Source organism: Equus caballus, chromosome 20, assembly GCF_041296265.1.
Source record: "Equus caballus isolate H_3958 breed thoroughbred chromosome 20, TB-T2T, whole genome shotgun sequence".
NCBI classification, from domain to species: Eukaryota; Metazoa; Chordata; class Mammalia; order Perissodactyla; family Equidae; genus Equus; species Equus caballus.
In genome coordinates, this window is record NC_091703.1 from 59520559 (window position 1) to 59592647 (window position 72089).

At 36.4% G+C, this 72089-nt stretch overlaps 1 long non-coding RNA gene across 3 annotated transcripts; it reads right to left on the bottom strand.

Annotated features, from left to right (window-relative positions):
• Nucleotides 1-30686: 30686 nt before the first annotated feature.
• Nucleotides 30687-52218, bottom strand: LOC138919576 (uncharacterized). Of its 3 annotated transcripts, XR_011429818.1 has the most exons (5): nt 52097-52218; nt 51796-51815; nt 40999-41019; nt 31995-36271; nt 30687-31575 (listed from the first exon to the last, which is right to left on the bottom strand). It is a non-coding gene; the product is annotated as an uncharacterized lncRNA (long non-coding RNA). The 3 variants fall into 3 exon arrangements; XR_011429819.1 differs by lacking the exon at nt 40999-41019; XR_011429817.1 differs by lacking the exons at nt 40999-41019; nt 51796-51815; nt 52097-52218 and having other exon boundaries at nt 31995-40988.
• Nucleotides 52219-72089: the final 19871 nt, after the last annotated feature.

The window sequence follows — 72089 nt, forward strand, 5'->3', positions numbered from 1 at the left end:
AACTTGCATTGAGGATAGGAATCGAATATGTCCACATGTGTAATGGAATTTTGACATGTCTTGAGCCTGGCATACAGACAAGCTCAGATGATTCTTTACACTGGATTTTAATAGAATGGTAAAACCAAAAGACTCAATAGAAGTCCTTTAGCTTAATCCCATATTCTATAGTTGAGGAAACTAAAGCCTACAAAAGGGAGGTGATTTACCCAAAGTCATGCAATAAATTAGTGACAGAGCAGGAATAAAAACTTCCATTGCATTCTCTTTGTATTATAAGGCACTGACTTTCATGATTTGATAACTAACTGCATGTAAAGGTCCCTTAAAGCAATGGAAGCATTTCAAAATATTTTTCTTATGGCCATTATTCTCGAATATAATGTTGTATAACAATCACCAGGAAAGTTTGTTTGAAATGCAGTTTCCCTGGGCACGATGGCCAAATATTCTGAGTCAGAAAGTCCAGTGTGGGGCCAAGGCACTCGCTCTGATGCAGACAACCTGTACACTGCTCTTTACAGAACAGCCCACGTTGAGTAAATAACAACTTGCTATGATGCCTTCTATATCCTGCTTCAACAAAGATTAAGAAACTCAGGCTTAACATGTGAGTCACAGATTTGTTAACAGTAAATAATGTACTTAGAGTACATTATACTTTTTATCATTCAGTTGAAGATTTCTATGATTTTGAATATTTCTCAAATGACATATCACCATCATCAGATTTGCCATGGCTTACCTAGTTGTACTTGTGAATTGGTTAAGATTCTCTATAATTCATGTTTTTTATTGATATTTTTGTATTTGTAAATTATATAAGTAACCGTATACTGCCCTTGATAATTTGCTCTGAGAAAGGCAACTTCTTCACTAATAAACAATTATCTTTTCCATAGAAAATAAACATTTCATTTAATTTGCCCAATAAGAAATGGAAGTATTTCATAGAGTCACTCAAAGAGATAACTCAATCCTGTTAAAGATCCCTTTTTTAGTGGTAGAAACTATAAATACTTATTTCAAAGGCTGTATAGTGACTAGTTAGAATTGAAATATTGATGCAATCATTCGAGAGTCTCTCACATGAAAAATCATTATAATTCTCATTAGAATCTGGAATTTACAGGCCTTATCTGGAAATACAAATGCCAGCATCCAGCTGTTATTTTCAGTTAGATCTCCTGCCCTGTTAAGCTCGTATTTGTTCTCTGGATAATGGTGGTGAAGATTATTTTACTGAGTATATGCTGATACTACATTATTTTAAATCATTAACACCCAACAATTTTTACAGAATCAAGAAATAAGTTTGTTTGTGGAGAATAATAAAAATAATTTGGTTTTACTCAATGTTCCTTAAGAAATACTTTCAGTTTATTTCCACTGGCTTTCAATAAATAAAAGTACAAAAATAAATATAAAATAAAAACCCCAACCCAAAGTCAAATCGAAAATGCAACGCATGATAATGCAGAGTAGATTTCCAGAGAGCATTTTTTAACCAGAACTATTAAGTCATAAAAGAGAAAAAGTGCTAATTAAGTTCCATGAGACAACTGATATTATATGAGAAGAGCAAATGCTCTTATCTGAGATTTTTCTCTTTGTTCTGGTTCTTTAGTTTAGAAGGATAAATGTTTGAATATCTGATGTAGTAAATAATTCTGGGAATATAATCTTATGCATTATTTGACATTCTTGCCAACTTTCTCACAAAGGGTGGCATTATTTGAGATAATTTTTCACTTTCTCTCATAAATTTTATGGCTTAGTGTGATAACTTTATTGGTCAGTGGTCAACTCTGCACACTAAAGACCTTATCCAGCTTTGTGACCAAATCAAGAGGCTGTCCTTTTAAAATCTTCTTTGTCAAAATATTAAACTTAAACTTCTCTCCTAAACTTTTCACTGTATTTTAGCCTCTGAATTGAAATGCAATTGATGTTTTGTACATTGACCTTATATGCAGCCAACTTACTATGCCTTTTTTTATTTCTAACAGATTCTCTGGGGATTACTTAGAGTCTTGCTCATGCTGATAATTGTATTGTCTACAGATGTGACTCCTGTTTTTCCTCCCTTTACTGGAAATTTCAAACATCTACTTTCTTCAAAGAGAGAAAACAGAATAATAAACCCCCATGTATCTATCAATTATATTCAACAATAATAAACCTGTAGCTGGTCTTGTTTTAAAGTATACCACAATACCATTATCACACCTAAAAAATTTAAAAATGATTCTTTAATGTCACCGACTATTTCACCAGTGTTCAGACTTCTTCAACTGTCTCATATACATTTGTATTTTTATAACAGCTTTATCAGATACAATTCACATGCAATAAAATCCATCATTTCAAAGTGTACAATTCAGTCACTTTTAGTATTTCATGAAGTTGTGCAACTATAACCACTACCTAATTTTGGAATATTTTCATCAACCTTCAAACAAACATTACATCCACTCCCCTCAGCCTCTAGCAACTGTTAATCTTCTTTCTGTCTATATGGATTTGCCTTTTTCTGGACATTCATATAAATCGAATAATAAGATATGTGGCTTTTGTGTCTGGCTTCTTTAACTTAGCATATATTCTCAAAGTGCATCCATATTCTAGCATGTATCAATGCTTCATTTCATTTTTCTTTTTACAAGATTTTGTGTGAACATATTTCAACTCAAGAGTGGAATGTGTGGGTCATAAGAGTATTTAACATTTTGAGAAACTACCACACTGTTTTCCAAAGTGGCTGCACAGTTTTAAAACTCCACTACCAATGGATGAGGGTTTCAATTTCTGTACATCCATGTCAACACTTGTTATTGTCTGTCTTTTTGATTCTAGCCAATCTAATGAGTATGAAGTGATAGCTCATTGTGGTTTTGATTTGTATTTCCCTAAGGACTAGTGATTTTGAGCAATTTTTCATGTGCTTATTGGATAGTTTTATATCTTCATTGGAGAAATGTTTATTCTAAACCTTTCATAATTTTTTAATTGGGTTATTTGTCTTTTTATTGTTGAGTTGTAAGAGTTCTTTATATATTTTGGATCTAAGTCTCACATCAGACATGTGATTTACAAATATTTTTTCTCATTCTATGGGTTGTCTTCTCACTCTCTTCATGGTGTGCTTTGAAGCACAAAATTTTTATTTTGATAACATCCAATTTATCTGGGTTTTTTTATTTCATTGCTTGTGCTTTTTCACATCATAACTAGAAAACCACCATATAATCCAAGGTTATAAAATTTTACTTCTAGATTTTATTCTACTAGTTTTGTTGTCTTTATTTTTACTTTTAGGTCTTTAATCCATTTTGAGTTAATTTTTGTGCATAATTTGAAGTGCTGGTCCAACTTCATTCTTCTGTACGTGGATATCCAGGTGTTTTGCTATCATTTGTTGAAAAGACTATTTTTTCTTAATTTTCTTGGTACCCTAATCAAAAATTGGTTGGCCATAAATGTGAGGGTTTATTTCTGGATTCTCAATTCTATTCCATTATCTACACATCTATTCTTTTTTTTTTTTTTTTGAGGAAGATTAGCCCTCAGCTAACTACTGCCAGTCCTCCTCTTTTTGAGGAGGAAACCTGGCTCTGAGCTAACATCCGTGCCCATCTTCCTCTAGTTTATACATGGGACACCTACCACAGCATGGCTGCCAAGCAGTGCCATGTCTGCACCCGGGATCCGAACCAGCGAACCCCGGGCCACCAAAAAGCGGAACGTGAGAACTTAACTGCTGTGCCACCGGGCCAGCCCCCTACATGTCTATTCTTATGCCAATATTATCCTGTTTTGAATGCTGAAATTGTAGTAAGTTTTGAAATTGGGAAGTGTGAGTCTTCCAACTCGGACTTTTAAAAGATTGTTTTGGTTATTCTGGTTCTTTTGGATTTCGTAATGAATTTTAGGATCAGCTTTTAGGATCAGCTTGTCCATTGCTGCAAAAAGAAGAGTCATCTGGGATGCCAGTAGGGGTTGCCTTGAATTTGTAGATCAGTTTTGGGAAGTACTGTATTTCTGTGCACTAGCAATGAACAAACAGAAAATGAAAATAAGAAAACTTCATTCATAATAGCATCAAAAAGAATAATATACTCAGGGATAAATTTTAAAAACTTATACTCTGAAAATCACAAAAAAATTTTAAAAGAAATTAAAGAAGACTTAAATAGGAAAGCCATTTCATAATCATGGATCAGACCATTTAATATTGTGAAAATGTCATTACTTCCCAAACTGATTGAAAAGGCATATTTTTTAGGTACAGAATTCTAGGTTGACATTTATTTTCTCTCAGGAATTTGAAGATAGTTCCTTCTTTTCAAATATCTTTGTTGCTTTGTTGCTTCTGTCAATTTAATACTCATTCTTCTGTAGGTGAACTGTTTTGTCTTTTACTTTTTTGTCTCAAATCACTTTTTTGTTTTTATAGTTTTGTTACAGTGTTTCCATTTCTTTTTGCTTTAGTTTATCTTGCTTGGCAAATTATGGTTTAATACCTCTGAATTCTTATCTTTCTTCAGTTCTGGAAAATTCTTAGTGTTATAATTAGAAATGTAACTTCACCTTCATTCTCTCTATCTTATCCTCCGAAGACACTCATTACACAAATGCTTTTTATTTTCTGTTTTTCTCCCCAGATTTAGACCTTTAAAACAATATTTCCCATCTCCTCTCTAAACGACATATTATGGATAATTTTTTTCGGATCTTTCATTCACTAATTTTCTTTATGCTGTGTCTTCTTAACTGCTATTTAATCCATCCTTTTTTTTTTTTAGCTATCTCATTTTTTTATTTATAAAGGTTTCATTTGTTTCTCTTTTAAATCTGCCTAGTCTTTTTTGATAGCTTCTTATTGCTCATTTTTGTGATCCCAACAGTCTTTCCTTTAAACATTCGTATGCAGTTATTTTATATTCCTCTTCTGATATTTCTAATATCTGAAGTCTTCCGAGGGATTGAAATCTCTGTGTTTTTCCTGATGATTCTCACTCATGGTGGGAGTTTTCTTCTGTGCTTGGTGATCTTTGACTCTAAGCTCAGATGTCATTAGTTGTCATCAGTGGCCATCCTGAGGCCTTCACTTCATAGACACTATGCAACTGACTTTGTCAGAAACCTGGAGACGTAAGCAACCTTGGGCACTCTGATCCTTTCATAGGATTTGGAACTTAAAGCAGTAGTATTAGGTTCAGCTCTGACAGTCTGCCCCTGGCCCCACCCAGGAACCCAGTGATAGTGCAGATATCGGCATGTGCTCTCAGATCAAGCTGTTACTAGCATCTTCTTAGTGCTCAAGACTTTGGCTTCCAGCTTTGTTTATTTGTTTATTTATTTATTTCTTTGTTTGGGCAGGAGGGGCCTTGTAGCTTCTTTTACTTCTGCCAGCCCAGAAATGTTTTTAAAATATCTTTTACCTAAAAACTAGCTGTTTTGCATAGCAGGCCTTTCACGGTGTCTCATTTGTCAAACTGACAAAAGCAACGGTGTTGTTATACTTTTATTTATTTATGTTTTAGTGAGGGAACATTGGTCTATATAAATTTATAAATTATATAAATTTCAGCTGTACATCGTTATAGTAAGATTTCTATGTAGACAGAAATGTATATGTACGTGTATATGTACACCATGTTCACCACTCAAAGACTAATTACCATCCATCACCGCACACATGCGCCCTGTTACTCCTTTCATCCTCCTCCCTCCCACAGGCTTCCCCTCTGGTAACCACAAGTCTAATCCCTATATCTATGTCTTTGTTGTTGTTGTTGCTTTTATCTTCGACTGATGAGTGAAATCTTACTGTATTTCACTTTGTCCATCTGACTTATTTCACTTAGCATAATGCCCTCGAGGTCCATCCATGTTGTTGCAAATGGCAAGATTTCATCGTTTTTTAATGACTGAGCAGTATTCCGTTGTGTATCTATACCACATCTTCTTTACCCATTCATCCATTGATGGGCCGTTAAGTTGTCTCCAAGTCTTGGCTATTTTGAAAAAACTGCAATGAATATAGGATGCTAATATCTTTTTGCATTGGTGTTTTCGTGCCTTTGGATAAATAACCAGGAGTGGAATAGCTGGATCTTGTGGTGTTCTTGATCTTTTGAGGAATCTCCATGCCGTTTTCCATAGTGGACGCACCAGGTTGCAGTCCCACCAGCAGTGTAGGAGGGTGCCCTTTTCTCCACATCCTCTCCAACACTTGTTATTTCTTATCTTCTTAGTAAAAGCCATTCTGAAGGGTGTGAGGTAATATCTCATTATAGTTTTGATTTGCCTTTCCCTAATAATTAGTGATGTTGAACATCTTTTCATGTGCGTTTTGGCCATCTGTATATCTTCTTTGGAAAAACGTCTGTTCAGATCTTTGCCCATTTTTCACTTTGGTTGTTTGTGTTTTCGTTGTTGAGATGTATGAGTTCTTTATATATTTTGGATATTAACCACTTACCAGATATATGATTCACAATTATCTTCTCCAAATTGTTAGATTGTCCTTCGTTTTGTTGATGGTTTCCTTCACTGTGCAGAGGCTTTTTAGTTTATGTCCCCCATTTGTTTATTTTTGCTTTTGTTTCCCTTGCCTGGTGAGTCATGGTATTCAAAAACATACTGCTAAGACCACTGTCCAAGAGTGTACTGCTTATGATTTCTTCTATAAGTTTCATGGCTCCAGGTCTTACATTCAAGTTTTTAATCCATTTTGAGTTAAATTTTGTGTATGGTGTAAGATAATGGTCTACTTTCATTCTTTTGCATGTGGCTGTCCAGTTGTCTCAACATCATTTATTGAAGAGACTTTCCTTTCTCCATTGTATGTTCTTGGCTCCCTTGTTGAAAATTAGCTGTCCATATATGTGTGGGTTTATTTCTGGGCTCTTGATTCTGTTCCATTGATCTGTGTGTCTGTTTTTCTGTGAGTACTATGCTGCTTTGATTATTATCTTTGTAGTATATTTTGGAATGAGGGAGTGTCATACCTCCAACTTTGTTCTTTTTTCTCAGGATTGCTTTGGCTATTTGGGGTCTTTTGTTGTTCAATATAAATTTTAGATTCTTTGTTCTATTTCTGTGACAATGTCATTGGAAACTTTCATAGGGATTGCATCGAATCTGTAAATTGCTTTAGGAAGTATGGACATTTTAACTATGTTAATTCTTCCAATCCATGAGCACAGAATATCTTTCCCTTTCTTTGTGTCTTCTTCAATCTCTTTCAACAATGTTTCATAGTTTTCAGCCTACTAGTCTTTCATCTCTTTGGTTAAATTTGTTTCTAGATACTTAATTCTTTTTGTTGCAATGGTAAATGGAATTCCATTCTTAATTTCTCTTTCTGCCATTTCATTGTTAGTGTACGGAAATGAAACTGTTCTCATTGTGTTCATCTATTCTTCTCCCCAGATCAGTGAGCATCCTCATGACTATTAGTTTGTATTCTTTTTCAGGTAGGTGGTTTATCTCTGTTTTATTTAGTTTTTTTTTCTGAGGATTTGTCCTCTTCTCTTATTTGGAACATGTTCCTTTGTCTCCTCATTTTGCCTATTTCTCTGCGCTTATATCTATGTATTAGGTAGATCAGCTACATCTCTTGATCTTGGAAATGTTGGCTTATGTAAGAGATACCTTATGGGGTCAAGCAATGTACTCTACTCTCATCACCCATTTCAGGAGTGTCCCTGTGTGGGCGGCATGTGCCCTTCTGTTGCCATGAGGCTGCCATTGCTGCAGGTGCATGGGTAGGCAAGGCTGGCTCCTGGCTAACTGGTTGTAAGACTCAGCCATGTGCAGCTGCTCAAGCACTTTATTGGTCAGGACAAGCCTCAGCATGGCTGACTGTGAAACCTAATAACACACAATGACTGCTGTTTAGCTCTTAAGCGAGTTAGGCCCCCAGTGTAGCTGGTTGCTAGGCTCAGGGGCTCACAAACATTGCAGGCCTCCCATGTGGCTCTCTGCAACACATGTTGTTGTCAGCTCTCTCCATAGTGCAGATGGATGGGGCCAGCCCTAGTCACAGCAGTGCACAACCCTTTCAGATGTTGGCACACCCCACCACCCATGGACCCACATACCCCATCAACAGTCTTGCCCCCCTACACACCTCACCCTGCCAAGGTGGAGCCACTCACCCTGCTGCAGAGATCCCACCCACACCACCTACCTGGGTCCCACAAGTTTGCTGGTAGGTGGGGCCAGTCCCTGGGACAGGTTGCCTGCCCTGGCTGCACTCGATTAAATTCATGCTCCACTGGATGAGGTTAACCCCTGCACTAACAGGCTAGAGGAAGGCATCCACTGGCAGCTGCCAGCATCCGTGTTAGCACGACTGTACTGGGTCACAGTAATGGCTGCTGCCAGTGTCTCTCTCCTGAGGGAAGTTAGAGCAGCCATCCCCTGCCTCTCTGAGACGCATTCAGAGCTTAGCAAATGAGTCTCTTTTACCAAAGGACTATGAACCTTTCTTTCTGGTGCTTTTGTGTTGGTTTCTGGAACTGGTGAATCTGGGTGTGGGCACTTTAAGAGCAGGTGTTTCTTTCTCTGAAGTTGATAGTTTTTCTGGGAGTATTCCCTGTTGGTTTCCAAAGCCAAGAAAGCTAAGTATTATGAGATCTTGTCTCAGTTGTGCTGAATGCAAAGGCTGGGATACTTATTGTGGCTTAGATCCCTCGCTCAGAACTCCCCACTCCTCAGGGAAAAGCTTCATACCTTTGAGATTACTCCTGGCCGTGGAGCACTGTGGGGAGGATGTGGGTTTGTTCTCAGCAGAGGTGTAGTTCTGCTCTTCCACGTTGTCCCTTGCTGTGGGGTTCTTTTTATTCTGTTTCCAGATCTCTCTCAGAGGAAGTTGTTCCACAGGTAGGTGCAGATTTGTTATGTCCATGGGAGAAGGTAAGTTCAGAGTCTTCCTATGCCATCATCTTCCTGTATTTTTAAGATTATTAATTTTATGTTTTTTAGTGAATTTAAGATAGATTTATCCATCTGTAAAATAAAGGAACAGCTCACATGAATGTTATCTGAATTAGTGTCTGCCAGATAAAAAGTATTTAATAGAAGCTAATTATCATTACTGGTATCAATATTAATATTACACATTATTTATATTGTATGACACCTAAAATTAAAACTCAGAACTTCCCTGATGATATCCAGCGTTTTCAAGAGTTTATGCTATTTTGGTTGATCGAATGCAGTATAGGCGTTTTGTTTGTATCCTACTAGAATGCTATGACATATTTTATTATATGTAAAAGCTAAGAAATACTAAAAGCATTTTAAAAATACAAGGCTCTCACAAATTATTAGTTAAGCTAGTTTAATAAAGTAGTTTATATGATATAAAGAGACATTTTATTGAATTATTAATTGGGAAGAGATCAGAAAAGTTTTGCCTAACAAATCTTTGGTTGAGTAATTAATTTATTCAATAAATATTTCTTGAGTCACAATTTGTAAAAGAATGCACTCCATGGTATGCAGAATCACTTACATGCCTTGAGTCAAGAATAGTTACAATACGATTCAGGAGACCAGCACATCAGTGGCTGAGGTTTTTCTTGGAATGATAATAATTGTAAAGAAATAAAAACGGGTCTATATGCCAGGCACTACGCCAGATAGTTTTTATGCATGATCTAATTTAATACTCAGAATAAACCAACAAAATGGGTCTTATTATTATCCTTGATCTTTCTGATTAGAAAATTTAAGCCTAGAGATTAAGTAAATTCCCCAAGGTTATCTTCTTAGAAGCAGACATGAATTAATCCTAATTCTCTCAGACTTCAGAGTTCATGCTTCTAGTGACTCATCGTTCCACTCTGTGACTAAATCAGATACAATAATTAAAGTACATGACACATGCTCTCCAGTACTCCATATGGAAAGGATTATCCCACCTTGGAGAGAAGAGGGAGGTGTCAGGGTGGAAGCACATTTGAGTTGGACCTACGAGGATGAGTTGAGTTAGAGCTGGCAAAGGTTGGGCAAAGGCGTTCCACACTGAGGGAACTGCGCAATTAAAGGCACTGAGGCCTAAGAGCATGATGACTGGTTAAGGAAAGCAGAGTCTGATGTGGTTGACACTTAATTGAAAACCTCAGCAGGTGAATAGACAGATTGGGACCAGATAGTGGAAGGCTCTGAAGCCAAGCTAAGAAACGAAACTTTCATGATATGGGCATTTGAGAGCCACTGAATCTTCTGTGAGAAATGGAAATGAGACACGGCTTGCGTTTTAGTGGCTGAAGATAGAGAGCTAAGATCTTATATGCAGGTAGAGTAGGTAAAAGATTATTGAAATGAAATAAACATCAAAGGGAGAGGTCAGAGCTGTGGAAATGGAATTTTTCAAGCCATAGAAGTATTGTAAATTTTTAAGCTTATAACTCATCTCTAAAACTAAAACTAAAGTGCTCCCCTTTATATCTAACTAAAGTGGAACTTCATATAATTGGATGATATTTCATATTTACTTCTGTGGCATTTTTATTTTTTAATAGTCTAAATATCTGAAGCAAATATATTAAATTTTCATTATTTTTATAACCCTATTATAAATTTTAGTTATTTTTTAAAGTAACCTACATTATCCAGGCTTTAAATCTGGTCTATTGATGGTGTAAATAAATGATTCTTAACTTAATATCAATAGGTATGCAGAAACAGAAGGTTCGCCTGGTGCTCAGCCACCCAGGCCTCTACAAGGAATGAAATGACTTATGAGCAATCGTCAGACCCTCATCTGAATAAATACAAAATAATATTTCTACCCTGCCATCAAACCTACCAGTGATGCATAAAAACTATTGAAGTATTTCATATTCATACATATATAGGTACTTAGAATTTGTATTTTTATTTTAAACACAGAAAAATTATAACTTTAAATTGGAAACCAAAAGATTTACACTTTAATTGGTACTTAGTGTTTGGTAGTCTTTTCTAAGGTCTTTGTAAGATAATGTTGCAATTATTGTAGTCTCAACATTTCATGAAAATATTGACTGTTATAATTGCATGCCTTAGCAAAGCTAAGAGAATGATTAAAGAAAACATCTGTTAATCACTTTCATAATTGATAATCTTCATATTAAGTTACAGGATGCCTCATTTGGTCTCCGTGTCTGTATCCTGCAATACAAAATAAATACGTAAGTTTAGAAAAATGGCAAAACCATATAATAGCATACAAATACAGCCAAGCAACAAATTCAATAGAGCGCCAATGTAACAGGTCATGTTTTCTTTTTTCGTTCTTCTCATTGTCATTCTGCTCTATCTCAGGAGGGATATGAAAATATTCTGGAGACACAGAGCAAAGCCATAAAGCATACAAAGAAAAATCCGCATTTCCCAGAAGATCAATTTATTACATTACCAAATTTCTTATTCATGAAGTTTGATCTAATTGCCTCAGTATAGAAGTATATTATTTTTATGGATCATAATGATGCATGAATGTAATTACATTAGTGATTTTCACATATTAGCCAAATAATGCCTATCTTTAACAATGGAAGTGTTTGATTACTTTGAAATAAGGCCTACAAATTGTACACATATTAAAATTATCATGTTCATTTCAATAGCTCATGATACTGACAAATTATAAGTATTTTTATATACAGTTTCCATCTCAAATATATGGATTCAATGAATATAGGTGAATTTATAGCTCACATAGTTTACTGTCAACATCAATCCTGTTTCTAAATAGTTTTCTAGGTTACTATGTTTAGTTTATTAAGCCTTTAAAATTTTCCATCCTTCTGTCCTAGGTCCAGGCATGCAAATTAACCAAAAATCATACCATATTGTCAGTCAACTAAACTGGAAAATGTCAATCCTTCCGAAATAGACTTTCAGATTACTACTACCACCAATTGCATTTGGGTGACATTTTCTTAAAAATAATGTCTTATTCTTTTGAATTATTTGACTAGTCTCTGCAAGTTTTAAGTATCATTAATTTTCTTGGCCACTGGGCACCAACTGATCAAAGCTCAAGCCATCAGGATCAGCTGAATTTTCAGCCAACCTATGGAGAAACTCGTTGTTCATGATATCCTTTCTTAGTTGTTGTTGTTTTGGTAGTTTAATAAAAAAATTTCTGAACACAGTTCAGTTAGGAAAAGTTTCAAACCAGCTTCACCCTGCTATGTTAGGGAAGAAGAAACTAATCAAACTTATTGGCCCTATAAAAAATGAATCTAGCTACAGTATTTTTAACTTTTAGGACAAATACGTTTCTAACATCTTTACTGAGGTATGCTTGTAAAAAACAAAACCACACATATTTAATGTATACAATTGGATGAGTTGGGCCACACGCGAAACCATCACCACAATTAAGATGACAGACAGATCTGTCACTGCCAAAGTTTCCTTGTGTTCCTTTGGCTTTTGTTTGTGTTTCTTTTGATGTGTGTATGTGTCTGTGTTTGTATGCGTGTGTAAGAAGACTGAACATGAGATTTTAAGCAGTTTAAGATGTGAACAAGTTAAGCAAAAAGAACCTCCAGATTTATTAAGTACTTCTCAAGCAAGCCTTTATTTTCACACTTTTTGATTGATCCCCTCCCACCTCTTGAATCCGAATTTTCCCTTTAATAAAATCAAACTACTGTATTATGCATAAATAGTCTTAGTAGTGAAATAAGAGTGCAGGAACTTGTTTTTAAACTGATACCTTGAGATCAGTCTCATTAAGAAAATTCACATGTGGGGCTGGCCAGGTAACATAGTGGGTAAGTTCGTGCACTCTGCTTTCGTGGTTTGGGGTTTTTGGGTTTGGATCCCAGATGAAGACCTACATGCCGTTCATCAAGCCATGCTGTGGTGGCATCCCACATATATAAAATAGAGGAAGAGTTGGCACAGATGTTAGCTCAGGGACAATCTTCCTCACCAAAAAAAGAAAAAAGAAAATTCACATGCGTAGTTGAAAGTTATCTCAAGCTGTGACTCAAAGGTTGCCTCATCAGGTATAATAGATGCTGGGTCATCTATCACTTCAGTGTCAGCCTCCTTGCACAGCCTAGAGGGGTTGGGATACTACATTTGAAGACTCTAATCCCTTTGTGTTAAGAATGACATCTGGTGCCTTTTATTTTAATGGATAAGTTAGCATTCCTTCAGTACAGCTTTGAAAAACGTGACTAGGATGCTCTGGGATTATTAAATGAGATGAAAGCCAGTTAGATACAAGAGTGGCTATGAACTGAACCAATAATACAACATTCAGAATGTACTTCTTTCTTTTTTCCTGTTTTTTGGCGGTTTTGAAGTTAAACAATAAAATAATACTGTGAAATCAGGAACCAGTGTTCAGTCCTGTAGGTCACAAATTATGAATGCTGTATTTATCATAAACTGATAAAGATTTTTTAAAAACACTTTATTATTATAGCATCTGTACTTATGTTAAGATATTACATTTCCCTGCCTAAAGTCAGTTTTTAAATGACAATTAAATCTTTGACCCAGTTATAAACCACCAGAAGAGAATCCCCTCTGGATTTGAAGAGATGAGAGAATTTACCTTCATTTCCTCACAGAGTGGCAGAGAGAGGGTTTCTTCCTTCCTTCCTTCCTTTCTTTCTTTCTGTTTTTCTTTCTTTCCCTCTCTCTCTTCCCCTTTTCCTCACTCTTTTCCTCCTCTCTTTTATCTCCCATCACTATTCCATTTTTCTTGTAAATCTACTGACATTAGAATAAAATTAATTTTATAATGGAATCAGTACAGAAGGCATATTGCCAAAATACCCACTTTTTTCCCCAAATGCAACTATAAAATTATGATTGACCCTACATACTTGATATAGTGAAGTGAGAGTCTATGATTCCTGTATTAAAATGTAACTATGAAGTTTGAGTATTTTCAGAAAATATAGCTATCTCTAGGAGTTGCTTTTAATATTAATCAAGTTGTAATAAGGGATTACAGAGAAAGCTGGACAGAGTAAAACCATCCTGGCTGAGCAGGAAGAGGGCTGGGGGCTAATCAGATGGTTCTGAGTGTGTAGATGGCTATAACTCATGGTCTGTCAGCTGGGTAAGGTTACAGCTACATGGCAGAAATCAGAAAGAACGGCAGAGACTGAGACCCCGGGGAACGCTTTGTAAGATCTTTGTAAGATGTTTCCTGGCTTTTGGAAATAAAATATGAAATCTCTGTACCATAAAATCCAATTCTCCCCGTATATGTACATCCTTCCTGGTAAAGGAATATTCATTCATTACTTCGAATTTTAACAATCAAGACACTGTCAGCTGCTAAATCCATGAGGCCATCCTCTTAGTCGTAATAAGGCATGAGGTTAGAATTGAAATACTAAGTAAATCTTAAAGGTTTTCATCATAAGAAAAAAAGTTCTATAACTACGCATGGTGACGGATGTTAACTAGACCGACTGTTGTGATCATTTTGCAATATGTACAAGTATCGAATCCTTATGTTATACACCTGAAACTAATATAATGTTGTGTGTCAATTTTACCTCAAAAAAAAGAATCAAAATACTAAATTCTCACACATAATGTTGTGGTCAAATAACCACTGCCGCTGACTCCTTTGTTCTCCAAAAGAAAATTTTAAGAGCCAACATATTTACAAAATAAGAGGGGTGTTAAAAGACAATCTTCAAAAATAGGCAAATCATAATTGTACACATAAAAGTCAACTGTGCTAAAAATCTTTAACTCGGTAACGACTAAACTGATAATGTGTTACAACCAATTCAAAGGAGAGTCCAAACAGACACATTATAAATCCAGAATATTGAGTGAATGTGTGATTGCCCACAGCTGGAGAGGGAAGTCAGCTTTACCTCCACTGGACAGAATTACATGTCTACAGAAAAGAATTATTTTGCATTGTTACCAGTATCTCAAACTTAGAGAGTTACAAAATAACTCCCATAGAAACAGAAACAGATAACCTCGAGGGCTATGCCCCAGACAGTGTATAATTTTCCAATCAAACACAATTTTTTAACACTTTTTTAAAGTACAGTTCTTTAATAATATAAGAGATAGGTAAAAACATTATTGAAAAATGATGGGTAAAGACATAAAGGGATGAATGAACGAACTCATAAAAAGCTCTGTACAGGAAGTGTTTTCCATAACTTCTAATCACTCCCTCATTTTTGTTAAATAGAAGCAAATTTTCATGTCGATTTTCCTCCAAATTCTGTCTCCTTCACATAACTTCACTTTTGTACATTTTTTCTGTCAGCCAGTCACCTGATTTCTCTTGCTTCTATTTCTTATTTTCTCTCAACCTTTTTATTTCCCCAGCCATACTTTTTCCTTGTGCTCCTTTATAACAATCACATTTCTTCCTGAACAATGATTCAATGGCTAAAAGTAAAAAGAGTAAAACCATCTAAAACTTCAGAATATATAGTAAATATTAAGGCTTAAAGGAGAAAGAGTTCCCATATATTTTTTTCCCTATGCAAGTTTCTTTTTTTTAAATGAATATATTTTTGACTATCTAAATACTTTTAAGATCTTCTTTTTGTCTATTGTATGCCAGATCAAGAAATCTAAAGTAAAAATAATTTAATGTTCAAACAACAAAACAAAGTTGAATTTCATTTGAATGCCTGGTGTTGGGTTGTTGAAGGAAATGAGGACGGAAGTGTGGGAGAGAATTGCAGTTGATGACAAAAGAGCAAAGACTATAAACAGATGTCAAATGTTTATTTTGACCTTTTAAAGGGGTACAACATGATGGTTTAATATATGTATACACTGTGAAATGATTACCGCCATCAAGCTAATTATATCATCCATCACCTCATATATTTACCCTTCTATTTTGTGGTGAGAACATTTAAGATTTACCTCTTAGCAAATTTCGGATACACAATCCAGTATTATTAACAAAATCGCCATGCTGTACTTACATCTCCAGAATTTATTCATCTCATAAGTGAAAGTTTGCATCCTTTTACCAACATCTTCCCATTCCTCCCACTCTCCAGCCCCTGGCAAACACTTTCTACTCTTACGTTCTGAGTTCAACGTTTTTAGAGTTCACATATAAGTGAGATCATTCAGTATTTTTCTGTCTGTGTCTGGCTTATTTCACTTAGCATAATATCATCCAGGTTCATCCATGCTGTCACAAATGGCAGGGTTTTCTTCTTTTTATGGTTGAATAACATTCCATTGTATACCACATTTTCTTTATCCATTCATCCAGCAATAGATACGTAGGTTGCTTTCATACCTGGCTGTTGTGAACAAATGTTACAATGAACATGGGAGTGCCGATATCTTTTTGGGATGATGATTTAATTTCCTTTGGATGTATACCCAGAAGTAGGATTACTGGATCACAGGGTAGTTCTCTTTTTAATTTTCTGAGGAACCTCCACAGTGCTTCTCATAGTGGCTGTACCAGTTTACATTCCCACCAACAGTGTGCAGGTTCCCTTTCCTAACCCTCCTCCATTTTTAAAATAGCTATCCTAACAGATGTGAGTGATAGCTCGTTATATGTTTGTTTTTTCTTTCTGTTGTTCTTCTCTGACTCCCTATCCTGAATTGTAGGCTGATATAGAGCAGGGCCACATCTTATTTTTCTTTTTCTTTGTTTTTGAAAATGAGCATATTATTTTTGTTAAGATTTCTCTTAGACATACACTAATGAAATAACATCCTCTTAGAACTTACCAGAAATTGTTTTATTCTATGATGAAATCAAGTTAAATACTTACAAAAATATAAATCTCTTATGAAGCAAGCAGAATACAACCATCCTTTCACAATTCATCTTTCAACTATAGAGATATTATGAAATTTTCAAGAATATTTTATTTGTCATGATTCCTCATCATTTATTTTTGCTTATACTTGGTTAATAAGAACAGGCAGAGGAGGAATTATGGCTACCAAATGTTTGTCTTTATTTTTATTATGTACAATTTTAAAAAGTAAGAAAGATTAAAATGAGAGTTACCGTTAAATTAGCATTGATAAATATCCTTGCCTTTACCATGCTATGTCCTTTTTCATTTAGAAAGTACTATATAGTAGTTAGAAAATTATACTGCTTCTGTCGCCAGAATGTGAGCAGGTGTGGGGGAAAATCCATGGCCCCTCTCTGTTTCTTAATCTTTTCATTTTTATTTTACATTATTTTTCCAGTTTTATTGAGATATAACTGACATATAACATTGTATTAGTTTAAGGTATACAACATAATGATTTTATATATGTATGCATTGCAAATGATTACCACAATATGTTTAGTTAACATCCATCACCTCACATAGTTACAACTTTTTTCTTGCGATGAGAACTTTTGAGCTCCACTCTCTTAGCAACTTTCAAATATACTATACTGTATTGTTAACTATAATCACCATGGTGTACATTACAACTCCAGAAATTGTTTATCTTATAACTGGAAGTTGTACCTTTTGACCGTCTGATACACCCGTTGTCCATTTGCATGTTTTCTAGGAAAAATGTATATTCGGGTTCTTTGGCCATTTTTAATTAGGTTATTTGATTGTTTTCTTTGCTATTGAGTTACTGGAGTTCATTATATATTTTGGACATTAACCGCTTATCAGATATGTGGTTTGGAAATATTTCCTCCCATTCTGTAGGTTGACTTTTCATTTTTTGATTGTTTCCTTTGCTGTGCAGAAGCTTTTTTGTTTCAAGTAGTCCCACTTGTTGATTTTGCTTTGTTCGCCTGTGCTTTAGGTGTCATATCTGAAACATTTCCCTGTGTTTTTTTCTAAGAGTTTAATAGTTTCAGATCTTACATGTATGTCTTTAATCCCTCTTGAGTTGATTTTTGTGTGTGGGGTAAGGTAGGGGCCAGGTTCATTTTTTTGTGTATAGAGATCCAGTTTCCCAACACCATTTTCCTTTCCCTGTGTGTGTTCTTAGTGCCCTTGTCAATGAGTTGTTGATCATATATGTGTGAGTTTATTTCTGGGCTCTCTGGTCTGCTCCCTTGGTTCGTGTTGACTTATACTGCTACCCTCCATTTGGGATGAGACAATAATAAATAAAACACAGACATTTAATAGATGGTTCATTCTGCTCAGTTGGATCATATATTAAGTTACAAAATAAGTCTTAACAAATTTGAGAAGATTGAAATCATACTAAGTATCTTTTCCAATTACAAAAGAATGAAACTAGAGACCAATAACAGGAGGAAAATTGGAAAATTCATAAATATGTGAAAATTAAATAGCACACTCCTGCACAACCAATGGGTCAGAGAAGAAACCGAAAAGTATCTTGAGAAATGAAAATGAAACTATAACATAGTAACAAAGTTAATTGAGCTAATGGAGCAATGTTGAATTCTGAGATATGTTTTTGTACCGTATGTGCCCTGACTGAGCAAACACTGAAATTGTGGTTCCACAATTGAACCTAGCAAGTGACTGCAGAGTTGAACACCCTGGTTCAAATCCTTACCTCCACTGCTTGTTAAACGAGAAAAATAGAAATCGTTGGAATAATCACTTAATCCATTCAAGTTCCATAAAAATATAAAATTCATGAGCTAAGAGTTGATATAGTTTGTTGAAAAAGAAAGCAGTATAAGCCCAAAGAAATAGAAAAAAGGAAATAATAAAGATAGGAATTGATAATTGTTAGACACCAGGGCAATCAACCTAGATTCCAGGAAAGCCAAGGCTTAGAGTAGGGATATGATAGGTCCAGAGTAAATGACTTTTCTAGAAACACAAAAAAACAAATAACCACCATAGCATTAGCTAACACCTCCATTACATAACGTGATTACCATGGTGGTAATTATTTTGCAAAATATATGTACATCAAATCAACACCCTGTACACCTTTAACTGACACAATCTTTTATGTTTATTATATCTCTGTAAAGGTGGGAAAAATAAAGGGGAAACAAAAACTACACAAACAAAAAAACAAAATGAGTCTTGAAAGGATCTAGTTGATCTGCATGTAAATTAACTGTCACCTAAAGAAAATTTGAACTCTAATAAGGAAAACAATAAAGTCCAGACAATCCACAATATACTATCTATAGTGTCTAGCATAATATCAATGTGAAGAACCAGACAAAGGTGACCCAGAAATCACATAGATGATATAGTTGAGACATAGACTTAAAATAAAATTGGAATACAACGTACCAAACCTTATGGGGTGCAGCAAAGCAATTCTAAGAGATAAGTTTATAATGATAAATGCTTATGTTAAGGAAAAAGAAAGATCTGAAATACATAACCTAACTTGACACCTCAAAGAACTAGAGTAAAGAAGAACAAACTCAACACAAGGTTAGCAGAAGAAAAGAAAGAAATATTGGAGGAAAAATAAATGAAACAGAGACCAGAAAAACACCACAATCGATCAACAAAACTGAGTTGGTTTTTTGTAAAGATAAACAAAATTGACAAAACTTTAGCTAGACTAACCAAGAGAAAAAGAAAGAAATTCAAGTGAATGAAATCAGAAATGAAAGAGGAGACATCACAATTGATACCACAGAACTACAAAGGATCATAAGAGACTACTATCAATGATTATGTGCCAACAAATTGGATAACCTAGAAGAAGTGGAAAAGTTCCTAGAAACATGCAACCTTCCAAGAACAAATTATGAAGAAATAGAAAATCTGAACAGACCAATAACAAGTAAGGAGATTGAATCAGTAATCAGTCTTCCCATCCAAGAAAATCCCCAGACCAGATGGTTTCACCTGTGAATTCTTCCAAAGCATGTATGCACTCCCATGTTTACCGCAGGGTTATTCGAAATAGCCAAGATATGGAAACAACCTACTTGTTTGTCCATAGGTGAATGGATAAAGAAAATGTGCCATATATACAATGGATATTGTTTAGCTTTTAAAAAGGAGGAAATTCTACCATTAGTAACAACATGGATGAGACTGAATGACTTTAAGTGAAATAAGCCAGGCAGAGAAAGACAAAAACTGCACGCTCTCACTTATGAATGGAATCTTAAAAATTCAAATGCATGAAAGCAGAGAGTGGAAAGGTGTGTGCCAGGGCCTGGGGGACGGGATGAATGGGGAGATGTTAGCCAGAGGGCACAAAGTTTCAATTATGCAGGATGAATAAGTTTTAGAGGCCTAATGTAGAGCCTAGTGACTGCAGTTAATAATACACTATTCTATACTTGAAATTTACTAACAGAGCATATCTCTTATTTTTTAAAGCTTGGCACTTTAAGGCTTGACAACTGCTGCCAATCTTTTTTTTTTTTTTTCTGCTTTTCCTCCCTACATCCCCCCAATACATAGTTGTATATTTTAGTTGTGGGTCCTTCTGGTTTAGCACGTGGGACGCTGCCTCAACATGGCCTGATGAGCGGTGCCATGTCCGCGCCCAGGATCCAAATTGGCGAACCGCTGGGCCGCTGAAGCAGAGCGAGCGAACTTAACTACTCGGCCACGGGGCCGGCCTCTAACAGAGCACGTCTTAAGTGTTCTAACCACCACAAAAATTAGTCAACTATGTGAGATGATCGATGTATTAATTAGCTTTATTGTGGCAATCATTTCACAATGTAAGAGAATATCAAAACAGCACATTTTACACTTAAATAAATACCATTTTTATTTGTCAATTACACTTAAAGTTGGGGGAAAAAAGAGTACAATGAAACTTGTATTAACAGTATGTAACACTTGAGCAATGTAGTCCAATAAGTTGATTTATTTAACCAAAAAAAATACACTCAGTCGCATATGCACTTCAGTTCTCACTTGACTTCTTAGAGTAAACAAAACTTGTACGCGGCTCTACTTATTTTAAGAAAAAGACACTGGTTTTCTTGTTATGAATGTGAGTGGCATTTTATTTTTGCTCGAGTCTCAGCTGATTATTCATGAATCATACTGAAGGATGATCTTCTGCTTGAAAGACTTTATAAGATGTAATTTTGTGATTCGCATGTAACTAGAGACTTAAGTAATCAGTATAGCTTGTAATTTTAATAAGCAATTAAACTTGTGCATTTAGTCTAACAAAATACATTGGGATTAAACAATCTTCTACCCCCTTTCAAATGGTATTATTACAATTATTTTTTCTCCTTTGTTGTCTTAACATTGCAAAAATAATTTTTAAATTATGTATTTCCTTTTAGTGAGATAATGCATTCCTGGCATGGTTATATTAAATTTTCCCTCAATTGTAATAACATAATTTCAAAAGTTAATTTTTCAGGATGTCTTGCAAATCTATTTCTGGTTAAAACATAGTATTTATTTTGATGAAATGAAAGTTTATATTCATGTGTGAAATTATCCCAGGTTATCGTCCCTCCTTTGTAGTGATGGAGGCCTGGTGACTGAGACATGCGTCCGTCTGTCCATTTCTTTCTTACTGCTGACTGAAAAAACTGAATGGACGCATTGCTGCAGGGGCCTATGGGGTGGCCGACAGGCTCTGTGGAACAGGTTTTTTATAAATATTAGGTCTAAGCTCCAACTCAGAGAGTCAAGGAGCATTCTGTCAGTGACGGAAAACAGTTTACAGGGATGTGGCTGCCTGCTCACACGCTTTTTGGTGCTATATGTTGATAGCGTAGAAAAAGCACCAGACTTACCTATGCAACATCCCTGAAGCGTTTCTCTGCATGGCGGGAGGAAGAGGCGAGGTTAGATGATAGAGTGTAAGGCAGGGGTGGGGGAGGGAGAGGAATGAGCCTCTCCTCCCACGTAAAAATGTGGACTGTATCCCTATGTGGCTTTCTCTCTGCCAACTCTCCCCTCTTTCATAGATGCTGTAAACAATGGTAGCAAACGACATTCTTTTATTTCTTCTGCAGCTCCACATAAATGACTTTGCTCCAGGAGGAAACACACAGATGTCTGACTTCCTGCTAACAGTCATCCTAGGGTCCCGTTCGCTAGAGCTTGCTCTTTTACCGGTGAATATTTTTTCACTGAATATCTGAATTGGAAGTAATATTGCCTTGTATAGTGCTTCTTTCCAGAAATATTTCATTTATGCAACAACCCAGTAGTACTTTGGGGGACTTTCCTTTTTAGACGAAATGTTAAACACGGATCAATAAAAAAATCATGATAACTGTCCAATTCTGTGTGCATTTAGTATCTGATATAAACCCGCAGTGCCTTTAGTTGGGATCCTGAGTACTATAGATAAAACATTTAATTGATTTCATTTTCACTATGAGCATCGTTAAGTCTGAAATATATTGTTGGCATTGTATAGCTCCCTCTGGTGTTTAATTTAACACCTGAAAACTGTTACTAATTTGGTCAAAGACAAGTAGACAAGAAAGTAGAGTAAGAAAGAAAGAAGTCTGTGGTGTGACAGAATTGAGGATAGATTAACTGAGATTGTTTTTCCATTAAAACGTCTTCATAATCGGGCTATCTTAAGAAGGGTATTATTGAAATCTCTGTCTTTCTAGAAACCACTAAGGAGGCTCTTAGCTTGCACCGGGCATGTTCTTACAGCTGGTGCTGCGGTCAGTGAATAATTCAGTCCGCCCGTGTGAGCTGCAATCTAATCAACTCCACGGCTATCTTGTCCCATTTCTGCGCTGGCCTAACTGCATCTAACCAGAAGATAAAAGAGTCAGAAAGAGGGAAAATGATGGACAGGAAAACAAGGGAAACGCTAGAACGGATTTAAGAAGAGATATGCAAGGCTTCACTATGAAAATTTCTTCTCTTTTTGCTTTTCACTTGTCTATTACAAATTAAATATTACAACACGAATCATATTCATTTTGTGTTTATTTTTTGTAATTTTGAGAAAATATTTCAAAATGTAAACGTACGTTTATTTTTGACTTTAAGACGTATTAAGATCAGTTTAAACTGATCATTTATGGTAAGTTTTATACTCCTTACATTCCATACTAAACGTTAGTTCATTGAATCCATCTATCGGTTTTATTAAATGTCGCTAATCCAGTTTTACAGATGAAGAAACTGAGTCTCACGTAGGTTATACGATTTCCCAGGTCACACAACTGCTAAGTGAAGATTGGAGCCCAAAGCTGTTCGGTGCCAGAACTCACGCCTCTGCCGTTGGACCTTCCTCTTTCACATCTCAGGATTTGCACACGAACAGGCCTTAGCCATCGTGACTTGGTTGCTAGGGGTGTTTATAACCACCACTCCCTTATTTATTTTAGACAACAGATACACTCGATGATAAAATTGCTCACTTTTTCTTGGTATTTTTAGATATTTTATTTTCCTTTTTCATTCTGTTAATGTGTAAACTGTTTCAACTAATAAGAAACTATCGAATAAAAGGACCCATAGCATTTCCAATGTGTTTCTTATAATTGAATAAAATGCAAAAAAAAGAAAAGAAGATTGCCCTGTGGGCGGCTGACTCGGCATTCATTTTATGTTAGATCTATGCTAAGAGCTTGAGAGGTAGGAAATGAAGAGGTTAAGATCCCATGCTTTGGGGCTGGTCCAGTGGCACAGGGTTAAGTGCACACGTTCCACTTCTCGGTGGCCCGGGGTTCACCGGTTCGGATCCTGGGTGCAAACATGGCACCGCTTGTCAAGCCATGCTGTGGTAGGCATCCCACGTATAAAGTAGAGGAAGATGGGCATGGATGTTAGCTCAGGGCCAGTCTTCCTCAGCAAAAAGAGGAGCACTGGCAGTAGTTAGCTCACGGCTAATCTTCCTCAAAAAAATAAATAAATAAGAAAAAGATCCCATGCTTTGCCCCAGCCTAATTGCTTGGGTTGAAATCCCTACTGTTCCATTAACAGTTACGTGATACCTCCAACTTGCTTACAACTTCAGAGTTTGAGTTTCCTGGTCTGTAAAGTCAGCATAATGATACTACCAACATTGTAGCGTTGTTTTGTGGATTACGTGACTTGAGATTAAAGTGCTTAGAACAAGAAATTGAAGCATGAGAAATCCACACTAAGTATTCATATGAGAAATGGAGACATAGGAATAAAATAAGTCATCAAGGGCACAGAGCGAAATAAGTGGCAAAGCTGGGCCTTGAACAAAAGGATTCTGGCTCTAGAATGTGAAGCTGAACTATTGCTCAATGGCTCTTCTTAGCAGAACCAATGATCATTTTGGAGTCTCTCTGCCTTAATTAAACATGAATAATTTTTATCGTTTTATTTTCTTTCGCTGAAGAAATAGTTCACTCATTTTCAGAATGGCTGGAATAAATCTGAGTTGAAGCTACAGATTCTAGAAGTGCTTCAGAGTAGCGGCAAGTTTTAAACAAATGTCCACACTAATTTTTAACATCTCTGGCTAGGCTTAGTAACGCCTTGATCAGCCCACAGCTGCTGGGACTTGAGAAATGCAATGAACGGAAAGAAAACTCAGATAATTACTTAAGACTTGTTTTTTGTCTAGAAAAACAAGTGTATTTTTTAATGAAAAAAATGCCTCTTCCTGCCTCTGTTAGTCTCCAGATCATTATTATGAATTAATCTCCATTACCCTCTCTCTTTCCAGTATCTCATCAATAGGGAACGGCTGCATGTTTTCAAGGTGGAGGCACAGAGGCACTTGCAGGCAGATTCTGAGGCTTATAGACTTTAGGCAAATATTGCAAAATGTATGGCAAGCTCATTTTTGTAGCTGTAAAGTTAAACTTCAGTATGGTCTGGAGAGATTTGAAGATTTAGGAAATGGAATCCTTGAATTTACCAAAAAAAATAGATTTCTTCCAATGCATAAGAAACATTATAGACGTAACTCTGTAACTCTGCTATTTTCTTTGAAGAAAGGGTTTTAAAAGATGCTGTGAAAGAACCTCATCTCCGTTTCCTTGTCTTTCCTGTCTTTAACACGGAGAACAGTGAAATGGTAGAAAAAGGATGTAGCCCAATGTAGAATGCAGGACTGTCTTCTCACATCGATGCCTTATGAAGGGGGAATTTAAATTTAGACAATCTGCGTCTGGGATAAAAGTGTTTAAGAAGAATTCGTATTTTATGATCCAAAGAATAATTTAAAAACTATAAGACTACCTTGGTGTCTTTGAGGTAGTGTTGCAATGATTATAAACGTGTTCTAATTAAATATTTCCTGATGGAAACCTGACTCATTAAGCCACCCGTCGACAGTTATCTGAGAGTTCATCAACTTACGTGACTAATTCAGTTCAATATGATGCAAAGAAGTAGGAATATCCACAATTTTTTATTGAAGAAGAAATTTTTTTTTTAGCTTTTTCCACAAATGTTTAAAGAAATGATCAACTCATGGAAACATCTGCATCAGTTCTGTGCACACAAATAATACTCTCATTCTAAGCATCCCTTGTTGTAGTATAATATTAATAACACAGTACTAGGACTTCTGTGTTCGGCCCATGTTTTCGAAAGTAAATATGTCAAAGCCAAAGCAAATCTTAAATCCTCATATTACAAATGTCCTTGTGTTAAAATGTCCTTTTATAGCTTTTCCTATTCTTATTTTACTTTTTTATTTGAGACACAGAAACAAGGACCATATTTTCATATCAATATGTATATTTACTCTACAGGGGCAGAGAAAATACACAGTTCTAAAAAAGATTAGTTCTTATTTGATTTAATCAAATATATAAGAGAAGGGAAGTAATTTCTAGACGGTGAAAGCTCTTGTACAAGGCTAAATAAGTAATTTAGTTCTGCCACCTATTCAGTATTATTTACTCTGAATTTATCCATGTTTGATTTATGTATATATTATAACAGCATAATTTTATACTCCAACACCAGGCTCCTAATAAAGCTCTAAAGACTTACTACATGTTACATAGAGTAAATCTTCCATAACAGAAAAAATTAGAGGAGAGCGCTGAGAAGACTAGTCATCGGCGGGATGGTAGTGCCTACAGCATAAGGACCCTATGTGTTGGGTGACATGGCTTACCCTGGCTTAGACAAGGCCAAAGCTTGCTATAGACTGGATGTTTGTGTCCCCCAAAATTCATTTGTTGAAATCTAAACCTCAATGTGATGATATTTGGATGTGGGACCTTCGGGAGGTGATTAGCTCACGAGGACAGAGCCCACGTGATCGGGGTTAGTGCTCTTATAAAGGAAGCTGCCTTCCCACTTCTGCCACGTGAGGACCCAGTGAAAAGACAGCTGTCTGTGACGTCAGGTCTGCCAGCACCTTGATCTTGGAATTCCCATCCTCCAGAACTATGAGAAATAAATTTCTGTTGTCCGTAAGCCACTCAATCTACGATGTTTTGTACAGCACCCCAACAGACCAACACAGGCCTGCATTTGAGTCTCTCCCCCTAAAATTACTGTTCAACTCTGGTGAGTCACTTTATCTTTTTGAGAATAGATACTTTACAATCTTTCTGAGAATAGTTACTTTATCTATTTGACACAGCTTCCTTATCATTAAAATGGGGTTAATGATGCCATTTCATGTGGGATGGCAAATGGGGTAAAATCTCTAAAATGCAGAGCCCCATATCTGTAATCAGAAAAATCTCATAAATGGCTCTTGTGACTCCTAAGGTTCACACAATTCTGTATCTCCTGTGGTGCCGGTTTTACTCTAATTTCACTAAACATTTCTCTGACGGCCTGTCTCATGTCCTGTGTTTTCTCTGGCCTGAGAATACACAGGGAAAGGGATGTGCACCTGGTTCTTGAGAGCTACACAGCGAACGCGGTAAGTGTACTGTAAATTGTGTATTTATAATTTGATTTAATTTTATTGATTTTCATTAAATGAATTTTTCCTAGTATTTTGAATTAGCCATTGAGATTATTAATGATTAGGAAAAAATCAACAAAATTCATCACTCCTTTGAGTACATTTATACATACTTGCAAAACAGAACCCTCTTGGCAGAGATCCTTGGTCAAGTCTTATAAAAGCTGAGACCATTTCTTCCTTGGAAAACATTTGCTTTATATTAACCAATTTTATAAAGCCTTTTCTGGAATATAGCATGGATATCTTGTTCAAATTTGTCTTTGATATATATCAGTTTTTCCTCTAATAAACAATTCTTTTTCCAACCTCCCACTGACAAAGTTTTACCTAAAATTTGATTTGATATCAAAAAGAAACCTACAGTATTTTTATTTTCACTTTATTTGAGATTTAATGTCTCATTTCTTTAATTTGTACTCTGAGTTCATCAAAGAAATAGATCAGCTAAGTTAAATCTACGTAATCATACAAAAATTATTTGAGGAAGAAAACACCCTCTTACAGAATCATCTTATATTTGAATTGTTCTCAAAAACATCAAAGATTGATATCTTACTCTTACTCCACTTACCCTTCCTAATGTGTTGATCAACACTTTCAAATTAAATTCCAAAACCTAAAATGTCCAGGAGTAAGAGAGATTTTAAGTAAATCCAGCACCTGAAATTATTGGATTACCATTAAAACATTAAAAAATCAATCTAGAAGAAGTGGATAAATTCTTAGAATCATACAACCTTCCAAAACTGAATCAAGAAGAAATAGAAAATTTGAATAGACCAGTCACCAGTAACGAGATCGAAACAGTTATCAAAAACCTCCCAGGGGCCAGCCCTATGGTGGCCAAGTAGTTAAGTTTGTGTGCTTTGCTTTGATGGCCAGAGGTTCTCCACTTCAGATCCTGGCAGCATACCTACACACTGCTCATCAAGCCATACTGTGGTGGTGTCCCACATAGAGGAAGTAGAATGCAATACACCTGGGATATACAACTATGTACTGGGGCTTTGGGGAATTAAAAAAATAAAAAAAAAAAGAGGAAGATTGGCAACAGATGTTAGCTCAGGGCCAATTTTCCTTACCAAAACAAACAAACAAACCTCCCCAAGAAATAAAAGTCAAGGACCAGACGGGTTCCCTGTTTCAACCAAACATTCAAAGAAGACTTAATACTTATCCTTCTCAAACTCTTCCAAAAAATTGAAGAGGAGGGGAAGCGTCCTAACTCATTCTATGAAGTCAACATTACCCTGATACCAAAACCAGACAACGACAACACAAAAAAAGAAAATTACAGGCCAACATAACTGATGAACATTGATGCAAAAATCATCAACAAAATACCAGCAAATCGAATATAACAATACATTCAAAAGATCATACACCATGATCAGGCGGGATTTATGCCAGGGATGCAGCGATGGTTTAATATCTGCAATTCAATCAATGTGATACACCACATTAACAAAATGAAGAATAAAAATCACATGATCATCTCAAGAGATACAGAGAAAGCATTTGACAAGATACAGCATCTATTTATCATAAAAACTCTGAATAAAATGGGTATAGAAGGAAAGTACCTCAACATAATAAAGGCCATACATGACAAAACCCAGCCAGCATCATACTCAATGGTAGAAAACTGAAAGCTATGCCCCTAAGAACAGGAAACAGACAAGGATGCCCACTTTCACCTTTCTTATTTAACATGATATTGAAAGTCCTAGCTAGAGCAATCAGGCAAGAAAAAGAAATAAAGGGAATCCAAATTGGAAAGGAAGAAGTGAAATTGTCACTATTTGCAGATGACATGATTTCATGTACAGAAAATGCTAAAGAATCCACCAAAAAACTTTTAGAAATAATACATGAATACAGTAAAGTTGCAGGATATAAAATCAACATACAAAAATAGATTGTGTTTCTATACACTAACAACGAAGTAGCAGAAAGAGAAATTAAGAATACAATCCCATTTACAATTGCAACAAAAAGAATAAAATACCTAGGAATAAACTTAACCAAAGAGGTGAAAGATCTGTACACTGAAAACTATAAAACATTGTTGAACGAAATTGAAGAAAACACAAACAAATGGAAAGATATTCCATGCTCTTCAATTGGAAGAATGAACATAGTCAAAATGTCCATACTTCCTAAAGCAATTAACAGATTCAGTGCAATCCCTATCAAAGTTCCAACAACATTTTTCACAGAAATAGAAAAAAGAATCCTAAAATTTACATGGAAAAACAAAACACCCAAATAGCCAAAGGATCCTGAGAGAAAAGAACAAAGCTGGAGGTATCACACACCCTCATTTCAAAATATACTACAAAGCTATAGTAACCAAGCATAGTAATGACACATAAATAGACACAGAGATCAATGGAACAGAATTGAGAGCCAATAAATAAACCCACACATTTATGGGCAGCTAATTTTTGACAAGGGAGTCAAGAACATACAATGGAGAAAGGAAAGTCTCTTCAATAAATCATGTTGGGAAAACTGGACAGCTACGTGAAAAAGAATGAAAGTAGACCATTATCTTACACCATACACAAAAATTAACATAAAATGGATTAAAGACTTGAATCTAAGACCTGAATCCATGAAATTCCCAGAACGAAATATAGGCAGTGCTCTTTTTGACGTTGGTCTTAGCAGCATATATTCAAGTGCCGTGTGTGACCGGGCAAGGGAAACAATAGAAAAAATAAACAAATGGGACTACATCAAACTAAAAAGGTTTTGCACAGCAAAGGAAACCATCAACAAAATGAAAAGACAACATAAAAATTGGGAGAAGATATTTGCAAACCATATATCCAATAAGTGGTTAATATCTAAAATACATAAAGAATTCATACATCTGAACAACAACAAAACTAAAAATCCAACTAAAAAATGGGAAAGAGATCTGAACAGATATTTCTCCAAAGGAGAAAATACAGATGGCCAAGAAGCACATGAAAGAATGTTTAACATCATCAGCTATCAAGGAAATGAAAATCAAAATTACAATGAGATATCATCTCACTCCTGTCATAATGGCTATAATTAAGATGACAGGAAACAACAAGTGTTGAAGAGGATGTGGAGAGAAGGGAACACTCATACTCTGCTGGTGGGAGTGCCAACTGGTGCAGCCACTAAGGAAAATAGTTTGGAGATTCCTCAAAAAAGTAAGAATACAACTACCGTACTATCCAGCTATTGCACTGCTGGGTTTTATCCAAAGAACATGAAAACACAAATAAGCAAAGATACGTGCACCCCTATGTTCATTGCAGCGTTAGTCACAATAGCCAAGATTTGGAAGCAACCTAGGTGCCCATCAAAGGACGAATGGATAAAGAAGATGTGGTATATATGCACAATGGAATGCTACTCAGCTATAAGAAATGATGAAATCTGGCCATATGTGACAACATTGATGGTCCTTGAGGGTCTTATGCTAAGTGAAATAAGTCAGATGGAGAAAGTCAAATACTGTATGATCTCACTCATAAGTAGAAGATAAAAACAACAATCACATAGAGACGGAGATTTGGTTGGTGGTTACCAGAGAGGAAGGAGGGAGGAGGGTGAAAGGGTTGATTAGGCACATGTGTGTGATGATGGATTGTAATTAGTCTTTGGCTGGTGAACTTAATGTAATCTACACAGGAATCGAAATATAATGATGTACATCTGAAATTTATATAATGTTATAAACCAGTGTTACTGCAATAAAAAAATTGCAATTGTAATTATGTGGAAAAATATTTATGATATGTAAGTAAAAATCTTGGAACACAACATAATGTTATATGCACTCTAATTCCCAGGTCAGGCTCAAGACGTTTGTACTCTATTAATTCCTACAGGAAGGAAACTGATACGTTTTCAGACAAAATGTTATCCTCAGCTTACACACACTTCGACTACTATTTACTACTATAAAGAACAAACTTTTATTAAAAATGAGGACAGTTTTATTAAAAAAAGAGAAAAGAAGAACTGGAGAAGCCAACTTCATGTTTTTAAATCACTCTTGGAGTTGACATTTTTCTTTCTTCCAAAGTAGCCAATGTTCTAGAAGCAGTGTCTAGGGTTCTCTCTTGTTTTGGTTGCAGTTTCTTCCTTGGAAAGCTAAGTGAGGTCCAGCTTTAGGGCTCTATGTGAGTATGAACATGAAACCACAAACTCAGGTGTGAAAAAATGTCACCTTTCTTTATGTTTTTAGTCCATACATATCATACTCCGAGTCCAGACCTTCCACGCAGACTGAGAAATTAGTTTCAGTCGTTATCCCCAGCTTGTCCTCTCAACACACCTGCCCCAACTTCCTTCCACTTTCAATTTCCAGTCTCCCCCAAATTCCAAGATAATAAACTAATGTGGGGGTGATTCTCGCCTTCAGTGGGAGGAGGGAAAATGTCAGGAGAATGAAGACAAACTATCGTTTCTCTAAATTATCCAACCACAGGAGAATGGAGCGGGAGGCTTAGCCTCAAATGGAAGAGGACAGAACTGGTCTTACAGTACTGTCTGTGTAGCACACTTCTCTCATCTTTCCTATGTAGCTGACATCATATGACTTCTGAAAGCCAAGCAAGACCTTGGAAATGGAAGTATTATAAGGAACTCTGCATATGATATTGCAGGAACTAAATCCCTTAAGATATATGTGATGTTCACCATAAAAAAATAACTGTAGCAGCCAGCGCCATGGTGTAGTGATTGAGTTTGGCACACTCTGCTTCAGCGGCCCGGGTTTGTGGGTTCAGATCCCTGGAGCGGACCTACACCACCTGTCAGCCATGCTGTAGTGGCGACCTACGTATAAAGTGGAGGAAGATTGGCACAGATGTTAGCTCAGGGCTAATCTTCTTCAAGCAAAAAATAAAAAATAAAGATTAGCAGCAGTTGTTTGCTCAGGACTAATCTTCCTCAGCAAAGAAAAAAAATAAAATAACTGTAGTCTAAAGTATGTACTCATTCATTAATCTGTTCATTAAGTAAACATTATGCTATGAGCATGGTAAGTTAAGCACCAAAGTGCCAAGATATCTAAAGTTGAAAATACTCATAGGATAAGCTCCTTAAAGGAAGGCAGCCTCCAAAATTAATGATCTTAAATGAGCCCCCCTCCTGGTAACCATGCCCTTGTGTAATCCCTTGCCCCTACTATGGGCTGGGTTTATTGACTTGCTTCTAATGAACAGAATAGGGCAGAATGATGGGATGTCACTTACAGATGAGGTTATAAGAAGACTGTGGCTTCTGTCTTGGGCACACTTGCACGCTCTCTTGGATCCCTTGCCTGGAGGAATTCAACTGCTTTGTCAAGAGGCAGCCCCATGGACAGACCCACCAGGCCAGGGACAAAGACCTGGCGACAGCCACATGGTGACCTTGGAAGTGGATCCTATCTAAAGCTGCACTTTCAGAAGAAACCCCAGCCCCCACCCACAGCTCACTGCAGCCAGAGAAGAGAGGTGAGCCAGCGGCCCCCAGCTAGGCCACGCCCAGATTCCCGACCTGCAGGAAGGTTTCTGAGTTAAGTATTACACAGCAATATCTAACACATCTTGGCTTTATATCTCTCTTCCAACAATGTTACCTTAGTTCTACGTTCCCAAAATATTTTGTTAAATAAGAGAAATGAAGAGAAAATCTTAAAGATTAAGATAAAAATACAGAAAACAAATTTAAGATATACGAGAATCACAATGCATGATGTCTCCATATTAACACTAAATTTTTTCAAGTAATGAATTCTCTCTTTTAGCCATATTTTCTTATCCTGAGATACATGCCAAGAATCATTTTATAAACATGAATTAGGGAGAAATGTTATAATTCTATGTTGATATGGAATAATTTGTTCTAACTTTTAAATCTTTATGTCTCAAATAGAAAATTCTACATTAACTTAATTTGGTATTTGCTTGAGAGCAAATGGCTTGCTTTGTACAGGAAATTAGATGGTGCTGTTGTCATACTTTGATAGCACACAACTTGTCCATCTGGCATTGTTGTACACACTGATGTTCTTAGAGTAGCTGTGGTTTTCAGAGAGAAGCTAACTTGATGGTTTATATTACATATATTTGTACAGATTTCCTTCCTAGGAAAAAAAATGACACAGTTAATATGTTAAATGCCGTTTCATTTAAGTATATAAAAGCTTCCATATGAAAAGTTCTGTGATTTGCTTGAACTAAAGGTGAACAAATACAAAGAGACCTAGGGGCAAGGTAAAAACGGTACCAGAAATTGAATGTCAAGATGTTTCATCTTTCTTTTCAAATGTTTACTAAGTGTGCATAGAAAGTTTAAATGGATGATGATAAATTTAGTGGTAGGTGCCAAATATGTATCTGCAGATGTGTATTTTGCCTGTACTGAGACATCTGTCATTTAGATAATACTTCAATCTTTATTATGACCTCAGTTTTCAAAATGGTACTGGTTGGAGATGATGATTAAACATCTTATTTTTGCTTATTATTTTTGAATCACCATTGCTCTCTGATGTCAAAAGAACTCTTAAGGATGACAGTTAACCATGTGTTGGAGAGCTGTCGAGACTATTTTATACCTGTTATCCTATGTATGATATATCCTACCAAATACATATATGCCACATCCTCCTCAGGAGTCCGTGCAACCCCCATAGAATGGCAGGATTGGCTAGTTCCTGCAGGCCACTGGCCTGCGGCAGATACTGCTCCTCTCATATTTTACGAATTGCTAGCAAATGAATTCGATCCAGGGACAGAAATCTTTAGACCACACCTATATAGCTTTATAACAGAACTCGAGTGACAAATAACCAAATGATACACATTGAAATCAAAGAATTATTGATGGAGAAATTTAATAATTCCTTAACAGAGATCTTTTACTCAGTTACTTTTATCTTATGAGATAAAACACAAACTGATTCTACAATTTTCATGGGCACTGGAATATTTCCTTTTTTTTTTTGTGATGCTTTGCTTAAGATGATGGGATGGATGGGAATGAAGAGACATTCCACTACAATTCATTGTTTAGCTACGCCTTCTTTGGTAGTTGCAAAAGGAAATGAAGAGGCAAGCCCAGCCCTCAGTAAGAACGAGATGAAACAGCTTAACTACGTACCTGGAGCAGTCCTCTCACCTCAAATGAGATTCTAGTCATATACGGCGTCTTCATCTATTTAATAGTTTCATTTTATTGAAGTTTAAACTCGTTTAATAATAAAAGTCAGTCATATCGGATTAAACCTGGTACTTCTAGCCTCTTTCTGCTAAGAAAAGGGATGAAAAATTAATTTGTCCTGAACCTATGGAATCAGATCACACTAGTTTAGTAATATTCATTGTACTCGTAATATTTCATAAGAAAATCACCTAAATAAGTTTCAATAGAACATGCTTTTGTTTCTTGAGCACTTATTTCGAAGTTTAATTCTAATTGATATACAATATAAAGAAGATTTCTGACATCAGCATCTTGGGTTCATAATGAGACAACTATCACCTGTAAGGAATCTCTCATACTTTGCTGTCTAGAGCTTCATATATTATTTAAAATATCTACCAAATGTTCTTTCAGTTCTTGATGTTAGTTAAGATGTATTAATTTTATCAATTGGTGGCCCGTCAAGGAATTCTGTATTAATAAAATATCAATTTAAAAGATCAATAGAAATAAATTAAAAACAGCCCCCAAATAGACCTCAGTCTAAGTAACATGGACCTACCTTTGAGGCTCAGAGGCACCCTCAGTCACGTGTCTTATTTCTCCATATTGTTTAAAACCGTCTTGGAACCCACATGCTTGAATAACAAGTTCAGTCTCTTCTCCATTTGCCTGCTCTGTAAATAGACTGTCTAAGAACCTGGGGGACGGTGGTTGCACAGAGGAAAGCGAGGATTTCTGATTTTTGCTACAAACAAAGGAAGTAAACAGCGCCATTGTTGCTATTTCCTTTTGCTGCCACCCAGGGTCGTTGTTTTGAATAGTCCTTCCTAATCCCTCAGACACTGCTGGCTCACTCAACAGCACTGCCTTCCTGGGTCAGGTTAGCAACCCAGTCCTCTAGTCATCTCTGTAGTGAGTGTAACACTAACATAGTGACGCTAGACAATTTCACTGCATGCTTTTCACGCACCAGGCATGAACATAAGTACATTACATATTTTACCTCCACTTGGCCTGCGTCAGACGCCTTAGGATCAGTACATTCTTCTTTTGGACTACATCAGTAGGCCGTTCAGCCGGACTCCCCGCATTAGTTTTCTAGGATTGCCCTAATGAAAACACAGGCTGGGTGGCTTACACAACAGAAATTTATTTTCTAACAATTTTGGAGGCAAAATTCCGAGATCAAGGTGTTGGCAGGCTTGGATTCTCCTGAGGCCTCTGTCCTAGGGTTGCAGATGGTTGCCCTCTTGCTGTGTCCTCCTATGGTGGCCTTTCGGTCTGTGCATACACTTGTCTGATGTCTGTGTCCTAAACTCCTCTTCCGTGAGACTGGATGAGGACCCACCCTAATGGCATCATTTTAACTTGATTACCTCTTTAAAGGCCCTTTCTCCAAATACAGGCCCCATTCTGAGGGACGGGCATTAACATTTCAACATATGGATTTTGAGGGAACATGATTCAGCCCATAATATTCCCTAAGTCTATACATATGTCAGAATTTACTTTGGTCTCCTGCAGGCACAGAAGACAGTGACTATCTAGCATTCCACATTCTAGGATAAGGCGTTTCCTTTCAATCCTGGAAGCAAATACGATTAATTTATTAAATGTTCGTGAAACTTTCTTTCTCTAATGAGACGCATTCTTAAGAAACATCTCCTGGAAAGAACAGGGGGAGGGGAGGAGTAGTGGGTGTCTGAAATATTTCTTATGCCCCACGGGTTATTCTCCCTGATGAGAGTGACGAAGATGCGTCACCAGCACGTCATCTCCCTTCACTCGTGTACATAAAATGATATATATAATTAACAAAACGTTACAAATGTGTGAGGATGGTGAGAATTTGAAAATTAATGGTGCTGAAGCAGTTAAAAATGATTGAGGTGCAATTTAGATGCTTTATTTATGTATTCAACCAAAATAAATACTAGAAAAATTAAAGAGTTAAATATTTTAAAATCAGGAATAAAAAATCAGAGTAGACTTAAGTGCAAATATTTATCAAATCTCCTTTGGAGGAAAATTTTCTAACCTAAAGGAGAAAATGACACAAAGATCCATGTGTTATATATATATAGAGAGAGAGAGAGAGAGAGAGAGAGATGTGTATTTAAAACTATGTAAAATAATTCAAAATAAAAATAATAAAATAGGCCAATTGTTTGAAAAAAATCATGTTAAACCTCACTAAATGTGTTAAAAACCCCAAATAGCAATCAAGAAGTATGTACAAAATATGATCAGATAAATTACAAAATAGAGACTGCAAATAATCATTACTTACTAGTAACCTTAGAATTATAAAATGAAAGAATGAGATATCCATTTTCACCTTGGGAAAAGAGGATAAAAAAAGGGAAAATATCAGCACTGGTAATGCTACGGTGAAATTAATATTCACCTATTGCTAACAAAAGATTATATGGGTTCAAGCTTTTGGAAAAATTATTATAAATATGTAATAACATGTGGTTAATATTTGAACAAATAATATAACACACAGTTAATAATAACCTGTAAAAACCACTCATAATCTTAGACCAAGTAAAAGTCTTTTCCCTAATTACAAAATCCAAAAATCTCTGAAAAACAAGTTTTTTCTTAAGTCATTTGTCACCAAACCAGATCTTAGTGTCATTATTTATATACTGTAGTGCAGAAATACAAATTTATCTTACACAAGAGGATGCTGTCTCAGACTCCCCTGAGAGGTCATTAATATATAATACAAGCACTGTGTTACCTTTCAAAAACACAAAAATTTCTCAATTCTGAAACACATCCGGCCCAAGGACTTCAGATGAGGATTGTTGACCTACAGTCCCACACCAGACAGTCTATGCTAAGAAATCATGAAATGCAGGCAAAAGTGTAGGTGCTTTGACCTTAATTCCAGAGATATGTATATTATTTAATAATCGATAGCAGAAAATATCCAATAGAGGACGTAAATAGGATATGCAACTGGCAAAATATATATCTTATGGAATGTTTAACACTTAACATGGGCTTACAAAAGTGAATAACAACATGATGTATCAGAAAAGTTTCAGCTACATTTTAAAAAATGACTTAAACATAATTCTAAAATTCTCACATAGAGAAGTGCAAAATAGGCAATTTAGGCCTGGTATTGTGGCTCCATGACCATCAGTGTCCTAGGTTCTTCTTTCTGTTTCATTATTTTTAGTGTGCTCCTTTAGGTCCAAAATGGTTGCTTAAGCTCCAGCCACTATATTCATATTCCAACGAGCAGGAACTGAAAGGAAGAAGTGTTGCCTCTATGCATTTTAAAGAGATTTCCTGGGAATTCCGTATAACACAAATAGCACACCCTCTTACACAGCTAGTGAGACATAGTTAACTACAAGACAGGCTGGCAAAGCCTGTAGCTAGCTTTAAAAAAAAAAAATCATTCAGAAAGAAGGGGAGTTGAATATAGCTTGTGTGTTGAAGGGGAGCAGTTGGTAGAGGAATAGCAGTCTTTGGAATAATAAAGCAGGCTAGGAATAATTTAACTGGTAAGAAATCAAATAAATACTGCTTGGAGAAAAAACAAAGCAAATGCCGTAAAATTGTCCTATAAATATTTCCTATAAATTGCAGCAGAAAAAGTCATTTTTCGCTTCACTATGGTTTTTCTGTATTTTCCAACTTGTTTTTTGGGGGAGTTTTTATTTCTTTTATAATAAAAAAAATAACTTTCCACCCCACTCCCCCCCAGAATGCGAAGACTGGGCTGTCAGTTCAGCAAACACGAACTTAAAAAAGAGGGCGAACTTTAAGTTGCTTCATTTAAAAGATTCAAAGAAGGGAAGTGACTTAGTAAATTGTTAGATTTAATAAGAGAACCGGAGCAGAAGGTGGTATGGACTTGAGCATTAAGTTTCATCATATCAAAGATAATTGTGGTATATCCAAACATGGTGCCCAGTAGAGTGTAGAAAATATTCAACTGGAGAGCCAGATGAGAGGTAAAGGTTTTGATACGTAGATTTGAGGTCACACACTTGAGTGGACACTCTGGTATTCCCCAAACGCCTTCCATTTCAGGAATGATGCATTCATTCCTCCAGCTTCTGAAAGTATTGACAACTTAGACATCGCAGAGTGGTACCTCACTTCACAGATTCCCTTGGCTGAAGAGCACTGCTATACCCAAGCTCACACCTTCCTCTTTGGGGCATCTCAAATCAGTTAATGAATTAGGCTGCAGAGTTGTGGTTATTGTTGTTGTTGTTGTTTTGGGGAGATTGAGGGGAGGTTAGGGGTGGTGGTAAAGGCCAGGCTTCTCTTTCCTCATCAGGAGATAATCCTAAATGTCTGTCCTACCTTCTGAGCTCCATATAAAGTGTCGAAGTCTTTCTGCAATCTATGCTGCAGCCAGACTTCTCACCCTGACCGAGCTCTTTCTGCTCTTCAGATATCGATCTCAAGACCTTCCCAAATAAACACCTAAAAGACTATCTCAATCTCAAAATCTGCTTTCCAGGGAATCCAACATATAGTACTCAAATAGTGGTAAAAATTAAAACCTTAGAAGTAAGAATTTTATTGAGAAAAAAAACAAGGAAAGAGTTTGGAGGAAGGCAGAAAGAAGAATAATAAAAAAATGTAAGAGGAGAAACTGATAGGTGCCGTGTCAGGAAATATAGGAAGGAGACACTTTAAGACAGGTGGCCAACAAATGCAAATGAGCTCAATGTTAGTGTCTGTACTGTTGTGGACAGAGCAGGAAGCAGATATCAGAAATTCAGAATGGAAGAAGTGATGGCATGATATTGAGAGAAGAAAGCAGGTAGTCTTAAATTTGTTTTTAGGAAAAGGGAGATCTTGGAATCCTCAAAAAGAGCAGGAAAGGAGCCTTTAAAGACAGAGTTCAAAGCTGCAAATATCAGAGAGTATGGGTAACAGAAAGGGGTGTCCCAGAGGTGACTCTTAGAAATGAGTTTCAGAGCACAGGAGAAATGGTAGATTTCAACACCAGTGAAGACGTCTGATTTTTCTCAGGGAAGTACAGAGCTGGAAAGTCATTAGTCTCACCCTTACTTTAAGGAAAAAGCTGAGTAAGATACAAGTTCACAACATTTTAGAGAAACTTTTAGAGGGAAGAAATTGCAGGAGAAGCAGCTCACCCCCAATCTTGGGAGAGGTAGACACCTGCAGGGAGAGCTGAGACACAGACACTTACTCATTTGAAAGAGCTATCTGTGTATGCCAGCAAGACAAGTGAACGTGCTGAAAGAGGCTGAGAGCAGGCACGGGGGAGAGTGTGAAGCTCCTGGGGGCCAAATCCACAGGGCAAATTACACCCTTCCTCTCCATGAACCGCACCAGGAGCTCAGGGGAAGCCTGTGGATAATCCTGGGAAAGACTGCCTCATAGCACAGCTGGGGGAGGGCAAGAGCAGCCACTGTGAGAGGGGCAGGAAACTCCACCCAGCCCTTTCTCCCTTGTCTCTCCTGTGGGACAAAATCGTTAATCTCTGATGAGAAAGAGAAAAAAATCCAACCCTTAGGACACTGATGAGAATTCATGGCAACTGAGGGAAGGGAACAAGGGAAAACAAAAACAAATAAAAAACTCCACCACTGGGGAAAGAGTTGAGTATGTGCTGCGTCCCAAACTAGAGCTGGCTGCTCTCAGAGTGCTTGCAAAGGCTCCGTCCCCGACACTCAGGAGCGCAGTGCGTGTCTAAGGCCTGAGGTGCAATCTGAATACCACGGCACACTCCCTGTTACCTCCAAGCAGACAAAAAAATCACTGAGTAAAAGTCACAGACGAATATAAGTGGGAGAGCTGTCAGAGACAGATGCTCTCTGAAATGCAACAAAAGATCTAAAACTGTGGGTAGATCAGACACTGAGGAAAACTCTGGCAAACAGCCCTCACACTAAACCCATTGTGCGCCGTGGGTAACCATGGCAACAGTAAAAGCCTCAAACCAAGCCTAAGTCCTGCACAGATCAATATAAACCCCCATGCCTAGAAGAAGGAAAGACATGTCCATTTCCAGTCATAAAAACTGTTTATCTTAGTCTACACAGTCTCCTCTGCTATGCATATCTTTTAACAAAAGACAAGCCAGGGGCTGGCCCTGTTTCATAGTAGTTAAGTTTGTGCACTCCACTTGGGTGTCCTGGGGTTTGCAGGTTCAGATCCTGGCGTGGACCTAGCACCACTTGTCAAGCCATGCTGTAGCAGTATCCACCATAAACTAGAGGAAGATAGGCACAGATGTTAGCTCACCAACAATCTTCCAAGCAAAAAGAGGAAGATTGGCAATGGATGTTAGCTCAGGGCCAGTCTTCCTCCCCCCAAAAAATAAAAAGGCATGCCAAATGGCTAGAAGAATTAACACATCCCTACAACAAAACAATCAACAGAACATATCCAGATATGACAGAAATGCGGGAAATATTTGATTGGGAATTTAAAATAAATGTAATTGTTGAATTGGTTACCCTGTTAAAATTTCTAATGGCAAAGGTGTATAATGTATGAGAACAGATAGGTAATTTTAGCAGAAAAATGCAAAACGTAAGAAAAAATCAAACAGAAATACTGGAGACGAGAAACAAAGTAAAAGAAACTAAGAATGCATTTACATTCTTACAAGGGGGTAACACAGCTGAGGAATGGATCAGCAAAAATATTTTAATAAGAATTACCCGAACTGAAACAAAGAGAAAAAAAAGAGTGGGGGAAGACAAACCAAAACAGACTAGAGCATCCAAGATCTGTGGGACAGATGAGTTACTGAGATCTCACAAGATGAGAAAGAGAACAGAGAACGTGCAGAAGAAATAGTTGAAGGAATACTGGCTTAAGAATTTTCTAAGAGTAATTGCAGCAAACAAATCAAAATCTAAGATGCTCAGAGAACACCAAACAGGGTAAATCAAAATGCACACACACATACTTCTAGATATATCATATTTAAAATATTGAAAACAAAAGACAAACATAAAATCCTTAATTTATCCAGAGAAAAAGATGCATTACAGGCAGAGGAAGAAAGACAAGTGGTAGAAGAGACTTCTCAGAAGTCATACTTACCAGAAGACAACGGAGTGAGAGCTTAAAGATAATGAGAGAAAAACATCTGTCAAACCAGAATTCTATACCCAGTAAAAATAATTTTCCTCAAAAATGCAGGAGAAATAAAGAATTCCTCAAACAAACCAAAACGGAATTCATCTCCAGCAGACATATACTTCAACAAATGTGAAAGGAAGTTCTTCAGGAAAATATATACACCAGATAGATACCTACTCAAAGAGAGTTGAAAATGTGATAAATGGAGGTAAAAGAGAATTAATTATTGTCATTTTTAATTGTTCTTAAAAAATTGCCTGCCTGAAGTAAAAATGGTTGTAACATATCCTGTGCTTATTGCATATGCAAAAGTAAAAATGTCTAACAATGGTACAAAAGATGGCAGGTAGATTGGAAACATAATTTTGTAATGTCATTACACAGCATGTGAAGAAATATAATAATATTTGAAAGTAGACTCTAATTAATTAAAGATTTATATTGTAAACCTGTGGTATAAATAATAAGTTGAATGAACATAAATCTGAATCATAAAAAAGTGCCCAATTAAATCCAGAGAAGAGTGATCAAGAAAAAGAAACAAAATGCAGACAGCAAATAGAATCAGCTATCAAAATAATAGAGTTAATCCTAATGTTCAATAATCACTTAAATGTGAATGATCCAAACATGGCAGATAGATAGATAGATAGAGAAGTAAATAGATAGATTAGGTGCATACATACATGCACACGCACACATGCATTCATTACATAAATACATTGCTGGGTGTGTACATGCACGGATGAGTATATGTGCATATATTTCTGAGCTCTGTTCACTGAGAGGAGACTACAAGCAATAAGACCTCAGTAGTGACAAGCACATCTAGCACTCAGATCTTGGTTTCCAAATTCTATTCTACAATAAAAGGAACTCAGATCTTGGTTTCTAAATACAATTCTACAATGAAAAGCAACCTTATGAAATGCTTGATTTGAGGCCTGTGTCAGGGAAAAAACAAGGTAAGAATATCTTGTGGTGTCAGAACATAAGGACATGCACAAAAAGGACAAGAGCATATAGAAAAGGCACAGAAGCTATCCTGAAAGCGCTCCTACTAGCTAAAGCTGGAATAATTTCAACAACAAAATAAATAACAATAGTATTGGATTATAATTCACAAAATGAGACCATAGTGATATAAATTTTGAATAAATAAATAAGAGAGAAAAGGTAGTTCACCCTTAAAGAAGAACCACGATTGCTCAATTTAGAATGAATGAGGTTGATAAGAACCCACCATTAGAAAGCCACCATATTAACTGCCGCAGGCAAGAGTCACTTATAAATGCTAAAATTAGTGAGTGGAAATTTCAAGAGAAGCAAGATATTTGCAGTCTCAAAGTATCTCCCTGGAGATGGTTATTAATTACAAAGAGAAAAACTAGTAGCTTTGCAGTAGAGAAATCCAGCAGACATTTTCTTAATCAACTGACCAAAGCTCATATCACCAGCATGAAGACATGTTACCATCAGGAATCCCTGATGCGATAGCCTGAGAATGGCGTAACATTTCTGTGATAGTCATGTCACAAATGCGTGACTTCAACGCAGCCATGAGAAGACGTCAGATAAACCCAGGCTCAGGCACATTCTGCAAAATGATTGATCAATACCCTCTAAAATCATGGAAAGGAGGAAAAGATGAAGAACTCTCACAGACTGGGGGAGACTAAGGAGATGTGACAAGTGAAGACAACGTGAGACGCTGGATCAGATTCTGGAACAGAAAAAGGTCATTGGTGGAAAGACTGGTGAAATCTGAAAAAGGGCTGTAGTTTAGTTAGTGCTGCTGCACCAAGGTTAATTTTTCGTTAAAAAAAACTCTACCACAGTTGTGTAGGATGCTAACACTGGGGGAAGCTGGGTGCAGGGTATACAGCAGCCCTCCATCAAATCGTTGCAATTGTTCTGTAAGTCTAAAATTATTTCAATAGGAAAAGTTTAAAGAAATCACCAAAAAAAAAGTAACGAAACTTCTGTGAGACTGAAAAGTATAAGAAAGTAACATTTAATAAAACAAATGAAGAATTTTAAAAAGCCTCTCAGAGACTCTGACCTGCAGGGAATTGAGAAGTAACAAGTTAAATCATTTGCAACAGCCTCCTCCCCAAGATTAACCTTTAACGTCTACTGAAGACGGAGTAGAGTCAAGAAGAATCTGAGACCTAGTGAAATCTCATTACAGGCAAGAACCTGGCCTGCAACACTCTATTCACCTTCACAAACATCATCCTGTCCTTTAAGCTCTCCAAAATCATGTCTCATTATTCTCCCCTTGCCATTCCACAGTCTTGACTTGCTTTTATTGCTACTTTATGCACGCTATCTTTTTCATCTGACAGTTTATGCTTCACTTCCCACTCCAAACACATAAGAGTGACTTCAGTTTGGCTCCTCACTCCACCTCTTTTCCTCGGTCACAGGTCACTACGCAAGAAGGGGAACCTGAACTGACAGCAGAGCGTCTGAGTTCCCACCACTACAAACCAGAGCTGTTACCATGTGCTGTGGTGACTTGGAAAGATGAGAAGAATGGAGATACACTTTAAGTAGGCAGAAGACATTTTGAGCTAAGAAAAGAAAAAAAGCAAAAGTAAAAGCAAAACAGAAAAATAAAGAAAATGTGTGGATACTAAGATTTGGAAATAGCTTCAGGGAATGTCCACTGCAGTCCTCTCATTTGGCAAAGTAGTATTGAGAGGACTGAAGAAGACCTGTCCAGGGTCACACGGGAACTTGAACTTGACCCCAAATTAGTGTTTCTGTGACCATCTCACACAGCTCAGTGTGGCGGAGAGAATGTCACAGTGTGAGATACCAAGGAGAAAATTAACAATAGCTGTAATTCAAAAGGATTGTGAAAGGACTCGAGTGTCAAGCCAAGGAATTAGAACTTTATGTTGACAGTTTATTTACGTGGTGGTTCATTTTTTAATCATAGTTTTCAATATTCAAAGTCTCAAATATACTTTCCTCTGGGTCCCATATTTCTCATCTGTTAAATGGTAATAGCAAAGGCCAGGTTCAGTTTATCGTACGTACAGTAAATATATATAAATTGCCTAATAGTCAGTAAATGACAGCCATTGTTATTATTGTCTTATTATTTCTGTAACATTTGAATGTACCAATACAAAAGTACACTTAGCTGTTCCTTCTATTCTCTATTTCGTTCATATGTTCTATATTTTACTAATTTATTTTTTTGTTTATGACAACATAGGGACAGAAAGCAAACTTTATGAGATTGGAAAGATTGTTTTATTCACAACTTCACTGTACAACAGAGATCAATAAGTTTGGCAAATGATTAAAAAACGATGAAAAGCTCTGTGAAAATGTACAATATAACTGAAATTCAGATTTAAGTTCCACATGACGGTGGGAAATCTAGAATGGTCAAATCAAGTTTTTGAGAATGACTCTCCTGTTATCATGTATTGGATATGAGAGTAAATGTGCAATGAAAAATTTGGAGAGATAAGATAATTGAGCAAAAGAAAGTCATAGCAAATACGGAGTTGGTGTTAAAATAACACACCCTGACTTAGTTATGGATGTTTTTAGGGGCGTTCAATGAAGTTATGCTTGGCACATCTTCGGCAATTTTGTCGCACCTATTCTAGTCAATAACTTAACCAGAACTTATTGACTGCCTACCATTTGTCAAAAATTGGGTTAGATCTGGAGGCTAGAGAGAATAATAAGAAATTGTCCCTTGCACTCAGGAAATTTAACTTGATACAGGTTGTGAAGATAAACAGGATGGGTGCACCGTAGCTAAACTGGTGTCTATAAATGGGCATTTTTGTCTTGCCTATCTGTACCCATAAGTAAAAAGAGAATACTAAAACTTGCTTGTAATGAGATGGTGAGCCGCATAATCATCATTATGGTACAGTTTGAAGTTAAAGTAGTTTTTCAAATGGAGTTACATACCAACCAGGAGAAACAGGTAACGATAAAAATGAACTCAAATATCTTCGTGACTAAATTTAAAATGAATTGCTGCCGTGGTCATGGAAAACTTTAAAATCATTAATTGAGTAATTCGATTCTTTGATCTTGAGCATGCTAAACATATTCAAAGTATAAACTGGGAAATACAGTGTAAAATTTTTAATTTATAGGTTAGGCTAACAATCTTTCAATTTACTGGGTTTAAATGTCAAAATTTATGTTTATTAACCTAGTTGTGACTAAGAATAGACTTGCCTTGCTTTCAACTAAATTGTTTTTCAATGAACAGAAAAACTCAATCCTTAACAATAGCAATGACTCCTGACTTCCTCATTTGTAAATACACTGACAGGAAAATTGTTTCATCACCAAAGAATTACTAAACTATCGGACAGTAATTCTAGAAAATTTCAGATAAAAACAAAATAAACACACTTGACAGATGAAGCAAAAGGACAACTATGTCTGCTCATTAATACTAATTTCACTTAAAGAAAATGAAATTTTTCCTATGGGAAAATCAATGCTCACAGTCTTTAATCGAGACAAATAATTGATTACTTTACTTTTTTCCTATGATCTTCATTAAACGGGAAGTTTTCTAGATTAAAACCCATTTATATGTTAACTCTTTAAACTCCCGGCAACTAATAAATATTTGTGAATACACCTTAGAAATTATTTTTCTACATGGTATTGCACTTAAGCATTTTATTAGAACAAGTTTATAAGAATAGCTAACTGCAGGGCCAGAACTGAGTCAATAGTGCTACCAATGCCTTCAAATTTATTAAAAGAGAACAAAGAGCCTTTTATGCATGCAGAATAATACTCTCACATTTGACTTCCTGCTAGCATCTTCTTCTGTTTGATCCTGTCCTTACAAGCCTGTAATCATCAAGTTTCAGGCAGCCAATTCTTTAATGTGAAAATTGAAATAGGCTGAAAAGATTATTTCCCAAAGCAGGTAACACAGGATTGTGCCCTGCAGTGCTGTATGATATAATTCAGAGAGAGTCGTATTGCCACTTAAATTGTGGACATATGGAATGGGATCAAAACAGGCCAGCAGGCGTTGCGGGATAGCTGCCAAGAAAGTCTTACAGAAAAGTGTTTCATTGTCACCTTCACTTCATGGAGATAAAAGCTTAACAAGGAGCAAGTGATTCATTCTGGTGACGATTACAGCAAGTAAGATGAGCTTCTGGAGGAAAGCTATAAAAAGAGTAGGCTGCAAGTTTTAAGTGACTCATTGCCAATTTGGAGACTTTCATCCCTTCTAAATTTCGTTAGTGATGACAACACTGTGAGAAATGTATTTGTGCACGAAGTCGTGGGTGGTTGAACACAGAACACGAGACACTCAATCTGCGTTAATATGGGCTGAGCAGCTCGTGGCCTTCAATGGGGATGCACCAGCCTGCTCATTTTTAATGACACTTGGATGTAGGGCACAGCCATGGAGACAGCGAAGGGCCACATACTGCCCACGCAGCAAAGTATTTCAGCAGCCATTTCCTTTAAAACAATTGGTTATATGCAAATATCAGTGTCTAGTCTCTTTATCTGATTTCTCTGGGACAGACTATTCAGCCCTTTGAAAACTCTTTTAAATATGAATCTAACAACTTTTTTCTTATTTAAGGAGAGGTTATGGATATGAATTTTGAATATGAAAGACAATTAAAAATGCTAAATGTGTATATGGCATACAAGAGTAGAAAAAAATTAATCTTTACTGTTCTAGGTAAAATGGTAGAGTGAAGAGGAATCACAGAGCTTCCCTTCCCCAATGCCAAAAAACGAGAAATAAGAAAAAAACAAGAATTCTAATAATGAACAAATGATTCATCAAGCACAAACTAGGAATGGTGAACAATCTCATACATACACTGTAATATGGTTTAGCCCGACTCCTCATCCTCCCCATCTCCCAGGAGCAGGACAGGAGGAGGTGATAATCTTGGCTTATCACTCAAGCCCTATTTGGAGAGAAACAAATTGAGTACTGAGTAATAATAATTATAATATTGGTGATTGCAAGAATGTCCTTGAAAACATAATGATCCTGAGTCTGAGCTTTAACCTCCTGGAATACAAATTAATCTCTTCAGGTCCTATGTAAACCCAGGTTCCAGTTTTACAGTAGAGATATTTCCAAAGCCATGGACCTCATCATCACTGGAAAGGTGATCACATAACTCCAGGGTTAACTTCAGAGCCTGTCTCATGGAGTAACCATTGACCTGTCAAGGTCATCTGTTTTATTGGTCTTTCTTTTTAGTTTGTTGGGTAAATGGTGTGAAATTTCATTCTGATTTTGTAGTCTCTTGCAGGCTACCTACATGCACGTACATTGATGAGTTTACTCAACAATAAATCAGTTTTCTTTCTTTCCATATTTGGATTGTGGAGTGATTGTTGACAGGATTTCTATTTCCGCAACTGATGAAATGGATAACTCTCACTAAGTACTTACTATATTGACACATTCAACTTTCTTATGAACAATGAGCAAATACTATTATTATTTCAATTTTACAGACGAAGAAACTAAGTTAGGAAAAGGTAAAAACAATTGCCCCAAATCATGTAGCTAAGGAATGTAGGACTAGAGATGAAAAAAATACTGCCATTTACTACCATAGCATTTTAGAAAATTTTTTTAAAACCCCACAAAACAAAAACTGGACCATACTTCAGAGCTGCCTCTCAATTGGGAAGGCAAAATGAAATTCTAGGGAAGAGCTCCAGAAGTAGATTACCTAAACAAGAAAGTGAAGTGACTTAAAAAACAAAATCCTAAAACAGCAGATTTTTCAGTAAATTATAAAAGACTGCTGAGATTTCTCGATACATTATTTTTGCTGTCAAGCTACCAAAATGTAGACAGAGCACAATACCCTATCCCCAATCCCTGGCTTAGATAAGAAGACAAATAAGACTAGAAAAAGTAAAAAGGCTGTCACTGGAATTTCGTCATCAGTGAATCAGACAAATAGAGGGATGAATCTTTCCCATGAAGTATGAGCAAGATGTAAAGAAACAGCACAGAAACCATGCATGCCAAAACAATCGGAGAAAAAATACAGTATGCAAAAGCCTGATCAAGAAACCAGTCCAGACATACCCCTCACCTCCCAAAGTGTCCTTCCTCCCTCTTTATTGTTATTTTTTTTGTATGGTGCTATGGCATGGACATTTGTGCTCCCCCTCAAATTCGTATGTTGAAGTCCTAACCTCCAAGGTGATGGCATTAGGAGGTAAAGCCATTGGGAGATAATTAGGTCATGAGAGTGAAGCCCTCATGAATGGGATTAGTGTCCATATAAAAGAGACCCCAGAGAGATCCCAAGCCCCTTGCACTATGTGGGGACACTGCGAGAAGTCAGTAGTCTGCAACCTGGAAGAGGCCCTTCACCAGAACCTGACCATGCAGTCACCCTGATCTTGGACTTCCAGCCTCCAGAACTGTAAGAAGTAAATTTCTGTTGTTTATAAGCTACTCAGTCTCTGATACTTTGTTATAGCAGCCTGAATGGACCAAGACATGTGGTAAAAATACCTAACATAAGATCTAACCTCTTAGAAAATTCTATGTATACAATGCAGTATTGTTAGCTACTGGCACTGTTCAGTGGTGACGGTTTCACAAGTCTATACTTATCCCCAAACTCATAGAGTTATATACATTAAATATGGACAGCTTGTCACATGTCAAAGACGTGGTATGTCTTTCTTTTACATGACAGAAATCAAATAGAAACTGCTTAGCTCATCGATGCACTCCTACAAAGATAATAAGTAAATTTAAATTGACAACACACACTGATTCTAGATAGTAAAATAGAGAATTTCTGGAATAAAAGAAATATGAGATAATTAAAGTGGATAAAGAAAAAAGAGGCAAAAATGATCCAACATAAGGATTGTTGTCTCTCTAAATTAGAGAACATAAAAAACAGATTAGAAAATCCAGAATCACATTAGATGACGAAAATTTCTCTAAAATAGAGAAAAAAATTGAAGGTTTGGATCAAAAAGTCCCTCTGCTAATATGGTGCTAATTGCGAATATAGTTAACCAATGCTAACTGCTATAATGCTAGTACAGGGAGAAAAAACTGAGACGTGTTCTCAACAAGTTATTGAATTTCAGTGATTTTTTTTTTTTTAAGAAAACTTCATCTGTTCAGGCAGGAAAAAACAAGTCACATAAAAGATAGAAATTAATCAGTGTGGCTTCAGACTATATCAAAATTTAGTAACAAAAGGCGTTAAAATTACATCTACAAAATTCAGAAAGAAAACAATATACTTCAGGTTCTTTTTTTTAACCCCCAAACATAGTCCCTTGTGTATAGGTCCACAATGCCTTTTCTAAAACCTTTGAGAGCAGAAGTGTTTTGCAATTCAGAATTTGTTGGATTTTAGAAAGATTATATGACTTTAATACTGTTTCTTATGCAAGACTAGCCATGGGCTAACATCCCATAAATCACATATCACATGCATCAAAATTTCTTCAGAAACACTTATCGGTACTCACCTTCAGAAAATAAATATAGACTATAAATAGCCTCAGCCTGCCCTGGCAGTCTAGCGGTAAAGATCTGGCCTCTCACCACCAAGGCCCTGGCCAGTTTCCCCATCAGGGAACCACACCATCCATCTGTTGGTTGTCAAACTGTGGTGGCTGCCTGTTGCTGTGATGCTGAAAGCTCTGCTACTGGTATCTTAAATACCAGCATGGTCACCCACGGTGACAGGTTTCACCAGAACTTCCAGACTAAGACAGACTAAGAAGAAGGGCCTTACCACCCACTTCTGAAAAATGGGCCATGAAAACCCTGGGAATAGCAGGGGAGCATTATCTGATACAGCGCTGGAAGGTGAGACAATGGCGCAGAAAGACCAGGCAGGGTTCTGCTCTGCTGTCCACAAGGTTGCTAGGACCACACGAACAACGGCGATAAATAACCTTTCATCAGTTCGTGGCAGAAGCTGCTCCCAAGCAGTATTGTAGTATTGGTTTAAAATCACATGCGTGCACACACACACACACACACACACACACACCCCTTTCAATTTTCTAAGCCTTTGAATTTCAGAATTGTGGATAAAGGCAACAGATATATATCTCAACCCGATAATTCAAGATCCTGCAAACTGTTGTTTGAAAAATCATTGATGGCAAAATACAACCAATCAAAGATGAATTAAAATAAAGAATTCAAGAAAGAAAAAAGCAGCTATGGCAAAATGACTAAAGGGAGCATAAGATATGTTTGGATATAGAACTAAAATTATATAAATGAGAGCTGAAGTCAGAGGAAAGATTATAAAATTTCATAAACTTTAATAATATAAAAATTAAAATCATGTAACTATATAATTATTAGCTAGGGAAATCTCTTTGAGGAAGAAAGAAAGGAAGGAAGGGAAGAAGATAAAGAATGGAAATTGTCTTAGTCCATTTGGGCTGCAGTAACAGAATATCACAGACAGAGTGGGTGGTTTACAAACAACAGAAATTTCTCACAGTTCTGAAGTCTGGGAAACCCACGATGAAGGCACTGGCAAATTCACTGTCTGGTGAGAGCCAGTTTCCTAGTCCACAGACTACAGACTTTTCTCTGTGTCCTCAACTAGTGGAAGTGGGGGAGGTCTCTTTTTAAAAGGGCACTAATCCCATTCGTGAAGGCTTCACCCTCATGACTCCCAAAGGTCCCGCCTCCAAATACTGTGACGTTGGGAATTTGGTTTCAATGTACGAATTTTGGGAGGATACCTACACTCAGTCCATAGCAGAAACCAAAAAAGGTCATGGTAAAGGAAAATGAAATAAAATTGAAGAAATAAATGCAAACATATTTTCAATCAAAATGATGTGATTAAGCATATGTAAACATGTTAAGTGTCACTATTAAAGAGAAAGCTTCTCACATTGGCTTGGAAAAATATCCAGCTATGTGTTCTTACCAAGGCAAGCCATCTAACAAGACCAAACACTTCACACAAGTAATACACACCCACGGAGTAAGACCAACCATGTAGGATTAAGAAAAGATACACCAGGCATCAAATATTTAAAGCAAAAACTGAAAGAAACAAGACATCTTAAAATTCAAAAAGATAATCGAAAATTTAAAAATATTGTTTCCAGAAATCAATAGATTACGCGACAAAAATTGTTACAACTGAAATGTATAGGAATAGAGTTAGAGGAGTTGGAGATCACAGATAGGTATTTCTAACTACCTTATATCCCACAAACATAAAATACACATTCTTTTCAAACATAAGTGAACTATTAACTAAAAGTTACCACTCGGTAAGTCACAAGAAAATTTCCACAATTTCTAAAATGCAAAATTCACACCTTCCACAAACAATAAATGAGAAATACAATAAAAGGAAAATTAAAAAGAAAAACTTTATCCACTTGAAAAGTTAAAAGCTTTCTTTTAAATAGCTCTGTATGAAAGCAATCAAAATGGAAGTTAAAATATTTGAAATAAATTTTATGACTGCCCTACATATCAAAACCAACAGACACAGAGAAAAAAAGTCCTCAGTAGGAAAGTTAGAGCATCAATCTCTGCAAGAATGCAAGGGACATTTAAAACAATTGAACAATTTCTCACTCAACAAACTATAAAAATATCCGTAAAAGGAACACAAAGATAGTAAAATAAAAGTAGTGAAGAAAAATTAAGGCAGAAATTAATGAATCAGAAAGAATAATTTATTAGAGTTGATGACAAAATTGAAAGCTGGTCTTAATACTTACCAATAAATTAGTTGGCAAGGCTGATCAAGAAAAAAGAGAGAGCACAAACATACATTATTAGGAATGAGAAGAGCATAAATGCTTATAGAGAGGTTTTGTTTTGATTTATTTTTAATTATAGCAGATATGATATGGAACTTTACATCAGTAAACTTGAGAGTCTAAATGAAAAGAATAATTTCATAAAAATTGACTCAAATAAGTAGAAACCCTGAACAATAACAGAGAAGAGAGTGAAAATGGTGTTGCCGTGTTACTATGAAAGAGAAGCATCGGCCTGAGTTGTTGAATGCGAGCATACCAGTCAGTGCTGCAGACATATGAACTGCTTCCCAGCAAGAAGGGGTGGAAGGTCCCCAGTCGGTTGTTGAAGGCCAGAATAGCTGTGGTTCCAAGAACAACACAAAAGCACAAGCTGGAGACGAACCTTATTTGGGAGCACAGAATGTTCTAATTGAATTGTCACAAAATATCAGCATATGTGATCTAGCTGTGCTGTGTGCATTGAAGGAAGGATACACCCTGACCTGCGGGTTTTATCTCAGAAAAGCAACAAGTTCTGAACATCGAAAGAGTTGTTAATGTAATTAACAAGACATACCAATAAAAGGAGAAAAACATTTCAGAAACACTGATAAAATTAAATTACATTTTTAAAAAAATAAAAACATTCTCTAAGGACTGGCTGGGGAAAATGCTCTAACTTGATAAATGGTACCTGACAGAAACCTCAGCAGACATCAAAATTAATGATAAAACTGTAGAGTCTTTTCCATTGCATTCAGAAAGACTTTTTTATTGTTTGAACTTTTGTGATTTACTTTTAATTTTTAAAAAGTAAATCTTTAAAAATCTGATTCAAAAATTATCTCAGAGTAGAAATAATGAAAATATAATGATGTTAATATTGGTTGATTTTCTATTTGCTTAGTTAGACATGGCTAATTATCCCCCTGCTTATTAAAAAATATTCTGGTTAACTGTAAGAAATCACTTTTCACTATTAAAACAAACAGCATTGAATAATTCAATTTTGAAATAACCATATTAAATTTTATGTTTTAGAAAAGCACAAAATTGAAAATAAATGAGTTCAAATTTGTCAATTAATAACAGATAGTTTTCTGTACCCTTATGTGCTAATCCCTGGGAAAGAGAAGAAATTGGAGAATATGAAATATATGTGAAAACCTGAGGCATAGAGAGATCACATAGCATGCAGGGAGACATACAGCTGATAAATGCCGATGACACTATTGTCCTCAAAGCTGACGATTTCACGAAGTTAAGATTTGGTGCTTGTTACCAACTGTTTGTGTCCTTAAAGAAATCACTTAACCATTCTGTGCCAACTTGCTTAACTTATAAACAAAGTTTGGATTTATGGTTGCTAATTCCCCTAGGTATTTATTTGGAAAGTTAATTGCACAAGAAAAGACATTTTTACTGGTAGTTTTGTTCTGAAAACAGAGGAGTAGATGGATTTTTTTTTCTAACTGAAATGAGAGTTAAGTTTTTCAGACCTAGAAGCAGGTCTGAAATGGACACACACGTGCAGAGTAAATTACAGCCATTTTAATGATCATGTGCTTTTGTTCCAAAGGATACATGGTAACAAATAAATTCGATATTTTTCATATTTTTATTTTTAGTATAAATACCATGAAACTCATTTATTTAAAGTATTTTCTAAATACTTTACTAAGAATGTCCTTCAACCCAGTAGTGAATTTCTTACACTTTTCTGGAGTTTATGTTACTTTTTTCCTCATCCAACTTGTTTCATCTTGGCTGGATGTTTTTAATAGTGAAAACCATCATAACTAATGTATAACTTCCTTCTTCTTAGTCCGAAGTAATTTTAGTGCTTATGAAGTATTTATCCTGGAGTTTGAAGGTTTACAATTTCTGGTCTAGAGAATATAACTTTTTAATGGGAACACAGAAACATAACGAGTCTTAGTCTCCTGGGCTCTGCGCCCACGCTGAAAACACAGTGTTATAAATTAATGTCCCTGCAAGCCTTTCATTGCATAAATGAGGATTTCTTTCTTTTCCATACATGAGAACTAAGATACTAGGTGAATGTTCTAGGCCTCATGAACGCCATGGGAGAAGGAGAGTGTCAGAGGAGTCTTCTAACTTGTCAACACTTGGCTCTGCTGAAGAATTCCTCTGATCCAGGTCACACCAGGAGAGGGCGTAGATAAGCCAGCTTCAGTTGCAGTGTCCAGGCAGCTAGACGCTGTCTCCCACCAGCTCCATGGCCACTGCTCCATTTCCCTGACATAAAACCGGCTGGGTTGGGGAAAATCAGAATAATCCATTCAAGATGAATGCTAGCTCTCTTCACTTCTCTGTTCATGGTTTCATCGGCATCAACAATCTAATGCCCTTTTGATACAATTGCCATAGAATGTATTCAGTCTATTTTCTCCTGACCTAGGAGCTAAATTACTGAAAAGCTGGTGTATTAGAAACCTCATTAATTTTTTTCTTTATTAGTATTTTCTCCTTAAGAACTAACAACAGTTAAAATTCCTAATCTACAATTGATTGTTTCTTTCAGACGTAATTTTGTTCTCACTGGGTTCAAAACAGTTAAAAAGTAATTCCAACCCATTTGTCATTATTTCTTCCCATCACTGTTATGATTTCTCAGCAAGAAAAGGCAATTAAAGGCCAGAATGCTTTACAAGTACAGATTTGCTCTAGGTTTTCTTTTTACCTCCACGTGCAAAAAGAAATGACAGAACTTTCTAGGTAAGAGTGAAGAAATCAAGCTACTCTCCCAATAACTCTGTTCCTGTGGTCAGGAGGACTTAATATATCATCCTCATTCCACTTATGTGCTGCTACATTAGAAAGACAACGCCCCAAGATTTTAGATCCGAAATCAGCACTCTGCTACTAAGATATGTGTTGCCTTTGGAGCGCCATCTATTTTTAACTCCCATAGTAGTATTTCCGCACCTCGCAGAACGCTTCTGGGCTGCCTTCCTACACTGTCCAGCATGATATGTAATTTAGTCTTAACTGGCTAAAGTGAAATATAACTGAGAAGGTCAAGCTAGCATAAGATATTATATAATTAGCTCAAAAGTCTTCAAATATTCAGAATCTCCTCATTGTCTACAAACTTCAATATTTCTGTTAGGATTCAGTTGCACGGCACAGAAACCTCTCTATTTATCTTAAATTGATTTAAGAAAAGGAAGTAGATGCTTACAAAATGATTGCACAGGTCAGACGCAGGGCTTTCCAAAATGACCTTCAGAACAACACTAGCAAACTGGCTCACCAGGGGAGGCTGCCCATCAGGATGGTGGAGAATTTAGAGACACCCCCAGAATATACCACTCTAGCAATTATAGCTGTTCATGTCCTCTGCTGCTTGGCATCCATGAAGCCAGAGACCAGAAAGTTGGATATTATTGCAGAAAAAGCCCACAGTTCCAAATTTCACACAAATGCATCAAATTGGTGGTACAGAGAGCCACCTACAGCCCTAGGATTCATATCATATGACTTTTCTGAATTTCAATCTTAAACTGTGTTTCTATTCTACTGGTTAGACCTAGAACATTGTATACCTTGTAGCCTTAAATTGTAATCCTATTCTACTTTTGTCATCTTGTTTTAAGGGTTTGCTCCACTCTTTACAACAGAACATTATATATCTCAGTTCCACATCCCAAAAAGGAAGCACTAAAAGAAAAGTTACATTTTAATTTAAAAAATCACAGATATAAATCAAAACCTATGTTAAATATTTAATACTCTCTACCCAACATGAACAGTCTTCAATGAAATAATTTACGATGAAGTTTTGTCGTACACAGTTTCAGCAGTAGATGAAATGTATCTTGTAAACACAGTGAGAGTAAACCCATTCTCTCATGGCGTGGTGGTGGCCACATCAGCTCGTGCGGCCATAAGTCCTTAAAGTTGAAGATGAAGTTTATGCAGACTCATTGTTCTGGTGTCACAGTGGATTTTTGCTCAGCACGATGTAGAATGTGCAGTTTAGTCACCAAACTCTTGAGAACTGTATAAAGTCAACAAACAGAAAGGGATGCATAGTACCATCTACTGAGGAAGAAGATGGGAGGCCCTGGTTGTCAATCCTGAAATATTTAGAGTCTAGGTCCCCATGAGTTAAAGGAGGATTTGCTGATGTCGGTTAGGTTTTCACGCTGCTGTGCTGTACAGTTGAGCTACTGCAGGTCCTTGGTGAGGCAAACTGAGTTCCTTAGAAGGTTTCCTGATTATAATGCAAAATTTCCTAGCTCTGTGCCTTTCACTACCATTTTTCCCTTTCATCTGTCCAAAATCTACTTTTTCTTTAAGGGTCAAAGTCTTCTCTTCATTGCTATGTTAAGTTTTATCTCCTCTAGAAGATTTTTAACCTTTGGAAGCAAAATCTTCCCCCGGTAATCTTAGTCTCCCTCGCTTATAATTTTAGTACTGTGTCATGGACATAGAAACTCAGTAAGCATTTGAAAAAATACAGTAAGAGCAATTTTATAACATTACACCACTAATTTCTTTCACACATACTTTATGAGATGTGAACTTCACTATTAATAAACAAATGTAACTCGTAGGGAATTAATTTTCAAAGTTTCTTCAAGGTTTGGAACATTTTATTCAAGCCAAAAATGTACCTGTGACTCCTAGGCTCAGAAAGTTTTCTGACTTGACTCAGGTGGCATCCACATCATCCCAATGTGTACCCATCGCCACCACCCCAAACACACACAGAGTCCCTGATGGCACTCTCCTGGACCCTCTCAAAGTACAGATTGAAAATTGCTTCCTGAAGTGCATTCCTTTCCCGGGTGGGTGCGTGTGTGTGTATGTTTATGTGTAAATATTCTTGAAGGCACACCAACACCCAGAAGCATTATGGAATTATTACTTAACTAGATTCACAGAACACTATACAAAAAGATTCGAACCTAGGCATTTTACTTCCGTCTATTCTTACTATTTAAACTGTCTCAAAACTTTGGCAGGTGGAGATGGAGGGTAGACAGAAAGGAAGAGAAAAAGAAAAAGATGAAGGGAAGGAGAAAAAATAAATAAGTCTTGGGATTGTTGGATGGTAGAATGCTACTTTCCACATGAAAAAAAGAAAAAGAATAGGAAGAAAGGAGATATGCTGCTGAGCGTCATCGCCTCCTCAAGGAAGCTTTCTGTCTCCCTAATCCAGTTCCCTGGACTAGGCTAATTACCTCTTTGTCTCTTTGGTAGTGTTCTAAATATTTCTATAGCTTAGACCATTAAATAGTTCATAGAAACTACATAATTAAATTCTCTTTTATGTCTATAGAGAACACGCCACACGAAGTGTAGACCATTATTTCCAGTCCCCATCATATTTAAAAGGCAGGCTGTGCCAGGTTTGACACCCCTTCTCTCATCTAAAGCATCATGTCTACTGGACTCTACTTACTGTCTGTAACAAAACCTTACTACAGGGAGATGTGATTGGGATCCAGTAAATAAGATAAAATACATGCGTAGTACTTAGACCACTAGATTGCACAGGTTCTTTTAGTTAGGAAAAATACTGTTGATTTTATGTTGCAGCCATGTAGTCAAATTTTACTTTTTGTATTTTTTATTCCAGTTACAGAATGCAATATTATATATAGTCACAGTATTCTTCACAAACTGCCTTAACTTGTGATATATTGGGGATATTCTCATCAGATTTCTCTTTTCTAAAAAATATGTATTTCAACAAATTGCAATTGCTCCTTTCTGAAACTTCATATTGGTTGAGGTTTGCAGAAAGAAGAGTTGAGGATAATCCTGTTTGCAGGATTTTACTGAAATATAATAATTGCTATTTACTATTGCTTTATTTGGCTGCAAAATGTACAAAACCAATAACTGTGGCACTGTATTGTTGCCAAGTAGAATTGGGTTATCAGGTGCTTACAGTACAGAATTTACAAATTGAAAGTGCCTTCTTTCCCATTTCCTCACCAACTACTGATTCATCATTTGACCTTGGAAAGTCAATTGACTTCCTCGTACATCAGTTCAGCTGGAGAATTCAGTAAAAATTAGAATTTTACTGATAGCTAGATGCTGCATCTCATCTGAATATATTACACAGTTTCCTTTTCTTTTGCTATGCAAAAACTTGACAATGACTAAAAACATCTCTGCTTCCCTAAGTATCCATTGTCTTATTATTAAAACATTTCTCACAACTAAATTGTAAAAAATTTAAATACCTATTGTATTTAAATTTAAATAATGATTTTATTAATTTGGAAGATTTATTTTTAACATAAACATCAGTGCATTCAAACAATTTATATAAAAATATTTTATGTTTATCTCATTGTATATATCTTATAGTTGTAAAATAAATGTGGCTATGCACACACACAGAAGAGGTGACTGAGCTGCAAATTTCTCCATGGCTATGATCTCTTATTCATTTCTATATTCCCTGAACCTAGATCAGCACCTGTGACCTAGCAGGTACTTAAATGTTTGTTGACTGAATCAATGGGGAAAATGTCCTGACTTATTACATCTGCAAATATGTAAATAATGTCATACTTGAATATGAAAAGGAAAGGCACATTAATTCGTGTAACAAGAAAGGTCTTCCATATGTATTCATACTGAAGGAGGATGGAGGAATGATAACGGAAGGAGAAGCAAGTGGAGGGAGAGGGTATAGCGAGAATACCTAGTGCTGAGCAGGAGGTATAGCGTACTTCTTACCCATTCCTCATTTTTCCATGTCAAGCAACATCTGCTAGAGTAACACTACTGATCTCTTCACTGATACCTTTATTTACCTTGGCCCACTGGGAGAAAATGTTAGTTACCTGACTGTTTATTGACGTCCATTGAACCATGTTTCTTACTTGGGTGAGACAGTAATCTAGTCAAACTCTGCAGAAACTGAGTAATTGTTTTCTTTGCTGCTCTCTCTTCCCAAGCCTCTGTGAGGTAACCATCCAGGAGACACATGTGTCTACAGACTCGTTTTTAGTCTCAGATGTATTATGCCAAAGAATCGCATACGAAGGGTAAAGGGGTGAGTGCCCTGGCGTGGGGAGGCTACAATAGAAAGCTGGCTTGGCCGCAGATCAGAGACTTTTCCTGTCAGCAGCCATGTCAATTAAAAACTCAATCAGTTGCAAACTTAGGAGTAGACATAGGTATGTTATTTATTACCCTCCTTCGCATTGGTTGTATATAGATGCGTCTACATGGCAGAAGAAAAGGAAAAACTGGAAGCAAATTATAACTAATTCTATGATATTTGATGGGACAGCCGATTCAAAATTTGTGAAACTCTTTTCTTCAACCTCAAGCCAGCACATTCTGTTGTATGCAAGAATTTTTAAAAGATCTAACTAATTTTCTATCAATGGATACCCATAAAATCAAACACTTTTAAAGCAAGAAAATACTTTAAAGTTTATCTAGTTAAAACCTTTGTTTCCAGGTAAAATGAAAATACTACAAAATAATAGTATAGCATATGGATAGCTAAGTACTAGTCCTAGAATTCATATCTAATGCATCTCAGTTGTGTTCCTTCCACTGTCTTTAAAAACTTCTTTAGTTCCACACAAACAAATGATATAGAGAAGAAGCTCAAATTGTACAAGTATTACCGTCTTATTCAGCTTAGGCTGCTGTAACAAAGTACCATAGACTGATGGCTTAAACCACAGACATTTATTTCTCACTGTTCTGGAGGCTGGAGAGTCCAAGATCAAGGTGCTGGCAGACTCCTCCTGGTTTGCACTGTAGACAACTGCCTTCTCATTGGCGTTTCTTTGGTGCATGCACGTGGAGAGAGAGAGAGATTTCTCTCTCTTCCTCTCCTAATAAGGGCACGTATCCCATCAAGGGGATTCCACTCTGAGAATTTATCTAAACCTAGTTACCTCCCAAAGGCCCCACCTCCTAACGGCATCGCCTTTGAGGTTAAGGCTTCAACATATGAATGTTGGGGGCTGGGGGACAGAAACATTCAGTCTGTAACAATTGCCAATTCAATTTTATATAATATTTACATATATGTACACACATGTACGTTACATAAATATACATGAAAAACTGCTTTCAATTGTCTTTATTGTTGATGTGTTGTGACTATATTCTTATAGACATCGGAGAATAAACGACCAAATAAAATTGCTCTATGTAGATAAGAGAATAAAGTCCTAAATGTCTATCTCTTGCCCTCTCTTTGAATTCTTCTCCCTGTTTTCCTTTTACACCTAGACTTTTTGAATAGATATTTTCACTCTGCCTTGTGGGCATCACACTTAAATTGTTCAATGAAATGAGTTGTACGTGAACGCTGCGTTGGAATCATGTAAACGTGCTTTTGTCGTTTCTATTTTATTGGCCCTCATGCAGCAGCACAACAAAAGAAGCTGGTTTCCTTTCGCTGTGTCTTCTGAAATACTGGTTCTTTTTGCAGTCATTAAATCTTTCACGACAGATATGACAGCTGTGCTGATTCAAATCTAAATTTCCTCAAATCTTGTATTCATATTTCGGTAGACACTCAGGATTCTTTTTCTACTTGCAAATTTACCTTATCATGTATTTGTCGTTCATGTTTTAAATTCTAAATTATATTTTACCTGCCAGGAAGGTCAAGTGATCCCTTAGGTGCACTGAGAGAGGGGCAGCATTATTTTCCTAAGTGTGGCTAATGCATTTCCACTTGAAATTAATTATTTAGAACTAAATCACATACGTGCAAAATGAAATCGAAAATGACGTGATCAGTTCAATGTTTTGACCAAAACAATAACCCATTCCTTCACTTGCCAATCAAACTGCAGTGGTAATCAGTGTTCCTTGAGTTGGTCAGACTTTCCAGCCCCCCAGGTACTCATTAATCCAGATTCAATTAGACTTTACAGTTAAATTGAACATATCAGTCAATTTCTCTGAAAGATAGCAAAAGTATGGTTTCGTGCATGAGAGGAAGCAGACCAAATTAATTCAAAGCTGTGGCATTCAGTTTGGATGCCCTTTTTAGTTGGAATCAAAAAATTTAATTAGGATATCTAGCTGAGAGGCATCTTTCTCTCTACATAAAATAGTCTTTTTCAAATTTTCTGGTTAATTGTGCAATTTTCAATACCTCAATTTATTTGACACAAATGGGTTTAAACGAAAAAGTGTTTTTGAAACTCGAGTGATTTTTGTATGATTATTTTAAATATTCAGCAAGTAAATAACATACAAAATGTCACTTATATTGTTCCTGAGAAAGGACTAGGTAGGATCATTTTCTCCACTCCACCCTCTTCTCTCTGAATTCTGTGACTGTCGATTTGAGCAGTTAAGAAGTTGGGGGTCAGCTACAAGGCAGGATGGTATCGAGTCTGGTGGTATTGAAGTGTGGCATGCTCTCGAATGCTGCTGCTCTCTGTTCAAACTTCCACCGAATCTCCTAGGATCAACAAAATTTAAAACTGAGAATGGAAACTATGAAATCACTTTAAAAGGACAGAGGTTGAATGTAAACATATTCTTTTCCTATTTAAAGTGAGTGCTCTTGCTGAATCATAAAGTATTCCAAAATCTCTGCTCTTTTTTCCTGATAATTGAACTTTGTGATTTTTAGATTCATCACCTTCTGAACAGTTGAGCTCTTTCCATCACATTCCACGGCTCCTGATGGGGATTTGTTCTGATGAGCAATCATACGTTGTGTTCCACTGCTATAAACTTGATGTTTATTACTAGCCATTTAGAAGGTGCTGAAGATTAAAAATATTTATCTTAAAGTCTAAAAGTATATTTTCATTGTCTCCTTATCACAATCAAGATAGAAATCTCTGGACAGTAAAACTAAATGCCAAATTTTTAAACTTCTTTAGCCTAAAATTGATTTTACTCTAAGAACAGATTATCTCACAACTTTTGCAGGCTTTCTAAAAGTGACGTGCTGTTTTATAAGTGAAAAAACTTTCCTGTTGAAATGCGAGACTTAAACTAAACTTGAATGGTATTAGAAGAAAAATCAGCTCCCATAAGAAAGGTCTCAGTCTGGGCCACTTTATAATTAAAAGCTGATCACAAGGGCCTGAGAACATGCTGAAGTTAAATTTGTAGTTATTTTTCTTCAGCACTCCCTTATCTTGCTGTTCGACCCCTTCCTCCTTATGTTTTCTTTCCCTCTCGGTGTGTATTTACTTTGGCATGTGCCTTTCCCAGTGTATTCACTCTGCCTCAAAGGTCTAACACAGGTAAATTTGGAATTCACAAATCTCCCTCTATGCTCTAACTTCACTAGGCTGAAGATTGCACAAGCTTACTGTTCAAATTAGTTTTTGAAGTTACATTAAGTATACATGCTTCAAAGGAATTTCTTTACAAGTGAAAGTCTTTGGCAACTCTTGGACTCTAAAGGCATTGCATTTATTATTTAACATGCTCTTCTATCCAACCTTTATACTTCCAGGTTAATAGTAGAATTCATTATCCAAATAGAGGCCGCAGGTGTGGTGGGTCTCTCCTACGGGTGAGTCTTTCTTTGAGAAAAGATGAGCAGCAGGTGGGTTATATAAATTTCCTGTCATAAATGATTTGTGCTTGTAATTTGCTTTCAGAACTGGTTTCATTATTTTCTGTTATGTTGCTTTGTACATCTTTCCTGCAGTATATCGAATATATTCTGTTTAACTTTATTTTGTACGGCTTTACTTTCTTACTACTACTCGGTTCATTTACTGTCCCTTTACCTCATCACTTTTCCCAGGTATCCTCTAACTAACAGAGAATGTTTTTATTTATGCCTACAAAATTGATATCAGAAGTTATTTGGCTGCCAGACACATCTGAATAGTACACATGCACTAAAGACTTGAGTAGCTCAAGTAAGAAAATGTTATGTGTACTCAGGACTACTTCAGGTTAATTTCCCTATTTCCACCGAGTAGTCATTTTCATTTTTCCTCCCTCCAGTGATTTACTCATAATCTCATTGTTCTCAGATTAACAAGAGAAAAGGATACAGATTAATTTAATGTAAATTTTACGTGACATGGGATCCTTCATGAAGAAGTGAAGACCTGAAGAAATAATTAGACCTGAGTATTTCATGCTGGGTTTGATGAAGAGTGGACAGTCATGGAGGAATATGATAGGTGAAAGAATAGGAGGCAATTGTAGTGAATTGTGGACGCTTAGCAAGGCCTGTTGTTCAGATTCTTCTTGGGGTCCCTTTGTCTTGGGAGATAAGGACGCTCGTTTCCTCCAGGAGCGGGGCAGATAGGGAGGGCACCTCTTACATGAGGGTTTTATGACCTGTTTCAGGGAAGAAGAGTGAGAGGCAGAGGAGGTCAGAGTGGCCTTCCTGCTTCTGTCATTTTCTCAGACTCCTTCAGCTTAAAATATTCAATATGCCAAGGTGTCATATTTTGCGATACCATATCCTGACCTCATCATTTAAACCAGTCCATTAGGAGAAAGAGGCTCCTTTACTCTCACAGATTTCTTTTTAAAACCTGGGCATCCTTTGCAGAAGTCCATCCATTGACTTCCCCTCAGGTCTCATGGCCATGCTTGGTTTACATGCCCATTTTTAACCAATTGCTGGCTAGAGGAATGGCATTACCATAATGGGCCGTGACAATTCAGCATTCTCTTGTGATTTGGAGTGAGTACAGCACAAACCGACCCAACATCTGAAAAAAAGAACACTCTATATGCGAGAAATATGAGGAAAATGGCATTTGGAAAGGCAACAAATAGTAACTTTTGCCATCGACTATAAGTTTCATAAAAGCAAATCTCATGCACTCCTTATCCAGTGCAGAATCTCAAAGGCTTAACACGGTGCCCGACATACAGTAGGTGCTCATCAAGTATTTGTGGAATGAATTTATGAATAATGCAAATACTAAAATTGATGAGATAATAATGTGTAGTCCTGGAAAGGCATAATAGGAGGATGTAACCCAGTCTCAAAGCAACTATAAGAATAGACCACACAGTCTTTGTCACGATGGTATGCAGCATCTGGATATTCTAGAACTTTATTTTGAAGTCACCAGTGACCTCCAGGTTGCTGAATCTAATCGTCAGTTCTCAGTTCTGTTCCTTAAATCATGAGCAGTATTTGACACTGCGATTATTTCCTCCTCTTCACATACTTTCTTCTTTTGACTGTCAGAGTATCACAGGCTCTTGGTTTTTTTATTTTTGTTTTTTTTTTGAAAGATTTTATTTTTCCTTTTTCTCCCAAAGCCCCCCAGTACATAGTTGTGTATTTTTAGTTGCGGGTCCTTCTAGTTGTGGCATGTGGGATGCTGCCTCAGCATGGCTTGATGAGCGGTGCCATGTCCGCACCCAGGATTTGAAGTAGTGAAACCCTGGGCCGCTGAGGCAGAGCGTGTGAACTTAACCACTCGGCCACAGGGCCATCCCCACACAGGCTCTTATTTTCTTTCTCTCTCCCAGGCTGTTCATTTCCAAGCTACTTTAATCATCCTCCTCTCTTTCATTTCTTGGAGTGCCCCAGGGCTCAGTCCTCATTCCTTTTCGCTTCTCTATTTACATTCATTCCCTCCATGCTGTCTCTTGACTTTATATATTATCCAGATGCTAAAGAATACCAAATAACAAAAATTTGCCCATGTGTTTCCATAATTTTCTTTCTTTCATTTTCTTTTTTTTTCCTTTCTAGTTCTTATTTATTTTTATTTTTTATAGACCAAGGTAGAAACAAACAAGAAAATGAAATAAAGTTGCTGCTGTGATTGCAGAATTAGTCACAGCAATCTTTGAAGAAACATGCCCACTGGGAGAAATGACACGATTCAATTCAACAAATATCAGTGTTGTGCCTATTATGTGAATGACACAGTGCTAAGAAGCCGAATGGGAATCAGTCCCACTCTCAAGATGCTTATAACAGAACACAGAGAATGTCAGCACACAAATAACTAACTATGAAAGAAGGCAGGATAATCCCTTGCTCCTTTTCCTTAGCTGTAAACTTGTTCCTGTCTCCTCTGTCCCAAGAAAAAGCAAAACAAAACAAAAACAAACGACGAAAGCAGTTTTTTTTCTCAGAACTTCTTCCTTCCCTGCTTTAGAATGCCAAATCGTTGAAGGGATTTCTCATACTTGCTCTCTGCACTCCTTAATCCCCTCGTATCTGTATTATATCACCTCCTTTGTACTGAAGTTATTATCTTAAGGTTGAGCGAGCCCTGACCTCCTCGGGTCAAATCTCTTTCCCCTCAGGCCTCGTCTTCCTCAATCACGCTGCTGCGTTTAATGCTGTGAGCCAATCTCCCTTCCTAAATTCGATCACATTGTTCTTGGTTCTCTCTGTTCACCTCTCATCTCTTAGCTACAAAATGGGAGAATCTTGTCTTGACGTAAATGTACATGAAGGGATTTTATTTGACACAAAGCACACTAAGAATCAGCAATACGAAATATTTATGAAAAACCCAATGCAAGTTGCACACATACAAATACCAAAATGGAGAAGTAATAGATTCTTTGTAATCTGAAACTACATTCTGCCAAAACCAAGGTATTAGGCTGAATTATAAATTCCATGGTCAAGAGATATTAACCAGCTGAAATATGTTCCCAGGAAGGCACTCAAGTAAGACATTGAGGGCATCTGTAAAGCAACTCACACAGTGAATAGTTGATGATACAGGATGTACTTATCCTGAGCAAGAGCCATAGAAGGAAAGATAATTATTGACTTTAAACATTTGAAGACTATGTGTAAATGGTGGGATTAGGACAAGTGGGCAGAAATTTCAAGAGAGACCTTAAAGAATTCCTAACAATTTGAGTTATCTGTTATTGGAAATAATTGTCTTTAAGGCAATTAAAGCAGAAGCTAAATGACAATGCAAATGAAATGTTCCAAAAAGGATTCTTGCTTTGGATGGGAGCTTGGACTAGATTAAAAGCCTCTTCCAATGTAAAAATATTATGATTAATGAAATCATTAGAAGTATATCATTAGTTTAAGCTTTCAATTTATGACCTGGACATCTTTCAATTTACATTTCCACCCCAGTGTCTTGGACTTAGGGAGGAGATGATGAAAGCTAGTTGCACTATGAATGATTAATGAGTTCTGAGTCTGATGGGAAGTTTTGTATGAGAAACATCAGCACTCGACCTGGAAAGTATAAGATTTACGCAACAAAACTATTTTGGAGAAAATTTAGCAAAAGAGAAAGTGTTATGATGATAGAAATATTTTTCTGTGTATTTTTGGTTTAAAAACATATTTATATTAAATTTCTAATTAAAGTGTCTCATTCATGTTTTCAATGGAGAAATGACAGATCTAAAAGTTTTAAAACTCAGGGTCATCCCAGCGGCGTCGTGGTTAAGTTCGCACGTTCCGGTTTGGCAGCCGGAGGTTCGCTGGTTTGGATGCCAGTGCGGACCTACACACCGCTTGTCAGGCCATGCTGTGTCAGGCGTCCCACATATAAAGTAGAGGAAGATGGGCACAGATGTTAGCTCAGGGTGAATCTTCCTCAGCAAAAGGAGGAGGATTGGCAGCAGATGTTAGCTCAGGGCTAATCTTCCTCAAAAAAGAAATTTCAAACTCTATTAGCAGCTAACAGTTGTGTTATTATAAATTTGGCTTGACATTCCTTTCAAACTATAGTAAATTAGACAAACAAACAAACAAAAACACCCTCTCCCATCCACTTTAGAATAAAACCTTTTTCAGTACCTTGAACTGTTGAACATATATATATATATATACATATATACGTGGATATGGGTATGTATACATACATACACATGCATGCACATATCTGCTTTCATATGTATATTCATCATATATAAATTTCATATAGAAAATAATATATATGTGAATATAGATGACATATAAACTTTCTCTCTCCAATCAAAGAGTAAATTCCAACTTATCATTAATTTCTTTTGACCTCTTGCTACACTTGGCCTTTTTACTGGATATAGTCCTGAGTTTAAAGTTAACTTTCAGCAATAACTTATTGAGTTTAATAGATTTTTGTCAAGTATCTTACAGCATGAAGAATGCTAGGCATGAATTTTTCTTGTAGGATAATTTTAAATGTTTACTGCTTGTAGTGAGAGAAGAAGATAGGGCATTCAGGATACATTCTGTAATCAGGGCTGTTAATTCAGCAGTCTTAATGAATCAGATATATATGTAATCCATAAAATAATAGATTATGATGAAATAAATAAGAGTCAAATACTAATTAAGAAGTAAGTAACAACAATTTAGGGAAATCGAATTTCACAGTAGCAATTATTCCTGCAAAGAAGGATTCTCATCTTTAAGGAAACAAATGATTGTCATTAACTTGGTGTAGGTATCTATTAAACACTGGTACTGTCAAATGCTATATTTTAGGAATGGGAGGCTATCTTCCGTGTACAGATCTCCCTGCTTATATTAAGATGCTGTTCAACTTAGAAATGACAAATTATCAATGTTGTACAAGCCCTTCAAGGTCATGGTTCAATTTAAACATTCCTTAAGTCATGTTTATTTTTCCGACATATGTGTCAATGTTTGCTACCAAGCTGCAAATTAGTAGGAACAATTGATGGCTGGTGCTAGACACACACCGTTAAAACCAAAGTTGGGCTGAGTCGTTTTAAGGAAAATAAAGCATCGACAGTGGAAGAAAGGTAAGATTCTAAAAATGTAAACAAACTGTAGAATTCACACGGCTCTTCATAGATGCAAGTTATCTTCCTCTCCTGCCCCAGGGGCTAGTGCTGGAGTGCAAGTTCTTGAGACGGAGGTGGAGTGATTTGGATACTTAAATTTGACCCAGCGCCTAATATATTGCTTAGAACAGAGCATAGCATGCGGGAATCACTAAAATCTGATTGCCGAAGGTTTAAGTGGAGCACATTGTGTATTTTTCCTGAAATTAAGATATGTCTCTTTTTTTTTAGTCCACAGCTACAAAACACGTGAAAATATATACAATTCCACAGTAAAACTGGAGAGAAAGGTTTTCCATCATTAGTGCAGAACTGAACGAACCTCCTGTGATGCCAGAAAATCTTACAAGGAAGTCATGGAGCCTTCTCTCATGAGAGAGAATTTAAAGAACGTTGCCTTCCAGCATTCTCATTCTCCAAGCCACTGGAGAACAGCCCATGTAGTTTCAGTGATGTGGGATAAAATCCACGGTGTCTTTCCTCCCAGACATTTCACCTGAGAATCAAATATTTAGAATTCATGAAACCATTATCAAAAGCCCTTTAAGTCGTAGAGGCTTATATATTGGATTTTCCACAAATTATCATGTGATCAGTAGCACGTATTTTGAAAACAATAATAAATTTTATTTATTATATCTAAGAGTTGTGAATTTTGCCTTATAATGAGTTATATTTTAGTTGGAGAAATCTTCCATGAGACTTGGTTGTTAACTATTAGATATGTTTGTTGTGAGGAGTAAATGAGTTAATGTTATAAGGTACATAGCATCCATAGCATGGTGCCTGACGCATAATGCATATTCATAGAGCTACAATGACAGTGATCATGATAACAATAATCATCACCGTTATTTTTAGCTTGCTTTTTCCATTCCTATCTGAGCCTAACCAAGTCAATGAAGAGTGAGATAATTACTCATGTGTACACTGCAAACTGGTACAGTACTTTCTTCATTTCTCTCTTCCATAAACACTGTTTTTTCTTGTCTGTCTTTCACAGTTGTTTATTTTTAAATCCATAATGCAATAGATTGCTTTACACCCTCACACACCTGATTTCTTAAAATATCTTTTGACAGTCTTATAACTACTTCTTTCTCCAATATAGATTTACTTATCTTTGTTGAAAATACATTATCAAAGGGGCCGATGTGTTTTGTGCTCCACCCAGGGAATTTTCAAATAAGGCCTCTGTCTCTCTGCCACTTCATCCCTTGAGAATCAATGTCCTGAGAGAAGTTAAGGATGGAAATGTGTTGTAGAAATAATTGATAAGTATTCATTAAATTAAAAAATGGAAAACTAACGCTCTAGGCCACAGTGGAGAAATATGCAAGTTTGGGCATCTAAATGCTGGTATTGACACTTCTGCTATGTTACTGTGTTACTTACAAGTACGATGACTCAATCTGTATAAGCTTCAGTTTCATTATCAAAAAATGGGCATGACACCTATCTCATAGGACTTTTCTGAGGATTAAATTAACAAAATACATAAACCATCTGTATAATACCTCGAACGTCATAGCTGGTGAACAAGTCAGTTCCCTTTACTATCCTCCCCCAACTTTCCTCCAATAGTTTTCATCTCTAACCTTAGTGCTCTTGAGACTTCAGGTTCTTCCTAACAGTTTCCATGATATGCTTATTTGCTTTGTTACAGATAATATGCATACCCAGAAGCTTTTTTATTTTCTGCCTTTCTTGTACTCTAGTCCGGCATTCAAATATTTAATGGCTTTAGATTTCTTGACTTGGAATTGTTTCCACTTCTAGAATTCCAACAGCCAGAGATCAAGAAGGATGTAAATGCTTGAGAGGGAAGAGTTTTCAGTGATATCTACCAAATTTCATAGACACCAAGGCACAAATTTTTTAAGCTTTCAACTTGTTGAAATTGGACTATATCTTTGAATCCATGGCATCTTACAATGGAAGGTATTTTACCGTCACTGTTGGAAAGGCAACAATCTCATTAATTTTTCATTATTGGAGCATGCTCACTCATCAAGTACTCCAGCATCAAATCTTACCTATTGCATTACAACTTATAAAACTATCCAAGAAATGATAGTGAAGTCATCTGTTAACCCTTAGAAACCAAAGAGTGTTGAGGAAGGGATAAGAAAAATGGTGATTAGGATATTTATGAACACTACTTAAGCAGGGGTCGACAGAAGGTGAGCTCTACATGGTCAGAAATCCTGCTTTGAGCACACACTACTAACAAATTCAATTTTTTATGAAATTATTAAAGAACTGCTACATCTCCAATGCATTTGATAACAGAGCAGATCATATGGTGGGAAAAATCATAAACATTGTCTATGAATTGAAAATGACTTAGACTCTGAATGTCAAACCTTTAGTAATACTTTAAACAGTTTATTTGCTTATTTTTCCTTTCTATGTATGCACAAAAGTATATAATAAAATTTATGTTAAATTAAGATTAAAAGCTTCATATATATATAAAGCTCAATAAATACAAAATTTCTAAGTGAAAAGAAAGCATGTTTCATAGTTTAACAGAAGGGTGTTTATTCTTAAAAATGTTGCTTCTTACAATCTAGTCTGCCTTAAATTTGAAAATATATGGTATTCAATTTGCTCTCCTCAATATAAATGAAAGTTTTCTCATTATTTTTTGTGTTTGTTAGTTTTCATCACTCCTCTGTTTTCAGTACCCTGTATTCTACACTCTTAGCTACTTCTAAGCCAATTAATGAGCATATTTATTACAGTACATTCTAATTAGCTTTTGTTAGGTGGGTCTGCTCTCTCTCTCCTAAAATATTAAAAAATGTAGTTCAAGATCCCAAGCTATTCTGACTTTATACTTGATTACTCACCTGACTCTTTTGCAAATAAACATAATATCTAATCTGCTCTGTCACACTTCATCTCCATTTTTCTCTTCTTGACAGCTGGTTTCTATTTTAAATAATTATTCTCAGTGGAAGTGGCTTAAGATTAACTTACTCAGAAGGGCAATTTGAAAATACAGAAAAGCTACGAAGATCAGACATGCACGTGCTAGAATTTCTCATGATGGAAAATTAAAATTCAAGATGTGTCACCATGTTCATTTTCTTAGTTGTCTCAGGCTGCCATACAAAATGCCACAGATACTGGGTGGTATAAACAACAGAGATATATTTTCTCACAGTTCTGGAGGCTAGAAGTCCAAGATCAAGGACTTGGACTTGCCAGTACGTTTGGTTCCTGGTGAGAGCTCCCTCCTTAGGTGGCAAGTGGCCAACATTTTGCTGTGTCGTCACATGATCTTTCTGCAGTTCATGCACTTGAGGGGGGCAGGGTGAGATCTATTCCTCTTCCTATAAGGCCACTAATTCCATCATAAGTGCCCCACCCTCACGACCTAATCTAACCTTAATTAACAGTCCTGAAAGCTCCATCTCCAAATACTGTCACATTGGGGGAGTAGGGCTTCAACACATGAGCTTTAAGGGGACACAAGCATTCAGACCATAGCACTCAGAGAAGAATGTTATATAGGTAGTAATACTTGAGAAAATCAGGAATCAGGACTCTTTTGAGCTTTTAGCAGAGTGGAGTAAATGATAAAAGTGGTTTCTAGGAAGATTATTTTTTAAATAAAGTACCTAATAAATCAGACAGGAGACTTGAAGTAAGAGATCCAGTTAGAAAAATATTTTCACAAGTTAGGCATAAGGTAATGAGGAATTCACATTGGGATGGTGACATCTCAGCACCCACACAACTATGACATCAGGTATCATTTGCTGAACACTTGCTACATGCAGGCACTTTAAAAAGTGCTATGAATGCATGATTTTATTTGATTTTTGACAATTCTGTGATTCAGGTACTATTATTCTTTCCATTTTTTAAATGAGGAACCAGGCTTAGAAAGATTGGTAACTCCTTGCTTTTCCATGGGGGAGAAAGACAAAGAGTCACATAAAAGAAGGCAACGTGTGGTCATTAGACAGGCAAGCTTGGGATGGAGACAAATTACCAGGAGATGCTAAGCTATGAACTACTTGGTTAGAAATGAAAACTGAATTCTTGAGTTTATTTGAGAGAAGAAAAACAGACAGAGAGCTTTGGGGTAAGGGAACGGGGGAAGCAGGGAAATATGAGAAAGCAGGATAAGGAGCCAAAAATGAGATTGGAAAGGCTTTCAAATTAGGTAGGAATGAACAAGCAATGTGTTATATATTGGGAATTTAAAAATAAGGAAAGTTTTAAAATGGTAGATGTATTTCCCTTTATATATCATAAAAATGTCAAGGAAGATAAAGACAAGGAAAATAGTTCAGAAAGGAGTTATTCATCATATAAATGTTTTCTTCTAATCTTGTTATTGAGGAGTGCATTTCAGTTAAAGAAAAGTTGCCTTCAAGTCGACTGGACTCTTTTGAAAAGTTGTTCTAAGTCAAGCCAAAGATATAAAAGAAGAAAAGATAGAAACTAAAAGGAAAGAAGAGAATGATGGAATAAGGCACAGTGACAGAAGGAGTGAAAGTATGTACAAAAGCGTGAAAGGAAGGAAGAAAGGCAGGCAG